Here is a 58,730-nt window from a genome sequence, read left to right on the forward strand (position 1 = left end):
TGAGGAAGGATGGCCGGGTTTGTTGCCTTTGTTGCACAATGACCTTTTTTTTTTTTGTTACAAGGGAAGATAAAAAAGAAAGAAACAACTAAGCGACTACATCCTGACAGAGCAGGGGCACCACTGACGATGGAGGCGTGCTCCAAACCTTCCAATCCCAATTTTCACCAGCAGCAAGCTTTGTCAAAGCATCTGCAACCATATTTTGCTCGCGAGGAACATGAGCAATGGTTACTGTCCAATCTCTCGCCAATAACGCGCGCACTGCCAAAATCTCATCACGATACCAATGATCATGAGCCTCCGAGCTGCTAGTTAGCACCTGCTGGACCTCCAAACAATCAACATAGCAAGCCACAGAACGGAAGCCAAGCTTCCATGCGTGCTCGAGCCCGAGATGAACTGCCATGATTTCTGCCTTCCAAGCACTTCCAACACCTAGAGACTTAGCAAAGCCGGAAACCCATCTCCCTATCCCATCTCGGATAAAACCACCGCTCCCCATTTTATTCTCACGCGGCTGCCAACTACCATCAGTGTAAAGAGACACCGACGTTCCGCCAAGACGGGGCACTTCATCTCCCTGCGTTGTAATCCTCCCCCATCTCCGGAACTCCTGGACATCAACTAAAATCCGCTGCAACACCTCTCCATGCTGCCATGGCTCCTGTGCAAAGACAAAAGAATTCCGCCATTTCCAAAGGTTCCATGATATAGCACATAACAGAGCGTGATCAGCGACCTGCAAGTTGGAGAAAAGCCAGTGCCTGCAGGTGGCTGCTGCTGGAACCCACGGCATGTCCCGAGCAAAGCGACTCCAAACCCAGATGGATCCCGGACAGCGGCGAAGCACATGATCAGAATCTTCCACTGCCGCCCCACAGCGAACGCAGGCCGCCGTCGCTGCACAATGACCTTTTAATGAAATTATGTTTTCGTTCAAAAAAAAAAAGTAAAGGTTTAACATACACATAAATATTAAACGGTTATTATTATTATTTTTCCATTTGTATTGACTATTCATGTTGAATCATTCTTCAAGGGTGGTAAAATCAAAACTAGTTTGAATAGACATTCAATTTATTTACAATATTTAAAGATAATAAGATCAAACTCCCAATAGATATATTAGCACTTGACAAAACTTATTTGGGATAAAAAGATAATATATTTAGTGTTTATGCTAAATAATTATAGATATTAAATAACATTTTCTTTAAGTTCAGATATTTTTATCTTAACTTTTTAGTTTTTTAATCTTAATTTAATAATAATGTGATAATATGATAAATTTTTAACTTTTTTTTACGGAAAAGTGAAGCATTCATTACGAATTAACCGGAGAAAGTCCAAAATAATACAAGTGGTAAATAATTATATAGATGACTGATCACAAATCTTTCCTTTTTAACTCTTTTTTTAACGATCTTTTTTAACTCTTTAGTTTAATGCTATAATGTGATAACACAATAAAACTTGATCGAGTATTTGTAAAAAGAATTAATTACATTATTATTTATTCATTCATTATATACTCATAAAAACACATAATTTCATATAATAAAATAAATATTTAATATATATAAAAACTCACTATAATTTTTTTTACACTAACATTAAATGAATATTTATTACGTTAGAAAGTATATTTTAAATTTAATTAAAATTAGTTGAAAAAAAAATTAATCAAAATTATAAAAAATGTTAAGATTTCATATAAAATATGTTTACTTTACAGGATTGTTGTTAGTATAAGATATAGTGTAATTTTATTTCTAAAACATATAAGATATATATAATGTTATAAAAATGCCACATTGTTATATGGGATCTTGGCATTTTCTATTTATATTTTAACTAAAATTTAAATTTATTCTGTGACTTGAAAAACATCTATTAGATGTTAATGCAAAATAATTTTATACTAACAATCTAACATGCATATATTTTTTTTTGAACAACATGCGTATATATTTAATCTGTATTTTATCATAAAATTATGTGTTTTAATGAGTATATAATAAAATGTAGATAAATTTTATACAAATACTCCATCAAGTTTTATCATGATATCTCATTAACATTAACCTAAAAATTTGAAAAATTATATGTGATTATATATCTTTATAATTATTTACAATATCAATATATACTAAAAAGTTCAAAAAATTATCATATTATCACATTACCACTAAATTAAAATTCAAAAAATAAAAAAATTTAAGATAAAAATATGTCAATTACGTTAGAAAATGTTATGAATATCTATACAATTATTTTCAATATCAGTATGTAATAATTATATTCTATTTTTTTATAATTGGGAGGGCTGGCGCCCCACTAATAATATTCTATTTTTATCCCAAATTATTTATGCACAAGTAATCCTAATCTATTTTTTTAGATTTTAATCGTATTACCATTTAATATTATAAATAAATTAAATGTCTATTCAAACTAATTATGATAACATGGGATGATGGATGGTTTCTCTGCATCGTTTGGACCAGGCGGTGCATTCTTGGCTGAATTGCGAGCGCTAGCAACGGGACTGAGGATCGCATGGGATGCTGGGCTACGACAGGTTATGTGATATGCTGATCGATTGCTTGGAGATGGTGGACATGGTGACTACAACCGTGGATGTGCAGGATGCATGGCACAAGGATGAGGTTTTAACTGTCAGGGAATTGCTAGCTCGTGCTTGGCATACAGCAAGGGAAAATAACTTGGTGGCAGATTCCCTTGCGAAAGCTCATATGCGTGATGAACATTAAAATATGGAGACTTCCTCCCTCTTTATTTAATTGGTACTTTTAGCTCGTACAATACACGTGAAATGCAAGATTTTTAATGTAACCCTTAATTATAAATTTATATTATAAATAAAAATATTTTTTTTAAAATCGTGCATTTCACGTGTATTGCATGAGCTAAAGTACCAACTATATATAAACTCTCCCGTCAAAAAAATTATATATAAACTCGTGTATTGCACAAATATAAAATCACATGACTTTAGTATCTCTTCCATGTGGGCATATCAAGTGAGAGGAGATGTTTATAATGAGAGATGAGAGGAATAATGAATAACCCTTAGATCAAAATACACGGTTAAGATTAATCTTCTGTTTTAAACATTCACGTGACTAGTTCCAGGGGAGAAACAGTGAATTCACGCACGACTTAGCCCCTCTGTTTCTCCTCCCTCTCACACTCTACCTCTTCTCTCTCATTCTTCTCCAGGCAAACATCTCGCCGTCGGGCAGCGTCCCCTTCCATTTGTTGGGAATTCAAGTCTGAGTAAGAAGTCTCACATTGGATGATTAGAAGAGTGAGGACCACTTTATAAGTGAGAGGACCCATACACCTAATGCATTAAGGTTTTGGGTGAAAGATGTGGTGTCCAATCCACTTTGGTGTGCTCATGTAAGCCCAATGTGATGATCCCCAGTTTATCCTCTTGCGGCCCAACAATGGTATCAGAGTCGATGGTTAGTGCGACCATGGTGACGGCTCCTTGCGTCGAAAGTCTTCCTAGCAATGGTAGCTAGGCAGCGTGTCCCGTTGATGGAGATCCAACGACGGTGCAAGTATTTGGAGGTTTCTGCTTGAGATGGACTCACACTTGAGTGAAAGATTGTTGGGAATTCAAGTGTGAGTAAGAAGTCTCACATTGGATGATTAGAAGAGTGATGAACACTTTATAAGTGAGATGACCCATACACCTAATGCCTTAAGGTTTTGGGTAAAAGATGTGGTGTCCAATCCACTTTGATGTGCTCATGTAAGTCCAATGTGATGATCCCCCGGTTAATCCTCTTGCGGCCCAACACTATTCTTGCGACGACGATGAAGCGACATCTCTGCTCCCTCCACCCTCAAAGTGTTCCGACATCTTCCAGCCCTATTTCGCTCCACCCTCCTCTCGCACAACGATCAACATCCTTTCTTCCCTACTTTCCCCCTTTCATTTTTTACATACTATTTCACATATAAAAAGAGGAATAGGGATATGGAGATAGAACGACAACAGAAAAAAATGATGATTGAAATGTCTCAAATGACATTTCAAAAGAAAGAAAGCCAATTTCTCGTACTTAAAGAAAGAAAGAAACAAAACAAAATACAATAAAACGCTGTAGAACCGCCGGCAATTCCTTTCTTAAAAACAAAGCCAATTTCTCATACTTAAAGAAAGAAAGAACATTTTTTTTTCTTAAAAACAAAACAAAATCCAATAAAAACTACATAATAATCTAAAACTGTAGAACCGCCGACAACTCCTTTCTCAACGGTTTTAACCGCCGCTAAATCTACTTACAACCGCCGTGAAAACACTGTTTTGTTGTAGTGAAGTGTTTTATATAACTAAAAATGATATACATAAAATGCACTAATTGCCCCCGCTAAATTTTTATATTTTAACATTACATGATTATATATGTGTATGTTAAATGCAACAGTACATAACCAACATTCATTAATGTTGTCTATGTCAAGTCTTGTTTTGCTGATTTTCAATCATTTGCCTGACCAGTAATTGGTCCTTGAGGTGCAGCTGAAGTGTCTTCATCGTTGACAATGGTTTCTTTTTTTTTTTGATAAGCCATTGTTGACAATGGTGATATCATGATGGATCGCCTTCTCTCTTTATTATTTGTTGAATTCAAACGGAGGAAGTATTTTTGTGCATGGCTTGCAACTTGTGTGATTGTTCTTGTCACCACGAAGTGCCTTGATATGCTTCTCCAGTCACCTTTTCCATACTTTTCCAACCTAAGAAGAAACTGCATGTGTTCATCCTCAGTCCAAGGAGTAACCCTTTCATCGTTCCTGATTATCAGATTGGTAGAGGGTTGCATGCTTAATGGGCTTCTATAACTACATCCTTTATGGGCCTCGAGTTACTAGGCCAAATATAATTAGTTAATATTATTTCTATGTTTATTTCTAGTTTGTTATTTAGATCATGTTCTAGAGTATTCTACTTTTTATGATGGTGCCACATGTAAGGTCACCTTTCATCCCTTAGAGTAGATAGTTAGTATAAGTTGTATGGTTTCCATTATGAAATATTAACAAGAAAATTGACAAAGTTTTATTTTATCTTCTTTTCTTTAGTTTTCTTTTGGTTTTCTTCCTTTGATTTTACTTGGTAGAGTTTCTCTCTACCAATTTGGTGCTTTCATTATCGATCTCTTTCCTCCATTACATCAATGGTGCTCAGCTATGATGTGTTATCATCCATCCTTGCAGCACAACAAGATCCCAGATCCATTTTCTACGCCCATTCTTCACCTTCCTACCCTGCCATTAATGGTGGATTTTCAAGACCAATATGTGCAGATCCTTGGTTCCTGGATGAAGTATCATACCAGCACACCCAGCCACCTACAATCCCACCACAACCTCCTCCCACTCATTTTGCCCAACAGATTCCATGTTCACCACCCACCTCTTCACCCACGTTGAAACTCATCAAGTTCTCTGGATCGGCTCCAAATTTTTGGCTGCTAAACACAGAGTTGTATTTCCTACAGCACCCATGGCCACTGGAAACTCGCTTTGATTTTATTGCCCTGCATCTAGAGGGATTTGCGTTGACATGGTTCCAACTGTGGCGCCACCAACTTGATTCATGGGACAAATTCCGAGAAGTGTTCAAATTTCAGTTTATCACATGCAAATTTGAGCAAAATGGAGCCAGCAGATCTGGGAAATCTTCTTCAGTGTCCAACACATTACAACCCATGACAGCTCAGGCAGTGGAATCCAATGCTACACCAATGGCGAAGCCTCAGTTTAGCACTACCAGATCTTTGTTTGAGGCTGATACAACGATGGGTCACAAAGACAACCTTGAGAAAGTTGCGAACCAGAGAGGTGATTTAGGCAATGAGCCTACACTGGTGAAGAGCTCTGTTTCCAGATCTGTGCATAGTCAACCAACCCAAGCTCTTACCTCCACTGTGGATCAGGATTCAATGGCAGTACCAGTGACTGATCCCAATACCTCATCTGGAGACAAATATGAGGAGACTTCATATGTGGACCATGACGACCCAAGGTGTGAGCACATTACGGCAGAGGAAAAGTATTCCCTGACTACACTTTCTATTGGTCACCATGTGTTTGACAAAATGCATGAGAAGAAGTTTAGGCATAACAATGTTGATGCTTATTTTGGGAAACGTTTTCTAATTGAATTACATGGAATTGTTATCACACCCTTTGATCCTGGAACTGTTCATTTACTTCCAACTTTGGGCAATGGTCACGTAGCTTCATTTGCTATTGAAGACCCAAAGTTGAGTTACCTACATCCTATTAAATTGCCCTCTATCACTCAGCCTGCTAAAGTTTTTCTCCAAATCAATCTTGGCTGGCTTGGTAGGCATTCACACTGCTTGGATTATTGGTTTATTACCGGTGCCCACACTCAGACTTCTACTAAGCATCTCATGTCAAATTGTTTCATCACAGACTTGGTCCCTTGTTCAATTTTTTCTAAAAATGGCATTGGTTCTAAGACTACACCCCAACTGTTTGATAAAATGCATGAGAGAAAACTATTTGACATAATGCATGAGTTGGAAGATAAAGAGAAACAAGTTGACTCTACTTATGCTCTTGACTCTCTTTTATTTAAGTTCTTGGCTAAACCTGGCTTGTTCATAATTTCTTTTGACCCGGGAATTTGTACTCACACTCTTAAGCTAGCATATGGGGCCTTAAATACATGTGTTGCTGGAGATTTCACATTAAATCACCTAGTGTTTGAGGAGTTGCTTGAGAAAGAGTTGGTGCAGAAAAATAATGAGGCTCAATTTGAAAAGCAAGTACATGATTATGATTACTATGACCCTGGACTTGTTGCTGTACATTCTATGTTGCCTTATGGTTACTCTTCAAATGGTGATAAGGGAGTATCATCTAGTTGTCAAGGATCTAGTATTCCTCACGCCATTCTTGGCTGGTTTTTCGATTCATGCGTTTGGCCTACACTATCTGTCAATGGCCTTTCTGATGAACTCCTTGCTGCTATGTTCACATCAGCTCAATTGGGTCATTCGTTTGATGCTGATTCAAGGCCTCAGACACTTGAATTTTTGGAACTCACGTCTGATCAGATTGCCGCTAGAAGACATGCGCTACATGAATTTTATCCTCAATTATTTGACCCTGGAATCATAAACCTGGAACATTTGTGCCAAGCTGTTTTTCAATTATTAGCTGCATATCCACAGAGGCTACCACTTGGGGAACAAAGAAAAGATGAGATGAAGAGGTCTTTTAGAGAGGAATGGTTCATTATGGAAGTCCAACATCTCAATTTCAATCACGGCCAGTTTCCAGTGCAAGCTGCAAAAGCACATCCCACTCCTACGCCGGTGTCTTCACAAGAAATACTCAAATTCTATCTGTTTCAACCCTTATTGTGGAGAGATCTGACCCATGCATTTGTAGCCTTGCTGGAGCAAGTCAAGTGGATAGTACTCAATATATCAAATGTTGAGGTTGATTTGGCTATGTTTACTGGATCAAATGCAAGCACCATTACACAGTCTACTGTTACTTATGTGGGTCTTGCAACGTTGAGCTTGTTTGGACAATTCAACCCATATTCAATGATCCATTGCCTTCCCCACCTTTATTTCTGGATCATGGATTATTATTCTGATGGGTCAACACATGTATGGGTTCTCCAACACAGCTTGCTAGTGTGGCATTGGGTCAACAAATGTATGGTCTTTATGTGGCAATGTCACTCTACTGGTGTTAGCTTTATATGGCATATCATTGTTGTGGACAAGACCATTAGAGCACCTTTGGCAATAGGACGTGGCATTGGGACTTGTTTCTCTGAAATGGAATTAGACAATACATATTTAGTTTGTTCCATGTCAGAGTTCACTTCACAGACTCTGTACTCCTTTCATGGGCTTTGGCATAGCACTACACTTCTTGAGTGGATTCTTATTATTGCTTGGATAGTCTATTTCTCATCCTTGAGGACAAGGATGTTTTCAAGGGGATGGTAATGGTAGAGGGTTGCATGCTTAATGGGCTTCTATAACTACATCCTTTATGGGCCTCGAGTTACTAGGCCAAATATAATTAGTTAATATTATTTCTATGTTTATTTCTAGTTTGTTATTTAGATCATGTTCTAGAGTATTCTACTTTTTATGATGGTGCCACATGTAAGGTCACCTTTCATCCCTTAGAGTAGATAGTTAGTATAAGTTGTATGGTTTCCATTATGAAATATTAACAAGAAAATTGACAAAGTTTTATTTTATCTTCTTTTCTTTAGTTTTCTTTTGGTTTTCTTCCTTTGATTTTACTTGGTAGAGTTTCTCTCTACCACAGATCTCGAAGCATGGCTTCTTGAGCCCTGTGAAAATGAATCATAATCTAGCTGGTGAAGCGTACAAGACCAGATTCGATATTCAAATTAAAACATCATCATCAGATAATGATGTTTAATATCTTCGATTGTTTTTGCTGGTACAGCAGCAGCCGCAGTCTTCTCCCATCCATATGGATCATCCTCAGCATAAGTTGCAATGGCATTTTCAAATGCTTTCTCCTGCTCTCTGATCCACTCAGCCATCTAATTAAGATCAATTTTGGAGGCTTAGGAGAGAAGAAAAAGGAAAAAAAGAAAGAAAGAAGAGGCCATTGCAATTGTGTGTTGGGGGAGAACAAGGAGTGTATCTGATGAGGCAATTGCAATTGTCTGTGGTTAAACCTATGCCTGCGACTTGACTAAGATTCAAAACCAAAGGGTGAGAAACATTACGAGAAACCCTATGCTCTAGATGTTATTGCAATCAAAATCTAATTAAGAGACCTACTTATGTATTTATAATTTTATATAGCGTTGTAACCCGTGCAATGCACGGGTGACTTTTGGGATATAAAATTTATACATTAAAACATATTATCATATTGATATATGCTAAAAGAAAGTTTTAATTTTAGCATTAATGAACTAACATTTCAGTTAAAAACCTTTAATCACATTTGATGATTTTTTATGTTGTTAAATATATTCCTTATTTAAAAATAATTATATAAATCATAAATTCCAAATAGTAAGTGTCAATATATAAAAGTAAAACTAATTTTAAAAGTATTCATTTTTTCTTCATTGGAAAACAATACAGAAAGCGAAAAACACTAGGAAACAAAAACGAGACCCTCAAAAAGAGGTTCTCAAGCTCAACGTCTGGAATATCAAGAACGTGAATTCTAGAAGACGAGAAACAAGCACCAAATATCGCAAGCCAATTCACTGCCATGTTGCAACCTCACCAAACCAGGTTTGTGACTGTCCACTCTCGGTTTAGAAGCCCTTTGATATCATAAAAAACAAGTGAGAACCACACACTATCCTTCCAACGAAGACAAAAGAGCCGCACAACCTACCTCCTCGCACACCACCTTTCTAAGCCATATATTCCACACCAAGAATATGCCATTCTTCAATGCAAGGGCCTCTACATACAACAAACCACCTCCCTCATTACACGAAGCAAAATCAAAAAGATCGACCCATATTATCACGCACCATGCCACCACCACTCATGCGATGATCCTCCTCTCAGTAACTGTCGTCCGTATTGAATTTTATGAAGTTAGAATGGAGTATTGCCAAACTTGACTAAGCCTTTCCCCCCTCCAACTCGTGGAATCTAACAAAATAATGACTTTAACATGGTCATGGCAGATCCTTCGCCAAGCTTTCGTTGTTGTCCAAGGCGCCTCGTCCAAAAGCATGTTATTTCTTTGGCTTCATCGTGTTATTTATCTAGATCCACTTCTAGACCCCCATAGACAAGAGATAAATCTAACTCCATAAGAGCTGCAAACAAGTTTGTAAGTCCAAGTAACCAAATCAGGATGCATGAAAGAAGTTAGGTCAAGCCAACGCCCCCATTCTCATTCGCATCTTCATAGAGCGCAATCCCTTAGATAGTGGAGAACATCTTCCCGAATCTCGGGGTAGGAACACCACGCACATGCAAAGGGAAGGAGCCATATGGCAGTGAAATCTAACAGTGTTAACTGGAATAACCTAGTGAAGGGATTTTCAAACCAAAAACCTAACTTTCTTTGAAACCCGTAACTTCCACTCCTAGTCCCAACTTCCAGAACCTAGGTTTAGTTCCTATTCTGCGAGTGGAGCCAAAAGTAAGTCTCTCTCACAGTGTAGATGAGTAATTATTTCACTTTAAAAAAATTAATTTATTTACTGATTCTTTTATATAAAATGGTAAAATTAATATTTTCTTAGAAAAAATATATTATTATACTTTTTTTGAGAAGTAGAGGAGATATTATTAAAAACTGGGAGAAACTAGTGAAATCAAGTACAAGCAAAAGCAGAAAAACTGCAAAAGAAAAAAAACAGACTTACATCAAAAAGAAAATAGCAGTGGCAAAATGAAATAAAGGCGGAAAACAGTGAAATAAGGGGAAACAGAAGGAGAAAAAAAGGAAATAAAATCGCACGAGAGAGGCACCAGCAAAAGAAAATAGCAGTAGCTGCAGTGTAACACCCCACTTTCCGTTATTAGGTTATTTATTATTTTATTTTAATTATTATTATGATATATGGTAATTAAGTGATTTTATTAGATAATTAAGTGATTAAATTAAATAAGGTTTTTGGATTTTAGGGTGAGTAGTTGAGAGTGGAGCCCACTAGTACTACTAGTTTAGGGCTAGGAGTGAAATAAATAGAAAGAAAGAAAGAAAATGAGGATTAGCAGAGGAGCAGACAGAAGAACGCGTGAAACAGAGAAGGAGAAGAGAAAAGTGGAGAAAACCTAGAGTTGATCTACAAGAGGTAAGGGTTTGAATTCATATTGTATGGATTGGTATAGTAGTTGGTAGTGATAGAAAGCATGATTTAGGAACCCTATGATGCAGAATTTTCAAAACTGAAAGTATATAGGTTTGAATTTAGGGTCAAGATTTGGGGGGAGGAAAAGAAGAGGGGTGGCACGCGGCCATGGTGTGGGCGGCGCGCAACCCATGGTGGTGGAGGCGCGTGCATAGGCGCGTAGCGCATGGAAGTGGCGCACTGCACATGTAGCATGGCGCGATTTTGGGGAGAAAATTCAGCTTTTGTACAATAGTTCTAGAACTTGTTATATATGAATTATAATTAATTTACATATGTTAAATAGTTCGTTATATGGTGCTTTTTCTCAATTGATGTTATATGTTGAGTTGCTAAGTTACTGTGACTGCAAGTTGTGTAATTGATAACATGTAAGTGTGTGTTTTGTGAAATTGGAGATGATTCATATTGTTGAACTAGGAGATGAATATGCTAGAATATTCAGGACTTGGAGATGGTCTAAATATGCATATGTTAGTTGAGTTTTGCACAAATACATTGCATAGTTGTCAAGAGACAATGTTTGCTAGTTCTCGTGGAGGCTAGTGACTTGTCCCAAAACTGGAGATGATTTTGAAAGCTTAGAGAACGAACTTTATTGGAGGTTATCGGTCTGGAGTGGACGCGGTGATACCGCTAATGATAACACTTGGGTACCAAATGCATTTGCATCGGGTCTCACTTGAGTCATATGTGTTATTGTAAAATTGTTACATTAGGCCTTAGGGAGATGTTGATGCTAATTAATGATAATTATGATATGTTTGGGGAGTTTGATGTAGTGGTAATTGGAGAATATTATATTTGCTATACTTGAGTTATAAACTATGGAGTTTTGTCATAACTGTGAAATTGATTGATTAATGGCTCTTAATTCCCTTGCTAGTTGCGGTGGTGCTCTCCGGGACACCGACGGGGGATGGAAGCTGGGTTTTGCCCGTAACCTTGGCACGATGCTGTCTTCAAGCGCTTTTCTTGTGGAACTTCTTGCTGTTCAGTCAGCTATGGACTTGATAATCAGCAGAGATATTCAGAGAGTTATAATCGAGAGTGATTCCCGAGAGGTGGTCGACTTGTTACTTAGCCAAGATGTCTCCTCTCATCAGTATGAACATATTGTTCAAGGCATTCTCCAGCTTCAATCAGACCACGGGTATGTTATTTTTTGCCATGCTTCTAGGAACTCTAATTGCCTAGCAGACTACCTAGCCAAGGTGGGTCTCTCCCTCCCTTATGGAACTCACACTTTTGACTCTCCATTTGGGGAATGTCACTCTTTGCTTCTGCAAGATTCCAGCCCTCTTCCTCCTGCTTCTGTTGGGTCTCTTAACCCTTAGTTTGTGTTTCTTTGGGGCGTAGCCTCTCATTTGTAAAAAAAAAATTGATTGATTAAATTTAATTGCATAAATTATTTTCTTAGTTAAGTGTGAAGAATTTATGTGTAATATATACAAGTTTTTACAATTACTTATTATTATGCTTATCCATATGATATGAGTTCCCACCATTTTGTTGGAATTATGTTCTTTGCGACATCGCTCAGGTACCGAGGATAGTGGAGCTTCTCGCAAGGGTTAGTCGGAGGAGCTAGTATTTTATTTATATTTTAGTTATGGGAGTTATGCTCTATTATGTAACACGGAGAAACGTTTAGTATTGTACCTGAATTTTAAGAGATATTTCGTGTACTCTCTTTATTTATTTTTATATAATGTTAAATTTTGGAGTTGAAATAAATCCGTTGTGCTATGCATATGATGTTGAGACATCAAAGTTGAAAATTTATATCTAAATTATGAGCATGAAATGTATTTTGATTTATGTTTCTGGAGAATAAATGTGATACCCTCTGTGTTATGCATTTTACTCTGATTTATTTTATAATATTTACGCAGGGTTTAGAGGGTGTTACATGCAGCACCTTCAAAACATCAGCGTATCAAAGAGTCCCATTTGAATGCCACCACATATTAGTAGCCCGATTGCAGCCTTTTTTGCAAGTGAATCAACTGAGGTGTTAGCTTCTCTGTATATCTGATATACTCCTAAGCAATTAACTTCTATCATCAAAAAATCAATTTGATTGAGCTCATTCAGAAGTTTCCAAGGGCAATTAGTCTTGGATATGACCCAGCCCACTGCAGTAGTAGAGTCGCTTTCTATTAAAATCTCTCTCAGGCTGTACTGTTGACAGAAAACTAATGCCTTCAAGATAGCCTTTACCTCAGCTGCTTCGTATGCCTATCTATAGCCCATATTCAGCGAGAAAAAGCCAAGTATTATATTCCTGTAGTCTCTTAACACATCTCCTATGCCACAAGGGCCCGAATTGCCTTAAGGCGCGCCATCAACATTGAATTTGAGGACTCCTCTGTTTGGCGGAACCGAGACATCTAGACATTGTTTGGCAGCATTTCTTGAATGTGAGGAGACAGAACTAATCAACAGTATATGGACACTATTTCCATATTGCTTTTTTTTTGTTACAAGGAGAGGCCTAGCCCCAAAAGAAAAACAAAACTAAGGAACAACAAACCCTACAAATGGGGGAGAGAAGGAGACACCAAGTCTCTATGCAACAAGGAATGGCATTCCCCAAACGGTGATTCAAAGGTGTGCGTTCCAAATGGTAGGGAAAACCCACCTTAGCTAGATAATCTGCTAAGTGATTGGACTCCATAGGGGCATGCGCAATGGAAATTCCATATTGCTTTAACCCACCAACAAATCCTCATAAGATGATACTTATTACAACTAATGTATTATAATATTAATAAGATCAACTTCTAGTATCTAAATATCAAATTTTATTTATTCATTTTAGATTTACAATTTAAATTATATTTTAAAATAAAACTTAATTATGAATTTACATTTCAACTTTAAATATTTTTAAAAAAATCGTGCATTTAATCCATGAATATAAAATCTCTTGAAAACTTGGCATTTATCCATATCTTACTCCCATCCTTAAGGAGGGTATAAAGAATGATGAGGATTCCTCAATTGTACCATCCAATCAGTTACACGGTTACACCACACAATGAAGACATATCAATCAAACTTTGGAAGATAATCTCAATCAATGCGTTGCCTTAATATATGAAATAAAATCAAATAAATGTCATAAAGAGTCTTAATGGCATTTTCTTATATTCATCGTTCATTGTTTATCTTTAATCAACCAAACTTTTGGAAGACAATCTCAATCAATGCATTGCCTTAATATATGAAATAAAATCAAATAAATGTCATTAAAAGTCTTAATAGCCTTTTCTTATATTCATCATTCAGATATATTTTCTTATATACATTTTTTTTTAAACTATTGTATTTTAATATATATGTAAAGAATCAATTCTACCATTGCTCACATAATCCATAGAATTACTACCAACTTTTTTTATACGATGCACTATCAAACAAAAATTAAACTAAACAAATATTAGGGAGGACCTCAAAAAACAGAAATATATAGCAGCAAATCAAAACCAAAGCCAATTTCTCATACGGAATGGAAAGAAGACATTTGTTCTTTCTTTCTAACAAAACAAAATACAATCAAAACTACTTAACAATACAGAACCTTCCACTACCTAACAGGCTAGTTATAACTTAAACTAATAATTTAAATGCCTACATAACCAACATTAATTCATTCATGATGTCCTATGTCAAGGATTTTTCTGACCAGTAATTGGTCCTTGAGGTGCTGCTGAAGTGCCTTCATTGTTGTCAATGGTGATATCATGTATGCTGGATCGCTTTTTATTAGAAGTCGAATTCAAACGAAGGAAGTATTTTTGTGCATGGCTTGCAACTTGTGTGGCTGTTCTTGTCACCACGAAGTGCCTTGATATGCTTCTCCAGTCACCTTTTCCAAACTTTTCCAACCCAAGAAGAAACTGCTTGTGTTCATCCTCAGTCCAAGGAGTACCCTTTCGTCGTTCCTGATTATCAGATCTTGAAGCATGACTTTTTGAGCCCTGTGAAAATGAATCATAATCTGGTGGAGGTACAAGACCAGATTCAATATTCAAAACATCATCAAGCAAGATCAGATAATGATGTTTAACTTCTTTGATTGCTTTCCCTGGTACAGCAGCCGCAATCTTCTCCCATCGATATGGATCATCTTCAGCATAACTTGCAATGGCATTTTCAAATGCTTTCTCCTGCTCTCTGCTCCACTCAGCCATCTTAGATCAATTTTGGAGGTTTAAGGTAGATGAAAAAAAAAAGAGTCAATTGCAATTGTGTGTTGGGGGAGAACAAGGAGTGTATAGGATGAGGGTTATATAGAGAAATTGAATAGAATTTTAAATTGCAATTTTTTATCTAATTAAGGAAGATTTGATTTTGATTGGTTATATAAGGACAGAAATTATGTAAATTTATTGCAATTAAATGTGATTAGTTGGATAGAATGCACAGAATGAGCAGGAGATCAGAATTAGGATATTTTCTTTCTTTCTTTTTTGAAATAAATTAGGATATTATTTAAAAGGAAATTTGTTTTTGGTAATTGGAACTAAAAAAACCGAAACAAATTCAAATGATTCTAATGTTTGATTTTTGTTTATTAGAAGATAAGAAGGTTAATTAGTAATTGTTTTGAAAAATAAGAATATTAATTATATAATTAATATAAAATATTTGACTGATTATTAATTAGATCAATTTAAAATATTATATTTTAAAGTAATTTAAATTATTTATTTTAAAAACTAATAAAAAGGGATTGACAGCTTTTTTTATAGAATACAATAGTTAACTTACTATATAAGTAGAATAGAGAAAAAATAGTACACATTAGGAAAAATGTTTGATTGATTAATTTTATTTATTTATTCATGTCCATTTTGTTAATTTTTTTATTTTTTTTATCGGCTAAAATATTTATTTTGAATTTATTTACCTTAAGAGATAAGATCAATTGACACTATGGTGTCAAAAAATTTATACTTAATTCATTCATTTTATTTTTTTACATACGGAAAGAAAATTAATTATTTATTAGAATTTGAAAATTTTATTAATTAAAATTATTCGATTTATTTCAATTTTATCCGGAAATGCGCGTTGTATTAAATGAAACAAACTAGTACACTCCATGTACGCCCCAAAATGCAAAAAAATAAATTTAATTAGCACTAAATATGAGTATTTGACGAATTTTAGTTTTATGGAGAGAAACTGAATGAATATAGTGGCGGATGTAACATTGACCAAAGTTAAAAAACATTGATTTGTAATGAGGACAGAGGTGACACTCATTTCAAATGAAGATAATGTTTGAGATTAACATTTGGGAATTAATCACCGATCAAATCTTCTTTGGACTAGACATCACACTACTCCCTCCATCGTAGAAAGCAAACTTTCATGACATTACATTTTTTTTAACATTGGAAAAATAAATTGTATCATTCAGGAATACACATCACACTACTCCCTCTATCGTGAAAAGCAAACTTTCATGACATTAGATTTTTTTTAACATTGAAAAGATAAATTGTATCATTCAGGAATTGATCTCTGATCCCCCACTCAACTCATATGTCCACTAGTTATTACGACTTGATTTCATTGAAAAATCTAAGTTTTTATTGTAAAAAAGAATGTATGCTTGTAGGTGTGTTATTGTATCACAGGGTAAGCCTATTCATCTTATTACTAGTGGGATAAAGATCCTCTTTCTTCTAATGTAACTCATTCTGACATTCTTAGTTCAATCCCCAAAATAACTCAAACCTGGAAAATGTTTCCTAATCTATGTTTTTAGTTAGCCATTCCAACGTGGTGCGTTTTTCATTATCATAGTAGATTCTACAGTCGTTGTACTTATATACCTGCAGTTATCTATCTCTGCATACACTACACAGTGCACATTTGGAAAACGTTCCTTCAATGTTCTACAGAGGTAATCAGTAATCACTAATCACAAACATATAGATAATAGATAATTTATCAACTTGAGAAGCTGGGTGCTGCTCTCATGTCACATAGGCCATAGGCTACACCACAAAAAGGTTTCCTACGCTGATGAGGAAACTGAAATTCAAAAAGTATAGGAGGTCTGGCAAACTTCAAAAATCTGATCTCCCTGTCCTCAAGTTACAAATCCCCTTCTGCAGACATGTTGCATGCATCAAGATATATGTGAAATGCTTTCTTAAGCATCATGTGCCATTTACCTACTTCACTGTGATGTAAGAATTATGTTAGGCTCGCTACTTCTTATGATCACTCCTGACTGATCTCTTCCCGCAATGCATGGTTGCAAGGGGTTGTTGTCCTCAGGGTCAGAAGTTCGCATCCCAAATGAAAGTGACACGGTAGGTAATATGTCTGCCTCCAATTCTTTTACACCTGAGGATTGGAAAAAGGGTGAAGAGGATGAGATTTTTTCATAGTAATGAAATAGTTGCATCGAATTGTAATTTGTAAGAAACATGTGCCGCACCTTGAGAACCACCTATTGGATTGGTATCTGAATGGATTGCATTTGATTGCTGGTGCTGCCATATGACTTCCCCATGTATTGCCTTTACAATTCAAGCGAAAAGAACACTTAACAATGACTAGAATTTAAATTTTTAACTAAGTATGGCATCCCACATGGCTGAGCTTACCTCGGAAGATCCTCTGTGCGGTGCCAGGATTTGCGGTTCCTGCCAGAAAGAAGTTTCCAAGTTGTTAACAAATGAATGATGGGACGCTGATGGCTTATTTGGCAAAACTTGTTTGCTAGGTAGATTGAGATTGGATGATGCATAGTGCAAGGGGTTCTCTTGTTGCAGAGGCAGAGTAGTAGTCATGTTTAAAAGGGTAGACTTGTTTCCTTCACTTGAATCCATACTCATCCGAGACAATTGCAGAGGCTGCAAGCCTTCAGAGAAGCACATAGGATGCAAACTCAATCCATTTCTCATTGACAGCATCTGAAATATTATATCACAAGATTTAGTTGTAGTGCTGCATTCAGTGAAGGTTTCCTTTTACTTTGAGTAACAAAAATGAATCTTCACACATGTTTTTTATCCCACTAATACTCCATGTCAGTTGCTACTTATAGTTCATTCAAGATATCTTCATCAAAATTCAACATACAAGTCACTTGAGGCTTACATATATATGCAAAGAGCAATAAAAAGAAACTACTGGAGAATTATGTGGGTTTGTGCATTAGCAAAGATAAACAATGGCACTTCAAATGTTAGTAATGCTTTGGAAACTAAAACTTTTAGCTATAAGCAGAATCAACATTGATTACTTTGCTACAGGCTTCAGCATAAAAAAGAATATCAGTTATGTTTGGCCTAAAGACAAACAGTTCCAGAAAGGCTTTTCTCAAATTTTCCAATATTGTCAGTTTCCCATTCATATACTGTTGTACACAGGAAAAGAATAAGAGAAAAGAAGGATACAAATAATTAGAAGTCAGAACATCAAAACTCATGAACTAGCAACTTCATGAAAATTCCAATTCAAGTTAGAATGAACAGGAGAAAATGAATCTCACAGCCTCCCCCAGACAGGACAAAAATATAACCATAGAAAAGAGATACAGACTTGTACTTGGAGCTGAAGCTGTTTAAGGTAATCAATAGCTTCATCAAGCATGGAAGCCTTATCAGTCTGCACACACAAACACAACACACCACAATAAGACTAACCATGAATCACAAAACACACCCATTCTTACCAAGGTTGAAGAAACTCATGTACCTTGTTAGAGTTTGGAATCAGATTTTGCAAAGCCTTCATCTTCTCGTTGATCCTGCTCCTTCTCCTCTGCCAAACAAGCCCCAGAGACACAGAAAAATCACATAAGCATGAATAAAACCAAACCCAATTACCACAAACATCCATGAACAAAAAAATCACAAACCTTTTCAGACAAATTATGAACCTCTGCTGCTCTAGTCCTTTTAGATGAGCTCCTAGAAGAAGGAAGAGACTTTGTCCTAACCTCTTCACCCAATGCTTCAACACCCTCCTTCATTCAGAAAAAAATCATCAAACACTTGTACCTCAAAAATGAACATAGCTTTTCACTTCAAATCAAATCCAGAAAGAAAGAAAAAAAGCAGAAAAATCCTCCCTTTTTAGCACCAATTTTACAAAGATCCAAACCAGTAACATACCCAGAAAATAAAATAACATTTTTTTTAGGCCACCAGTTTCATCTTACATTATCTTCACAGTGAAGGAGATGCAGAGAAAAGGGTAAAGAAAGTATGAAGAGAAGGAAGTAATACCTCACTTTCACAGTCATATTCATCAGCCTCATTCTCACTGACACCTAGAGAGGAGGAAGAGACATTTGCAGCAGGCAGAGGCTGAGATGAAGCGGAGAGATAGGCTCCGGCGGTGGTATGAAGGGGTGAGTTGGAGGATGGAGGCATGTTGGGGTTGGATGATGAACGGAGAAGAATCTGACGGAGGAAAAGGGAGATTTCGTCCTGTGAGGAAGAAGAAGAGAGGTTGTAGCTATCTTCCTCTGCCATTGTTGAAGTTGGAGGTGGAGAGGGTGGTGTGAATAATAATAATGAGAATGGGGAAGAGAGTGGTTAATGGTTGAGAGTTACGAGAGAAGAAAAAGTTGGTTCCAGAGAGAGAGAGAAAGAAACGGTTGGAGTGGTTTCCGTGCGGTGATAGGAGTAATTGGCAATGCAAATACAAGTATACAACAACTAGTTTCTTCACAAACAAATGGAAAATGAAGGACTATGCTTCTATCATGCTATATTGCTACTAGTTTGCAATTGTGGGCTGGTTTTGGATCAGAACAGAATCAATATCATTATACCTATGCCAGCTAGTAAGCTATTGCTATGAGAGATCAATGATTCACGCACACTCACGCGCTACAACTTTTTCACTTCTTCACTCTAATCAGAGGTGTGGAGTAAAATAGTGATGTTAGCATTATTAACCTTAACCTGAGAAGTGAGAACCATAAATAAATAGGAGGACTTCTGCTCCTGCCATGTTCTTGTTGCTGTTACTGATACTACTGTTGTTGGTCTTGTTTCTGTTTTGTCAGTCAAGTGATGCACGCTCCATTCCGTGTCGCAGTTCCACATGAACCGCATTAACATTAAAGTTTGTAAATTTTTACCACCACCTCTTTACTTTTTTCAATGAATAAGTTAAGCTATATAAATGTATGATTATCATTTATGAAAATGAATGAAACACATTTTATAATCAGTTGTTTATAATTTTGTACGAGATTAATCGCTAGAGCTTCACCACTGCTCAATTACATAATTTAGTGGTGAAGCTATAGTTATAGCTGCATGGATAAAACAAGACAGACTTAGTGTAAAAATAAGTGCATTGACACTAAAAATATGAATTGCGAATTTGCGATACAATTACATCCTCTTTGTCTTCTTTCTCATTTTTTATTTATTTTGTTCTTTTCATCGGTGGATCGTCAAGGGTTTGAGTCAGGCGGTCTATTTTGGTTTATTGTGCCCAAAAGCGGTTAGTGAGATGTTGATGCCACATCAGGAAATGCTAACAATCAATAAATTGGCTAGCGTCTCTTGATCATGCACTCAGCTAAGGAAAGCAAACATGACCTCCGCCCTGATTAGTGTTGCATGTGTACTTAAGGTAAAGAGGTTCACCTACTACAAAAATAAAAATAAAAGATTTGTGTATGTTCATTTTTTTCACTAGAATAATAATACTATAAGTCTTCTTGCTCAACTATTTTTTGTCTTGGGGTTTATTCTACAATAACTAGTTTTTTTTTCAATCAATTCATTCTTCACTATCTCTCATTTATTTTTCTTATAAATTGTCATCTCCTTATGAATGTAGCGTGGAATTTATATGTGAACAAATTATTTTTCATAAATAAAAAATAGCTGCGAGTTGTATTAATAGCTTTTTTTTTTTATAAAATATAAATTTTTTAAATCAGCCTATTGTTAATTGTTAAATGAATAGAGAATTTATTAGGGTGACTATGAAATTGAAAATTAAAGAAAAGGTAAAGTCTAAAATGGGTATGGTGAGATCAGAATGATCATTTGATCAGACGTCTGATTTTCAACCTCTATCATTGTCTTGTCCGACCCAACGTCACCTTAACCCGACACACAACAATGTGAGAAATATTTAGTGATATCCTTTGGCGCCATACCTTGTTTATTGGTACCAATACGTGGTTTACTATGATTGGCTTAAATATCAAAGTCTGTGTCCTACAGAAACAAGATGGTCCACCACAGTATCTGCGTCAATATCATGCAACGTCACACAGAAGAGAAGAGAAGGGATCAACCTTCATACACGGCAAGTAATACATACAATCACTCATCAAACAACCACTTTCTCCCTTCATTTTTCTGTTTGGTATTGAAAACTCGTCAAAGGTAAAGAATATGATGGGGCTATGTGAGTTAGTACCAACATATATAAATGAATGTTATGTTAGTATTAAGTGGATATGAACATGTTATACTTCTACACTAGAAATTAAACCCGTGCGTTGCACGGGTTTATTTTTAAGTTATGTGTCTATTATTTGTAAAAATAATTTATGTAATATGAAATATTATTGAATAGTAGATAGTTAAGAATATGATAAATATATGTAATGTAATTACATTAATAAAGTTCAGTAAAAAATTTATCGTACACTAATTTTTTAGTATATTTTTCTTTGTATAAACATTTGGTACTGGTCACCCTTTGAATATACCTATAGATTCGAGATTTAGTCATAATTAAGGCTTCTCATCCGTCCTTCAGAGTGTATTGTGTGGGGATCGAAGCACATATTTTATATTTTATGTTTCTTTAATAAAAATTATTTTCAATTTATTTATTAATTATATGTTTAAATAGTAATGCACTCTCAATATTATGTAAAACGATGAAAATATATAATTAGAGCTGAATAATTTAGTCCGTGTTTGTGTAAAGTCATGTATAAAAGTAAAACAACTTTTATAAAGTTGTATTTATCTCTTACTTTCATGTTTTGGCCATGAAAGTAGTGTTTTCAGTTGAAACTTTATGGGAAGTGTGCTAATGAAAGTTTAATGTCGAAACATATTCTTAGTAACACATATAAAAGTGATATTATTTGTTGCATAATGAGTATTTAATTAGTTAATATGCAGTTTGTAAGAGCATATATTTTTTAACTTATTTATGAATTAAGATAATAATTTATCTTATTCGATAAATTTTTATAGTTTTAAAGAAAGTAAAAAATTATTAAACCTCATAAGACAATTTTGCAAACACAAATCGTTCAACCTAATGAATGTCTATTACAGTAGTTAAAATTAAATCTTTGGATCCCTGAGATTTCGTCCTTAAGGAATGCACTTTATGATAGACCTTTAGTTTTCACTACATTTGATAGAACTTGATTCCCTCAGTAGAGGATACATGTGGTTAACACAAATAAGTTATAAGGACTTAGTTAAAAAAATTCTTAAACTCGTGTACCATAATAATGTGCAAAAGTGAAAGTTGGTTAAGAATGATTGTTATTTTTTATCCATGAAGAAATATTGTAGCTATATCAAATATAATTTCATTAGGAAGTTTATTAAATACTTCATTGTATACTACATTTTTAGTCTATTGTAGATGAGTGTAACAACGATAAACCACATAGGAGGTTATGAACTCATATTAAATATTATTAGAAAACATATTTGAAATCAAAATTATAAAATTAGACTATTTTGACAAATAAATTTAATTTAATTATTCTATTATTTTTTATAACTAACATGACATGCATAACATATATATTTAATATACATCTCCTAATTTAAACTTAGTTTTAAATATATTTAATTTATTTATCATCATATATATAGTTAAATAGAAATATTACTCTATGATAATTTTAACTATCAATAATTATTTAATAAAAAATATTTATTAATTTTAAATCTACTTTATCTAAATTAATTAATTATAAATATTATTTATAATTGGCTTAATAGCTCTTTTGGTCCCTCACTTATCACAATTTTTCGCTTTAGGTCCCTCTAGAAAAAAATTAGCAAAATTAGTCCCTCACAATTACACACTTTTGCCGCTTTAGTCTCAAATAGGGATATTTTTGCAAAAAATTAAGCAATGTGGAGGATCAAAAGTGCTAATTTTTTTATTGGAGACCAAAAGTGCAAAATCGTGATAAGTGAGAGACCAAAAGAGCTATTAAGCCTTTATAATTAATTAATTTTAATTCTTAATATTTGTCAACTCAAGTTATTTTTTTAAAATTATAACTATTATTATTTAATATATGTATTTTTGTGAATATTTAATGAATATTTTTGAATAGCTTTTGACAATACAATTTTTTTTCAGCTTTTAATCTTATTATTTAATATATTTATTACAAAGATAATTTGTTATTACTTAATGCATTATAATACATGTAATCTTTAGTAATGTATTTAATGTAATGGTTCAAGTGTGCTTTACTTATATATATAGATAATAATAGATAATAAGCATGTAAAAATGAGTTTGTTTTTTTGTTAACAAGATCTTCACCAATTCATGAAATAATTGTAGTTATCTTTTCTAATAAATGAATATCTTGGGGGGATTAAATTTATATTTTCACTTTTATAAGAGTCTAACTCGCTTACCACAAAATCAACACCAGCTTGTTGATTTTTTTTAGTGCTAACCAGCTAACAAAGTCTAGGGAATTTGTTTTGAAATTTTAATTTCATGCATAGTTGAAACTTTATTATTTTTATCAAGTTTTAAATATTACTTTCATATGTGGAATATAATAATGGTATGTTTGTGTAAAACAAATTGTACTGTATATTACATTAAATCCTTTCTTGTAACGCTTCTTTTTTTTTCCTCCCACTGCCCATTTATTTTAGTTTATTTTCGCAACATTATTATTAGCGAAATTAATTTTCAGACGCGAAATTGGGTGTTATGGGTGTAAAAGATAATGATGCTAAAAGAAATTCCCCAAAGTTGATAGTACATTTTTTCAGACTACACGGTATTTTTTTTTGGTATAAGATTAACCAAAGTTTATGCTTGAGTTTTGGGCTAAGCTTATATCAACCTATATAAGGCCTACTCACATAGACCGAATTATTAAGCCCTATTTGCAATGGGTTGGGCTGAAGCGGGCTAGTCCATTTTGATTTTTTCGATGGATGCTAGTCCATTTTGATTCAACAGAGACAATTTTACACTTCTTAATATTTTTCACATTTTTTCTCATAATATGACTCACTATATATATATATATAGGGTGAAAAAATGGTAGCAACATTTTCTTTTAACACCCTCAACACACATTTCTTGTTTCCATTAGTTGAAATTCACGTGAGATGTCTTAAACATATGAGCTTACTTTTAATTTAGTGAGACTCACATAAAATTTCAATCAATCAAAATGAATCAAAATGAAAGTATTTGAAAGAAAGCGTTTTGTAGCACTTCTCATACAAGCGATATTTTTACACACTCTATTATAAAGTTTGAGACCTAGGTGTCATTTTTCCCCCCAATATCTTTTAAAACCTTATTAAATAATTGGAATTTGGAAAAGGTAATGAGATAGATCATCAGAAGGAGTTGAGTAGGATGGTGCCATTTTGTAGTAATGAAATGCAGGTAGAAAAGAATGTGAAGTACGTGGTAAATGAGACAGTGTGAAATGATGACCAAAACATGAGGACACTTTTTCCCTTGCTCTGCAGCTGAATCATTATTATCAATTATTAAAGGATGCTAACTTGGCGGATCCAGTAGCCACTTTTTCTCTTGCATAAAACTAATACATAATTAAAACATATTTAACCCTTATAATTTATTGGAAAATTATAAAATGCCATTGGCTGAGACAATTGTTAGATATTCATTGAGAAAAGTCATGAAATTAAAAAGAAAAAAAGAACTGAAACTTTTCACAGAGGCATGAAAATCCATTCAATGGAACACCATTGGAACATCAATATAAATAATGATGAAAAGAAAAAGTCAATATAATTCGAGGAAAAAAATTGAAAAATGAAGGAGTTAGAAGAAAAAGAAAAAGTCATCAAACAAGTTTTACACGATACTAAATTAAAAGAAATATAGTGCAACTGCTATATTTTATTGCCTCACCTAACTCCAGATGATATATCTCATTTATAATTTCCAAATGTCAATTAGTTAGTGTGTTTGGGACTGCGGTGGACAACCTCATAATTAATTTTGAAGCACAAAATATGGTGAAAAATTGATTTTCACATGATTTGGATGCATGCCCTCTATTATAATCAACTATGTGCTCAAAATTAATTATAAAAAAACACACCAAATGGCTTATGAGGTGAATAAAATCAATTTCTCGAAAAGTAAAATCATATTTTAATATTTATTTACTCAAATGCTCTTTAAAAAAGATAAATCATTTTTTTTGGTACATCAAAAAAGATAAATCATAAACACTCATTAAAGTTACACACGCAAAAGTAATTACAATTAAAGTTATTCAAACCAAATATTCTTAAAATGAATAAAAGATATTGGAAGAAGAAAAGAAGTTTGGAGTGAAAACAGACAACAAAAGAATCCAGAATCAGAATCTGAGGTAACGAAGTTAACAGATTCTAGAATTTGCACGCAAAAAAAGCTGTAAATGCTGTCATTTTGTAGTAATAGAAATTAATAAAATAAGTGGCAAATGAGACAGCCAAACCAACCTGAAACGATGACGAAAACATGAGGACACTTTTTCTCGATTGCCTTGTCGTTGTATCTGTATCTGTATTATTAATAAAGGGAGCTAACTTGGCGGAACCAAAAGCCACTTTCATTTTCAATTCATCACGTTTGTGAGGTTGAGTTTAAGGCTCTAAGGTTTCTTCATCATCATCTTATTGTTATGGAAGAGATTGATCGGTTACCCATTGACTTGCTGGCTCATATTTTTGGCCTCTTCACTTCCTTCACTGATTTGGCTCAGTCCAGCAGTGTTTGCAAGAAATGGAAACAAGGGGTCAAGGAATCTCTGGCTAGGAAACAGAATCTTAGCTTTGCTGGTTGGAAGATGGATGATGACTCCACTGCTCGCCTTGTTTCACATGCCTACAACCTCAAAAAACTTGATATGTATGTATATTTATATATATGTTTCTCTAAATCTTTTGAGATGAATTAATTAGAAGTTGAGTTTAGAAATTGAGATGAATTGGTTACTAATTTGTGTTTCTTACTTGCTTTCAGACCAAGGAGCAGGTGGGGTTGCCAGATAACTGATGCTGGACTAATCAGAATTTCATTTGCAAAGTGTGTAATCAATCTCACATCTATATCACTATGGGGATTGACTGGTATCACAGATGAAGGTGTTGTCCAACTGGTATGTCATTCTTATGTTTTTGAAACTTACATGCATGCCAGGGGTTTTGGAGATAGTGCTTTCCTCTTCCTGTTTTTTGTTTTAAAAGTTTTGATTTGCTGCACAACTATCAACATGATTTTGAAACTTATAATGGACCTAACTAGCACTCTAGCAGCTATTCCATCTTAAATTTACATTATGTAAAGCAGGACAGTATTTGTGTTCATTGTTCAAAACTAGATTCTGCAGATAGTATTCTGGTATTTGTGAATGGTTTGTTGGAAAAAAAAGTTAATTGGATCTATACTGGGATTTAGAACTCAATGTAAATATTAATATTAAATGCATACAATGAGAACAAATGCACAATCATAGCTTTGGAAATCTATTTGCAATTGGAGGTAGTGTAGATTTCAGGATTTTCCTCTTCTTCACTCGCTATAGCCGAGCTCTTGATGGAAATTCCAAATGCACAACCAGAGTTATAATCTTAGTTTCCACCCATCATGGAGCCTAAGTTACTTGGCCCTACAACTCAATACAACATACTTACCAATTTAGCTTAAACAGTTAAACCCAATAAATATTAATGTATATTCATGGTGATACCTAAACTTATAATGGATCAAATGATTATATGTATACCAACAATAAAATTTCAAACCTAGAAAATTCTAACATTGAAATTGAATAGTTTTGATTTTAATTCCTTTTACTTCTCTGATGGCAATTATTGTAACAGATATCCAGAACTAGATCTTTACAGCATCTGAATGTTGGTGGTACATTTATCACTGATGAATCTCTTTTTGCCATTGCAAGAAGTTGTCCAAAGTTGGAGGTAAGTTATGTAAAATTGAATGTGAGGTTTTATGTGAAAATTTTCTTCTTCTGACATTCCATTGCATAGATCCATATCATATATAATTGCTTATGTTCTTTCTTGTTCAGACCATTGTTCTGTGGAGCTGCCGTCATGTAACTGAGAATGGTCTTATTGCACTAGTTGATAACTGCCTCAAGCTCAAGTCAATGAATTTGTGGGGAACAAGAGTTCCTGTGGACTGCCTTAGTAATTTACTCCTTGCAAGTCAAACTCTTCAAATCAAAGTTTAACACTGGACAAGATGTTGATTCAAACAGTGATTTTTTCACTGTCTTTTATGTACATATTGTTTACTTCTTGTATTCTTCAATTGATTTTGCACCAAAAATCTGAATATGACAAACTCTATTCCTGTATATGAAGCATAACGTGTATATAACTATTGAACTCTATCAAGTTACCATTATTGTAAGGAATTATTTTATTGGTTTACATTATTTGAATGTCTCTAAGCCTCTAACTACTGGCTCTATTTATGAAAGTAGTCTGAGTGAATCAGGTGCTTGAATTGAAAAGGTAGACTTCTAAGTATTTGACTCCTTTAAAGGGAGTAAAGTAAACTATCCCAACCATTGTATAAGATATCAATGATTGACAATTTGAGATTTAAGAACATACTTAGTTATATGTGTGCAAATACATGATCATAATCACAACTATTGATTTCTAAATTAATGGTTATGATGGTTTACTTCATCCTCTACAGTGGCACCCTCACTTCATCGGAGCCAAACCCAACTTCAATATCCTAATTGCTCTTGTAGCATTTGGTAATTAGCTTCAAGAAATGACATAGATTCCTGGAAAATTTATGTTTTAATGTTTTACACTACTAAAGCTTAGTGTTTGTTTTATTTTATCATCACTAGATTTAGAGTGAAATATTCACTTCAAAAGGTAAATTGATTATTCTGTTCAAATAAGGAATAACCAGCCAGAAAGAGGATGAGAGAAAGAAATTGAATGCTTTAAGTGCATATGAAAGAGGATAAAAAAGTAACGTATAGTGTTGCAGACCTAGGAAATCAGGGGATTCATGGTGATTTGTAGTATCAATTTGGGAGAATAGAAGGCTTCAATGCCTGAGATTAGCCAAGGAACCACTCATGATAGGAATTCGCGAAGGGAACTCAAAGTAACACTAAAGCCATGTCAATAATACTACAATTTGGGTTGTATGTGATAATTTTGATTAGCCTGCAACAAGCCAATATGGAAATCCCTGCTGAGTGCATTGAGTTAACACTAACAAATTATGATCACTGAATAACAAATCCTGCACCATTATTGGATTCATTTGAACTGTCAAATTGAAAAAAATTCTCAACGATTCATAGCACGTATAGCTATTAGATGCGTAATTTTCATTAGAAAACATTAAATTTATGATGTGAGAATAAACCTACCAGATGTCCTAATTTTAAAAGCCATGCAAAACTCACGCATGCTCAATATCATCTATATGGTTATATGGTACAAATGAGACAACTACTAGATTGTTTCAAGTTCCAACGCCAATACAAAAGTGGAAAGGTATTAAGAATTGTTAGGATACAATCATAATGAACACTAACAATAACCAACAGCTTTCCTACCATCCTGATATTGCAAAATCCCTGTTCTGTCGTTCACTAATGATGCAGTGGTACAAAACCTGAAACAAATGAGAAACCTTGTAAATATTAGTGAGAAGGAAACAACATAGCATGATCTAGAGGTACCAGTGAAGACATCAAATCAACTATAACATCGGAATGTCTTTATTTTCCATGGAACCAAAAACAATCTGACAAGAGTTTTACAACCCTAGGAATTTTAACCAGGTAAAGTCAGCCTTCTAGCCTCTAGGTCATGAATTGTGTGTGAATATGGGGATGCAAAAGCTATCGTATAGTTCAGTTTGAATCACAAAATTTAATTCAATACTCCAAGTCTCCAACATGATCATGAAGATTGATGGCAGAACTTAAGCTAGCTGTTTTTTACTTGTAGCATCTAAAATAAAGCAATTTAGTATAGCTTGATCAATAACTAGTGCATATGCAATTAATTTATCAAAACATTTTGCCAATTATATTATGCACCAAAATGCAACGATAGAAAAGCAAAGGAAGTACACCCACCCAGAATTGCAATATCAAGAAGTTAAGTTACACGCTTACAAAAATAAAAGTTTAGTTACACTACCAAACAAACAACATACCTGAACTGCTCTTGATTCATTCTTGGTCTCTGCTTGTTACTATCTATCTCAAATGACTTCACAGGTCCTTGATTATAGCCTTGGGAATTCTGAAATCTCGTTTTATCTATTTTTCAAACCTATAAACAGTTCCAAGACACTTTACAGATTGAGGCAACAATGCCGTGTACATGCTATGATGCTAGAAGCCCCTCTTGAAGCTCGCATATGATATGCAGATACGAGAATACTAGAGTTTTCCATTGACAGACTTAGCTTGCATATATGAGTAATACTCTTCACAATTGTGACAAAACTGCAATAATCAGGAAGCAAAACACGAGGAAAAAAAGCAACCAATTTGGAGAATGGACTGGTGAAGCTGATCTAGAGAACTGAACAGATCCAGTAAAGCTTCCAGCGGTGTTGGTCAATGGACTTGTATTTGGTACAGAAGTGTTATTGCAAGATCCAAAAGGTGATCCCTCCTGCAAATTTGCAGTAATCATGTAATTGTCTTTGGTAAAATAAATTCCGTCAAAATGCACAGGTAGAAGAGATTAGGTATTCAAAAGTGTGTTTCTCTAAATATTTTTCCTAAAAAAGCGTAGGGCCTTGTGATATTAAAATTAGACACAGAAATAATAAAAATTATCATAAAAGACTTCAAAGAGCTAAGAAGAAATGTTGAGGATACAATCTTAGGTTAAAGAAATTAACATGAATTTGCATTTTCACTGTTTTCAATGAAGTAAAGATATATACCAAATAACTGAACCATTATTTCCACCATCTCAAGTTAATGTGATTTATCTCTTGCATTGTTATTGACTTCAAGAAATACACACCAACACTTATATCAGTAAATAAAATATTATAATTTGATGACCAACGATTTGTCTGCTTCAAATTTAGAAAGAATCTAAATCAAATTGATGTAATGTCATGCAGATACACAGTCAGGCACTAGGGCTTGAAAGAATATCAACAAGGTCTGTTACTTCTTGTCCATGTGTACAATCATTTTGGATAAACGACTATTTAACTTTGAATACTGGATAAATTCTGGAAGCATCTTTGTTGGGATGAAATTATACTCAGTTAGGTTTCCATTCACTACATGTTGGGAACCCAGAGGAAAAAATGAAAGATTGACAGAAAGAATTAAAAGAATGGATATGTATTTATGGAGAATTGAACAAGAAAATGGAGAACAAATTCTCCCCTAGGGTTTCCCCTTCCCAAAGGATTTCTCCTCTTACTCCCAAACTTCCAAATGACAGATTTGATCCCCCTCTAATCTGGTTTCCAGCTATTTACGTAGATAATCTCCTACTACTTACTAGTTACTAAATACTTTATACCCCTAACTACTATAAAAGCCCCTAACTAATTTCACCTTCTCTTAAATACCTAACACCATGTCAATACAACACATACGGAAATAAGAATTACCAACATAAAAAAGAAGTTCACAAACAAATGGCTTTAAGGCAATATATATTTGATCAAAAATTGCAAGCAAACCTGGCAAGCGGTGACTGTACTACACCCACACAATGTATGGCCATTCATTTTATCCATGATATCAAAAACACCACCACCGTCACTCCTCTGCATTAAATTCCATTTAGATGTATTTATGAGGATGAGGTATTTTCTGTACTACTGAATTACTGAATTTGAATTAACAACCCAGAATAATAAGGAATGAATACCATGTAAAAATTAACTGCTATAAAATTCGGCAGCACATTCCCTGCAGCCTTGTAACATGTATTCACCATATCTGCAAGTGGAGCCGAATGCTCTTTGCACGAGTCAGCTTCAACTGGATCTGTTGGGAAGTAATTCTGCAAGAAAAGTGATGCACTTCTAGAATTTAGTGGCTTTGATTCTTTTCTATTCGGGCAAGAACCACGTTGAACTCCAGGATCTCCAACTGAAAGTGAGTGAATTATGAGATTGCCATTTCATACCATATATAATAGAGATATCTATTATTAATGTGACACTGCACTTACACTCATTTTCAACCATGTACCTCCACTGATAAGCTATCCCTTCTTCAGCTTCCTTTGAAGCATCAGAAGTGAAAACAAGAAGTCGGCGATTTGCTTGAACCATCTCTATCACAGTAGGCCAATCTTCACCGTCTCTTGGCATATTAGACACAGGAAACCAATATTTATCCAGTCCAGCATTTGTGAACAGATTAATCAACCCTTTTGGCGTACGCACGTAGTCTTCAATTACAATGGTGACAATCTCTGTTGGATTTTCAGCCAAGAATGCTTCTACTTCTTTCAAAGTATTAATCGCAGGTTGCTGATAACAACAAAAATTTCACATCAACACATGAGACGCCCCAGAAGAGAAAAATTCAGGTTCAGAGAGTAAATTAAGTAGATTACAAAGGCAGTGAAGTTGAAGCATTGCCCTTGAAGTGAATGACAAAGCCAAATATCATTCTCGAAGTCGTACATATCCAACATCAATCCCCTCACTCCATTCTAAACAACAATCACCAAGCAAACATGTAAGAATCACTAAACAAATAACCAAATTTATACTTTTTATTTTCTTTGAAATAAACAATCATTCACTTCCCTTCATCCTGAAGCTGACCTAGAATCAAGAAAATGCAAAATGAAGAAGAAAAGTATGTGATGTGATCATGATGCTTGCTTTCCGAATGGAATCTCACAATACAAGAAGGCAAAGGCATACCCTTAACTGGTTAGTAACAGTATCTTCTTGATTGTAGAAGGTGAGTCTCTGAGCACCAGTAAACGAGGGTGCATCGACGATGCTGAATGAATTATGGGTCATGATCCATGAGTACTTGTTGAAGGGCAAATCATTCACCTGCATTTCCAAAAGGGGAAAGTGATGTGATTGTGAACAAAAAAGGAATCATAGTCAAAAGTAAAAAACAGAAACATAATAAAACAGCTTTGTCAATTCTCATGTGATGTTAGGTTATGTAGGAGCTTACTATGGATGTAACAATGGTGGCTTGGCCTCTGGTGCAGACAGGCTGTTTCCTACCCAGAGCAGGGCAATTACCGCAATAGAGACCAGGTCTGCAATCTGCAGCAGCTGAACATGCTTCGAGAACCTGCGAATTGATGGCAGCTGAGAATTTCAAAGAAGGAAAGCAAGTTTGCATTGATGATGTATCAAAGGCAATGAAGTGAAAGAAATTGAAGTGAACCTGGCAATTTCCATTGAAGCAGGCGGCGGAGGAGGTGGAGAAGAGGGAGGAGATGAGTGATACGAAGAGGTAGCTGATGATTGGTGCTCTGCATTTGGTATGGGAATCTAGGAAACGAGAGCACATGGCACCAGAGAGAGGGAGAGGGAGAGAGGAAAGTTGAAAGGAAAGGAAAGAGATTTTACTGTGCAAGAGGAGAGAATACCATGAGGGTTTGATCAAAGTTATGGGTGTGTGTTGTTATCACCTTTTGTTTTTCCTCTTATTTTGAGGCAACTGCTACTTTTTTTTCATTGCTTAGTTTGAGTGGGTTGTGCTCTCATCACTATTAGAAACCACAACATGTCTTCAATACTCTAGATCGTTTTACGGAACGTCCATCAATACAGTTTTCACATTAGTAGCGAGAATCGAACACACAACATTTTGAAGTATAATATTTTTATCATCCAAGCCAACATGTATGTATTGGTGATGCAACTACTACTAATACTATAACGTTTGTCACAAATGCACTCAAAACTATGTAATTGCACTTTATTTTAATATATGAAATAAGGTAGATATATATATATATATATATATATATGGTAGGTAAATGTTTATTATGTGAGATTTAGGGCAGGCTGACAACATTGTTTTTAGACTCAACACTCAAAGCAAAGCGCAAACATTGACTTATAAACCACCCTCGTGCCTTCCTATAATGTCATCTTTTGAGAGGTTTTGTAGTTTAACCCCACCTCCCAAGTTACTTATGTTAAGTGCTCCATTATGTCTATTTCTCACTTTTCTCTCTTGGATCTCTTTATGCTTTCTACGTGGTGGGGTACATTGCTTCTGACCAGGAATTGCTACTGGAAGGCTGTTTTATGATGGCGCAGTTAACAAAACTTGCAAATTGATGGCCACATATTCTTATGTTGTATAGATAGTCAACGGCTTGGATTTAATCCTTAATCCAATTCTCTATAAAAAAATGTTTTTTCCTTATCATATGTTGCAATTTGATTTGCATTTGTTCATTCCACTTTAGGAAAGGATTGCATGGAATTTTGATTCAGTAAAGCCTATATTTTCCATCCTTTTTTTCAGTCAAGACTTGAACTTTCCGTCTAAAATAGCGAATACAGTCAGGTAATGCCGAAATGAATTGTTCAAATGCAGGTAGTTTACCTCGGCAGCAACAATGGCATGGCCTTGCTACAAACAAAACAAAAAGCTCAATGCTCTTTTCGGCTATCAATGAGATTGCTTCTCCTATTTCTCTATAAGAATAACTAAATGAATTGATTTTGGTTTTTAAGTAAAGTAAAATTAAGCAAGCTTCTTTGCACGACCACTTGAAGGAGCACCGTCCTCTTTTTTGGATCCAGATGCCTCTGGCTTCCGAGCCCATGCAGGAGCTCTATCGGGCTCATAACGATAATCATAAAACAGTTCTTCCCCAGCACCAATCCGTTCCTTGGCGAAAATGCCTACTCTATGATCTCCAGCAACCATAATAACCTGCAAGTTTACGCAGAGTGATTGTGAATGACAATGAAATCAGCAAAGAATGAATCCTTAAAATGCAATATGGGTCGGAACTCACTTTGGCATAGCAATTTGGATCAGGAGCATGGTTCGCAAACTTCAATTTATCACCCTTTCGGTAAGCATCAAGAACAAACTGCATGCAAAAAATCTTATCATTCGTCCCTACATTTGATGTATGCATAATGTAACATAAAGAACTCATATGTGACTAAAATTCATAGTAGTAAAAGCTTGCCTGGTCATTCAGATTAAAGAGAAAAGATGAGTTTTCACGGTCATATATCTTTCCTCGCTTATCGGCTTCCCTATGAGAAATTAATTCTCCAGTATACTCTCCGAGGTATTCATGCTTACCAACACCATTCTGGAGGGTGAACAGATTGCATTAGCTAAAGGAAAAAACATCAAATAACCCATATAGGACCATTAATGCGGTAAATACCTTTAAAAAGGCTCCCCAGCCAGATATATCAGACCTTCCAAGAAGAACCTGCAAGCATATTAGATGTAAGTTCTCCTCGTTGCAGACATAAGAAAAAGAAAGGAATACTATTTTAAAGGATATAATTAGAAACATACAAAGCAGTCCACTTCTCTTTTAGCATGAAAATTGCAATGTGGGGAAACCAAAGTCCATGTAAACCCACATCCCCATAAGGACAACACAATATACAGGGAATTTCATTTCAATGATATCATCCACTTCTCCCAATCATAATAGTGTATTCTGTTTAAAAAGATTTTTTTTTAAACTATAGCAAATAGGTAGCGATGAATTATTTTGATAAATGAATAATTTTTCTTTTGAAAAAAAAAAAACAGGTCTCAGTATCTATGCATTATTTCAAGAGTTGAGATAGAAAAGAGCAGTATAATTACCCTTTGCTGCTGCTTGAGAAGAAGCTTCATGTTCCTACATTCATAATTATCCCCTCTTTGACTAGGATTCCCAAGAGTACCATCGCCACAACTGCATCAATAGTTTGACTCAAATAGCAGAAAATGACATGGCAAACAGTGACTTGAGATCAACTAGTTGTAGTTGATGCAATAAGAATAATATATATTAGAAACACTTTAGTTTCATTGACAAAAGAAGAAAGGCAGATAAGACCTGTAATCTTTTTTTAAAAGCCCAAATGTTTAATATGATATTTAGATCCCACCATTGATAGGGGAAAGTGAGAAAAAATAACAGACATTTGGTTGAACAATAGCTGACCAAACAATCAGTCGAATGGATCAAATAGTGACTAAAGTTACAATGACGAGGCAGGTTCAAGAAATCTTAAATTAAATTTATATATAAAGGATTTTGGCATTTCTAAAGTTCAAGAAACCTTTCAATCAAAAATTAAGATTGTAATCAAAGCATGTGTGCTTGTATGATCCATTAAGATTGTTAAAACTTTGTAACATGCTAATACATTACATATACAAAAATGGCACAAGAGGTCAAGATTCTTATCAAGATCTCATTTATTTTAAGGAGGATATATGTAAATGAGTCCAATGACTCCAATCACATAATCTGTTTTCAATAACATAAATAGAACCTAACAATCAAGAACTTATATCATATCACCTTTCATCTCAATCAGCTCTAAACATTCTTAACCAGTTCCAATAATTTGAATAAGAAAATCATGAGCCAAACAAATGATTTTTGCTATTCTTGAACATCACAATTGTACATCCACTGTGTCTAGCACTATTAACTCTCCAATTACCTTTATCACCCTTTTCATCCCTTAAATCTGTTTACTCAAGTCAACAAGTACATGCTTGTAAAATAAGTATTTCCAACAAATAGAAGAAATAATACCATTCATCACACATTTGAAAATTAATTATTGCCATCTAAAAGCGAAAAGTATGAAACATAATGACAGAGCAATGCTACACAAACACAACCCCGTATACAAGTAAAACTCACCCGACCCAACAATTCCTACAAACATCAGGATCGCATTCCCTATCTGCAGCAAAGCATGGGCATTGACGACTTCGGCACTGACTCTTTGCACAATGACAGCCACGAAACCTATTCTTGCAACTCTTGGGGCATCTTCAGATGAAATCAATCATCACATGAGTTAGATATTGATGCAAATGTTGGCATGTAGGCATGCCACAATATAATATCCATGTAAGGCATAAGTATAATAATCCTCAGAATTTATGAAACCATAAAGGCATGTGGAAAAGCAGCATAACACTGCAATTCTGCATGCCTCTCTTTTATCTATGTTCTGCTTGGTTAAGTAAAAAGCTTACCCACAGTACTTCTCGCAGCAGGTTCCATTTAGAAGACAAGGACACTGCTTTCCACAAGCTGATTGGCAACCACATGGATTGTACTGCCGGCAGGGCTGGTCCTTTCTTTCTGTAATCCTTTTCCTGATTGAATGATAAGCAGCAGATTTCCAGGTATACTTCAAACGACGGACTCTCCCTCTTCTACGTAAAAATCTTGACCTTCGTCTTACTTCATTATTGCCCTTAAATTCATTTGACCAAGGTTAAGCACTCAGTGCAAGTAACAAGAAGCAAAGATAAAAGTACAGAGAATTTTGAATTAAAATCAACCTTGGAGTAGCCTTCCACAAGAGAATTTGTAGCATCCCCACTAGGACCAGACATCTTTCCTTCTTCACAATTTATGTATTGGAAAACATCCCAACACGTCTTTAGACCACTTAGGAGATTCCTGGCTAGTAAGCAGCTGCAATAAAAAGCATAAAACATCACTTATTAGGTGGTTGACTGTCAGTAAGAAAAATCATTTTCTAGTGATATTTTGGAGATCCTTCTGGAAGCCCTTTTTAATAAAAAGATGTGAGAAATTCGAAAGGTGGCATCAGACAAGGGACAAGTCGGCAAACTGAGACATTCAAATGACACCTCATAAAAATTAAGTTGAATCAAACTGCATAGATGGTAAGCCTCAAACACCAATGCAGACTTGTGCTTATTTTAAGTAGCCAATAAATATTATTGTTATAGAGATAGATTGGATTTAAGAATTAAAAAAATTGTCATCAGTACAACCAAGCCAATCTCACGTTTTGAACCAGACTAATAATAAACAAGGCTGAACTCAGTATTTCCATTTTGTAATTATCCATTTCCCATGAAATTGACTAACTAAAGAAGTTAAGCTGATCTTCAGATAACCACTTGGACCTGTGATCATAGTCATACTTGTTTATATCTTGCATCAGCACAGTATAACATTTAATAAGGAAAAAATATATCTCTAATCCAAGCATATGCTGACCTGTTTCTACCAAAAATCTCCATTCCTTTCTCTAAAAGCCCTTTCTCGAGAGCTTTCCAAGATCCATTATCTGTTAAATCTTGTTTAAATGTGTTCTCATCCACAGTCTCTTCTTTCCTCAAGCTGTCTTCACCCCTCATAGCATGTGGGACAGTAACCATATCATTTAATGAACCTCCAACTGCTTCACTCTGCATTAAGCACAGATTATAATGAACCCATTCCATCTACATCGTCCAGTATAAAGAAATTGGACGATTTATGTAATAAAATACTTGTTTCTCCATTATCTTGGCAATTATTGAAGTTAATTGCAAGTCTTTTGAACAAACAACACTACTTACGATGGAATCAGAATCAGAAGCCACTGGCTTTTTCTGCCTCTTCTGCATGCCAACTAGAACACGTTCCGCCACTCGCTTACTGTTCCTCTTACCAATTCCACTTTTCCCAACGGATTTAGTTTTAGATGATGCTGAGGGAGAAGCTGAAACAGCATCCCGTCCAGGACCATTCTCTGAGTCACTACTCTCAGATATGTTTTTTGCATTAGATGAAGCACTCTCACTTTGGCTGCATTTTGTACGCCTTCTAGCAGAAGACTTCTTTCTAGATAAACCACCACCAGAGCTTTTGTCTTCAACATCAGCCTGAGTAGAAGAGGTAACTTTGGCGAATCTTTCTGACTTGAGTACCTGAAATGAGTCTGGTGTGAGCAACCTGAGTAAATTGTACAGAAATTTCATTTCATAGATAAAAGAACAAACCAATGCATACCGATCGGAAGCAATTTGGACCACATGGTGCATTTTCAGTATCAGGAGGGTTCCATGAAGGTTGTTTCTCAGCCTGATAATATACCAAGTCAAGAGCTATGCAGACAACTTCACAAGAAATAGCTTGTAAATAGACTTACTGGGAAGACAAGGTCCTGCGAACATCCATGTAATCTGCAATCAAAAACCTGCAATGTGAAATTAGGGAAACTAATTAGATATGAGAGAAAATTATCCTGCATGTTATTCAGTGCCTTCACAAGAAAAAAGCTTACTAGACATCGTCGGCAAAAAAGGTTGTCAAAAGAGTCAAGAGCTGCTTCAAGATCCTTTTCCACAAAAGAACTGTCAATTTGGGAATTCTCTTCAGCATTTCCATTCTTGGAACCCCCTCCAGCATTGCCTTCATTAGTAAGAGTTTCATATCTTGCCTGTATAAGATGTTTGACAGTGTTTCATATCTCTATAAAGCCAGCACAGAAAAAATGGGAAACAGCTGGACTTTCGCTTACACTACGACCAGTTTTCATCAGAATAATTGAGAGAGATGGCAGAAGTGGCAAATACATAAAGGTCAAATCAATGAATGACAAAAATGTACCTTAATTTCACTACTGTTTCTAGAAAAACACTGAGCCAGTGACTCCAGAACTATATCAGATATACCAAGTTCTCTGATAGTCATGCTGCAAAACCAAACCAGACAATATGAAATCCACAAAACTGTAACTCATGCGAAACAAAAAAAAAAAAACAAAATGTAATGTCATGCTGTATTAGTTAAACATTCTAACATGAAATTCATAAATTAGCATTCAAATGTGACCAAAAAAATTTTTTTAAGTCAAATCACAGCAGAAGGGCACCAAAAAATTGCAGTGTTCAAATGTGCTCTTGTACTCAACTGAAAGGTAATGGTACATTAGAAGCTAGTTTAAATGTGCTCCGATGTAAAACTAAAATAAACTGAAAAAAGGAAGCTTGCGCAGCACTTCATAAACAGATAGCATGGTCCAATGGAAAACAAAGACTTGAGCCAAGTTGAGGTTTTTAGTGCATAAATATTTTTTTAGTAACATTAAACACGCATGCACAGAATATAAACTCATGCCTTCCAACTCTAAAAACTCAGTTTCATGAACTTAAGACACAATACAGTCAGAGACATATATTGCAATTACATCAATCAAGAAAAAAGAAACAGCAAAAGCATCCAATATTAAGCTATACCAACCGAAGTATAAAATCTTCTGACTCTACAAATTCTCTTTTGTCCTCTTCATCATCTATTATTTCCTCTTCACTGTCACTACAAATGAGTGCTTCTCCACCATTTTGATCATAATAAATTCGCCTCCGGCCTACAACTGATTGATCCTCTGTCATTCTTTGATTTCTGCACCAGAATAGACACAATAAGCAAGATCTTCCAAAGGTCAAAATATTGTACATCAAAATCCAGGAAAACTATAGACCTAAAAATTAATGAATTGAAAAGGTGAAACTACAATACAATAGAAAGAGAAATCAGTACCATGTGGAATGTTAAATCAAGAAATAAGTAAAGAGGAAGAGACTTGAGTGCTTAGGAAAGAAAACACTAACAAATCAACAAAATGAAGATTCTTTAAATGTTTTATTTGCCTTGAATTTTTTCAACAGTATGCATGATACATTCACCTAAGACCCCAGGTTAGGTTGACAAACAAATGGCTTAGTCATGACTCAAGCTATAACACAATGAATATGGCAAATCAACAACAAACAAAGCCTTGTTTCTACAAAGCGAAGTCAGCTACTTGAATCAAATAGTGCCCTCGTGTCTTCATAATGAACCAAATCCTCAAAAGGTTTATTTAGATCTAAGTCATCTTCAATGGTTTCACCTAGAGTTTTCCTTGGTCTCCCACAACCTCAAATTACAAGGCTATCCTAAATCAATTTCATTCTTCTTAAAGGGATGGGTTTCTTTTCACATGACTAAACCACATTCAACCAGACTTTACCGCCTTTTCCTTAACCTTCTCTCTAATGCATTCATCCATGACCTTATCTTGCCTTGTACATTCATTCATGAAGCACAACGTCTTCATCCTTGCAACGCTGACTTTATGCTCTTCTTCGCTCTTTACTGCCTAATGTTTAACTAACATATAATGTTACATATTTTATTGCGAGGAAATAAAAACATAGATTATGCAAACAGACCTGTCCAGAAAAATCCACGTAGTGTAAGGAGGTAATCTTTTTACTTCAGGTAACTTGATAGGACGAACAGCATTCTTTGTAGTAACATTATATCCTAGAAGAACTGCTGTAGAGCCGTGGCCATCTTCATGATAACCATTGCTCTCCCTGTCACCATTACTCGCATTAACGCCATTGTGCATATCAGTTGCACCCTTTTGCCTCTTAGACAGCAGGTCCAGACTTCCATTCATATCGGCAATGCCGCCGGTCCTTCTCTCCATCGACATTTTGTAGAGATGGTCCGTGACACCAACCAGCTTCAGTCTATTTTCTTCCATTTTTTTCTGATATTCAAATGCATTGCACATTTAATTCGTCAAATCTCAAATGTCATATGATAAGCAAGCAAAATGGCCCAATCAAAAGTCAAAACCAACAACAAATTACAATCACAGGTTAAGCTATTATACCTTAACCGAAACAACCCGTTCAGCCGCAACTTGTTTCTTGAGAGAATCAATAACCAGCAACACATCGTTCACAGCAGGACGTGCGTCGTCCACTTTCTTTGTCTGCATCGGAAAAAAAATAACAACGATACTTACAACCGCAAAATAAAATAACAATCCAAACAAATCTGCCAGTCACACTCAGCATGCAGTGAATCAAGCATGCAACCAACGATGACGAGCTCCCCTATATGCATGAAACCCTAATCGCATCTCAAACAAGCTGAAGGATATACAATGTAGCTACATCTCCAGATTCAACCTAATTCAGCACGCATTTGCCACAAAATTGCAAAGGAAAAAAAGTCTAACATGGTTGTTTTCTATTGAAGGAAGAGATAATCCACATGAATGAAATAAAAATATTGCCGAAAAAATCTGTGAATTAAACCAATATCAAAATCGGATCGAAACTAAAATGGAAGTAAATTAATTAAAGCGCATGTAGAAACTGGAGTTGAAAGCGAGTAAAATGCAATTAAGAGATAGAGATAGAGAAGGAATACGGAGGGATCGACGGGAGGAGCTGATTTAGAAGACGACGGCGGAGGAGACGGCGCCGGCGGAGGCGGAGGCTTCGACGCCATTGACATCAGCAATGCTTGTCAGGTACTGGGAATGAGGTGGGGAATCGGATCGAGATCCGATTCATGCAGATGGATTTGGCACTGTGAAACGCGGTTCTGAGTTTGAGGAGTGAAATTGAAACCCTAAGTCACGTTTGAGAAAAACACAAATCGCGTGAATGCTTTCAGTTTTATATCCGCCGCGTTTGACTGGACTTTTCTTATTTTCTTTCCAGTATTGTACATTTGTTCCGGAATGGGGGGAACAATGATTTTGAATTTATATGAACTGTGTTGAGTGCTGACAAACATGCAAGCAAAGCCTTATCCTATTCACCGTCATTCTCTGCATTTCTTTTGTTCGTTTGGTTGCTTTCTAGTAATATTGATAGTTAATTTAATGGTTGCTCGTGGGTTATTGCAAGGATCTTGCTGGGTTATGTCTTTCTCGTGGATGTGTTTTTCGTGCCTTCATGAAGGCTTATAGTTACGAAGGATGGACACTTCTCGCATATGGAGTGTCCCGGTGTCGGTGTCGGATACCGATCCAACACTGACACGACACCGACACTCGTACAATACTACATGACAAGTGTCACACATTTTTTTGTGGTATCGTTTTTTTTTCTCAGACACTTGAGTCAACACCTCTTATTGGTTGGACTTTCTAGCACACTTGTAATTTTAAAAAACATAATTTTTAAGAGTGAAGCATAAAAGAAATCGTTAATTATCACTTAAAGAACCAAAGTCAATGGTATTTTCAATGGTGATGATGAATAAGGAGTGAAAACCATATAGATTAGCTCTTTTTGAAGACAATTAAGTCTTTTTACAAATAAAATATCAAAACAATTTTCTAAGCTTTGTGACAAGACCTTCATGTATATAGCGGTCTCCCTGTGTCTTGCTTTTTAAATTTTAGCCGTGTCATGGTACCAGTGTCGTGTTGTGTCTGGTGTCCGTGTTAGAGTTTGTGATTCATACCTTATAGGGTCATAATTAGTTTTACTTTTATGTACATTGGTGGGTTTGGTTTTTAATGTTTTGTTTGATAACATCTTTGGGAATGTGATACTATTTTTCCTTCACTGTGGTTTTTTCTAATGGTTTTTTTCATAGTAAAGTTTTAATGAAGCTCATTTTCAAGATATGTTGATCAACCTGGTCGTTATGTGGGTCGTTTCTTCTTTCGTGAGAGGTTTGTTCTTTGAAAGATTTCTTCGTTTTATTATTAAAGTTCAGTTTCAAAAAATAAAATCTCTTAGTTAATTTAAATAATCGTGTTAAAGTTGTACACTTTCTAAGATAATTAATAGCTCATTTTCTTAATTTATACTCCCCGTTCTTATTTAACTGTCCACTTTGAAGAAATTTTTTTGTTTCTATTTATCTGTCCACTTAGCATTTCAATAGAGCATTAAATGATGTTTTTACAACAAATGCCCTTGTCAATACAATAAATAAGGAGAGAAAACACATACTTTAAGGGTAAAATAGAAAAATAATCCTCACTTTTTCAAAAAATCAACAAAATTAATCACACCCTTAATATGTGTGCCTCCACTCAAAATAGACAGTTAAATAGGAACAGAGGAAGTATGCATATTGATTTAATTAAATAAATGTATTCTTGTAAATAAAAAATTAAGGTATACTTTCAATTTGATTCTTATAATAACAAACAAAGGGAGTAATAATAAGTAATAATAATATATTGTATGGTATAAAAACTGATAAAGTTTAATAAGTTAAGACGTGATAAAAAAATTAATAATATATCGCGGTTAGTTATGCATTGTATAATTTGTCATGTTATTTAGAGAAAAAAACTTTATCAAACAATTAACTTTTAAAATTATTTGATAACTTTATCAAACAACGACGGTAGTTGGGGTGGTGACAATGGAGGTGGCCATGGTGGAAAATGGTGGCGACATTGATGGTTGTGACAATGCGGCTGCGGTAGGGTGGTGGCGATGGCAATGGTGGACGGTGGTGAGGGTGGTGGTGGGGTTGTAGGGCGGTGGTAGTGGTTGGTGGTTCAGGTGGCGACAATTGTGTGACGAAGGATGGTGGTGGTGGAGGATGGAAATGGTGGTGCGATGACGATGTCGCAACGATAGTGACAATGAATTAAATATTTTCAAGTAATTTATAAGTTGTGATCTTTTCAAACATTATCCCACCATATACGTTAAATTAAATAATATATCATTTTAATGTATAAGAGTAAACTCATGAATAAACATATACAATAGAATGTAAGCACCAAATAATAGATGAGTCATAATGCTAAGTGATAGGATGACTCATTATATTTCATTTGATTTTAATATGTTTCATCAATCGAAACACAGTCCAACTGTTTGCTATGAGCTCGTTTGGTACACCGTATTAGGCATGATAGTATAAGCTTATACAATACATTATGAGCTTATCCATTGTTTGGTGATCACATTGTATTGTATAAGCTTATACATCAACCTCCTCTTATACATTAAAATGATGGATTATTTAATCCACCCTATAAATGATGGATAAGACATGATAAGAGTGCAATGTATAAACTACTTCAATATATTTAATCAACCGCCACCATAATCACCCTCCACCACCACCGCCTCCACCACCACCACCGTCACTGCAGCCACCACCGTCGCCACCACCACAACCACCCTCCACCACCACACCATCGTCGCCACCACTACCACCACAACCACCACCACCACCACCGCCTCCACCACTACCACCCCACCACCACCACCGTCACTGCCTGCACCACCACTGCCCCACAACTGTCGTTGCCACCACAACCGTCGTTGCCACCACAACCACCCTCCTCCCCCACCACCACCGTCGTCGCAGCCACCACCACCACCACAACCACCCTCCACCACCACCACTACTGCCGCCGCCACCACCACCTTCGCCGCCACCACCGTTGTCGCCACTACCGCCGCCTCCGCCACGACGCTCTATTCATCGTTATCGCCACCACCACCACCACCACCGCCACCACCACCCTCCACCATCACCGCCGCCACTACGACAACCACTACCACCACCACTGTCGCCGCTGCCACCACCATGCTCCACCACAGCCACCATCGTTAATACCTTCATACCACCACCGTCGCCGCCCCCACACTCCACCACCACCGCCACCAACACCACCATCCACCACCACTGTTACTGTCACTACCGCCGGCGCCACCAACATCCACCACCACTACCACCATCATCACCTTCCAATACCACGACTACCACACCACCAGTGTTGCCACCAAATTATACAGTGTATGACCAAACGCTGTATAGTATTAAAATTTTATCAGGCCTTATCCTATCAGGCCTAATACAATCAGGCATTATACTATCAGGTCTTATACAATACAGCGTACCAAACGGGCCCTATATAAAAATGGGAACCCAATGATTTTCACCAAAATGGATTTCCTTATAAAATGCATTGCTGACTCAAATTAACTCGTTATAAAAGAAATCTAATAATTTTGATTACAATAAAAGTTTAGGGTGAAATGATGATGGTCCAGTTGAAGATAGAAAAAGTTGTCGGGTTAATAAGTACTTATAAAAAATTTATATTTACTTCATGGCATTTGAACTTATCAAGGTATCCAATGTTGGAAGATGATAAAAATATTTACGTGTTATTTTTCCATTTTTAGGACCATCATATTTACCATGGTCTCAAAGAGCAAATGAGCTTTTAGAATTTGTAACAATCATGATCAAAATGTGCATATGAGGAAAAAAAAACTAAGTAGAATGATGTACTTAATAGATTTGCACTATCAATATAAAAAAAAGTTGTCATTTAATTATATTATGTCACATAGGATCAAAGGAACCATACTCTTAGTTTTGGGTTTAAACTTTTGTTCGTGCCTCTGATTGCTTGATTGGAGTGAGCGCGTTGCAGCAATATAAGAATGTCAGTATTTATCGAGTGTGCAGTTCGTCTACGTCCCATGTGAGAAGAATAATATTTTGAATTGTTTAGCTCGTCAAGTAGGGAAGGACAATACACAACGGTGTTTAAAAAGACCCCTCATTTTGTTTCGGCGTCGTTGTACATGAATGGTGTTAGCTAGTTTTTCCTATTTTGTTGTTGTAAAAAAAAAAGGTTACATTTCATTTTCATTTTAGTTAAAATCAAAATAAATTTATGATATTATGGAAATAGAAATAGAATTATTGCACTCAAAACTGGATTGTGTAAATTGTGTTGCACTCGATTCACGTTTTATGTGGCAATGATTATTTTTTTGTATTTTTTTAAAAAAGAGAAAAGGAAAATAGATAAGGCGAGGGAAACGGAAGGCAAACGAAAAAGGCGAAAAGAGAATGAAGATCGGCGGCGGGGTATTGTATCGCGGTGGTGCACGCGGCAGCAACGTCGTGCCGCTGCTTCTCAGCCACCGCGGAGCTTCTACTCTTCGCGTCTCTGCTTCTTCTTCCATTTCCGGTAACGCAACTCTCCTTATCTCAATAAAACGGTGCTGCTCTTTCGTTGATTCACTTCTCACTTTGCAGTTGCAGACCACGTCTCTTTCGTAAAAGACGTAGCCAAAACTCAGCCTCCTCAGCATCTCTCACAACTCTTGACGATTCTGCAAACCAGAGGTATCGCCATTTCACATTATCCTCTTAACTCGCATTTATCTATTTGCAAATTCAAGTATCATGTAACTGTTTTTGCAACCAAATCTTCATCTCAATCTTACAATTAAACTTGTAATGCAACTTTCTATAGAATTTCAAGTTTAGAATAGTCATGAATCTGTATTTTGTGTATGTGCTTGAGCATGTGACTTGGATTATTTTGGTTTATCAAATTATTCTATGCAAATATGCGCCTTGAATTCATTTTTTCTGCTTCCTGATCTTAATTAGGTCATGCATTTGTGTTTAACAGGTGATTCTATTATCTCTCCCGGCGCCAGGCAAGGATTGATTCCCCTTGCTATACCACTGTCGAAAAACAGCTCAGGTATGGGTTTGTGATTAAGTAGCTTTTAGAAATCTTCAACTTCAGTATAGTTTTGTATGTAAGTGTTTTTTTTTTCTTTACAGGTAGTGTGACGGCATTGCTGCGGTGGCCAACGGCTCCATCCGAGTGAGGCTCGATGTTCATCCTTTTCCTTTTGGTTGTTTTTGTTTTAATCATGTTATAACTGTAACACAACTGCAGAATGGAAATGCCAGTGGTGGAAGTCAGAAGTTATGGAGTGTGGCTTTTAGCCAAGACTGTAAGTGGAGCATGCTTGGTCTTTTCATTTCATTGCTGGCTTTGTTGTTAATATTGATCAGTGGACACTTTATCGTGTGTCTATTAAGATGGTGTGATGCCAACTGTTTATTTTCTATGTATAGGTGGACCAATTTATTCATAGAATATTGGTTGAAGAAGATGTAAAGAACAGTCAAGAGAGAAATGAAGAACTCTTTTATGCTTCAGCTGATGCTGGGGAGAAGCTTTATAGAAAAGGCGATTTTGCACAGTCTGGAATTTCTAACCTAGATGGCTATCTTTTGAAAAAGGTATTCATAAATTTCTAAACAGTGTTTTTTATTTTCACAATAAATTACCGCAAGAATCTAATTTGTTTTCAGGTTGGTATCTTTCCAGATATCCTAGAGCGCAAGGTGAAACGACATTTTGAGGAAGGGGATAATGTAAGGTCCTCTTGCATTTTTTTAGATAGGTCCTCAAACATTAGTCATAAGTCACTTGATACATGTTGGTTATGTCTGTTTGTGGAAGGTTTCAGCTTTGGTAACGGGGGAATTTTATACTAAGAAGGAACATTTTCCAGGATTTGCACGACCTTTTGTGTTCAATGCTGAGGTTTTGTTGAGGTTGTTGGTAAACGATTTCTGTTACTTCTTGAAGTTGTTCAAAATGGAAAGACTGAACTTATAATTATCATCTTCTAAGAAGCTTTTCTTAAATAAAAAAATTACAGGGTTGGGCGTAATACAGAAGCTAAAGATGCTGCCAGGGGAGCTTTGAAATCACCATGGTGGACTCTGGGCTGCAAATATCATGTATGAAGTCTTTAATCAGTTTGGTTTTCTGGTTTAAGTGCAAGCTTGTGCTAGGTCTCTTTTCCTCCGTTTACCCCTTTTCTAAGTTTGTTCTGTCATATTCGTTTCAACTAGGATGTGGCTAATATAGCACAATGGGACGATGAGCAAATTGAGTACATTAAAGAGAAAGTGACTGAAGAGGGAAGGCAAGAAGATCTTAAAAAGGGGAAGGCACCTGCACAGGTTCTGTTTAGTGTCAAGTATCAACTATTTATTAATTTAATTGTTATATGATCATTGCTACAACATCAAACATTCATGGCAAGGGCATATATTGATATTCATATTTTTTCTTTCTTGTTTTCATTTTAAACTCAATTGCAGGTTGTACTAGATGAAGCTGCTTTCTTGCTGGATTTGGCTTCTATAGACGGAAATTGGGATGACTATTTGGACCGGATTGGCAAGTGTTACGAGGAAGCAGGACTATCTGATGTCGCAAAATTTATTCTTTATAGAGATTAATATACTTGGCAGATTTTCTTCCACCTGCAAGCTTCAGTGCCTTCCCGTTTCGGCATTTTATACAATTTATTCTACAGGCACGAGTATTTTTCCTTGAGTTATGATTTCATTGTAATAAATTAACCTGAACTCCTCACATGTTTCATGCTCTGCATGTAATAATAATGATATTCTTACACTCTTAACTCACACGAGGCTTATTTTAATGTGCGCACACACTTGGCGAGTAACTCTCAAATAAATAAAAAATTAATATTCAAATTTATTATCAACTTATTAAGATAAAACTCTTTTAAACATAGATTTTTTTCCACTTCAAATCCATTACTGATTAAAATTAACACAAAATTTGCAAATATTTATTTAAATAAACACTTAAATGTTTGGGATTGTGTATTTAAAATTGATAGGGTAAATATTTAATACCATGATTCCAAAGATACTATTTTCTTACTGAAGACAAAAAAGAAAGTAAACATGTCCACCAGTCGTCCACTCTAATATAATATGATGTGTAGAATGGAGATGCTAGCCCTGAAGTGGCTCCCCAAAACTAAACCTAAAGATAAGAAAAATGGTAAATATCATAAGTATGTATTTTTTTATGAAATGTGTTAGAATAATATGGAGTTATTTTATCTTTCTGTGTGAGAAAAACTGATTGTTGTGGGTCAGGGAGTACTAGAGATTATATATGTATCTCCTTGTTCCAGTTTCCGTAATGATAGTTGACAGTAAGTTCTGGTAATATTTAGTTTGTTAGTTAATCTTTCAGCTACTGGTTAGTTGGATGACATATTTATATTCAGCTCAGCTCATCTTGTAAATGGAAATGTCTTCCATTTTCACTTTCTGATCAATGAAAATTGCTGCTCTACACGAGCTTCCCCCTCTCACAGTTCCAAGGAAAGGTAGAGGCTGAATCATTTCATTAGTGGCTTTTTAATAAAATCAATTTTGGTGTGAACGATCAGTCAATCACCACTTAAAGCTAAAACAAAACAAAATCAAATTTGATACTTTGCCATAGCCGGGATCTAACGGCACCAGACATCTCAAAGTGGAATTCTGGTGTAGCATAATGTTGTTTGCGCACATTATTTGTCACATTTTTCAATTCAACTGATCATCACCATGCCCCCTCCCCCTTTTGCTGTTTCCTAGGTATGCATAATTACATATCATAACAACAATGTTGCATGCACTCTATTACATGCATTTTCAGTTGTTAGTTTTCAGGCACGTATTCAATAGCCAAGAGAAAAACACACAAATATCACTCAACTATCTCCATCAGAAATATAGCCAAGATATGATTGTTCCCTCCCTCAGGAAGTACAGAACAACACCAGAATTGCATTTCATGTGTTAAATGGAACATGTGCATTCTTTTTGGCTTTCTTCTTTCTCTCTAAGAGTAGCCTTCGCCACAAATTACGACCTCTAGATTTCTTGGCAGGTACGATGGCCAAAGACTTAACAGAAGCACTGTCATCCTGGCCTTGAAGTCTGTTCAAAACTAATACCTTTTCCAGGGGCTGTATAAAACCAGGAATGCAGGTGGGACTGGAGCTTCTGTTACTTACTTTGCAAACCTTGGCTTTGTGATTATCTTCAGCCAACATCCGATCCAATAGAGAAAGTCGATTTTTCATCTTCATTGCTTTCTTTGGGAAAGTAGTTGAGTTTGTAATTGCATGGCATTGGGCAGCTACAGCGTTGTCAAAGAGGGAGGCATCCTTTGGTGCAGCCAATGCTGAGTTTGTAATTGCATGGCATTGGGCGGCTACAGCGTTGTCAAAGAGGGAGGCATCCTTTGGTGCAGCCAATGCCTTCAACTGCTTCCCAAGGTTAAGGATGGTCTCTTGACACTCTGCCAACTTTTCTGAAGCAGCTGTTATCTCCCAGTCCTGTAGGATTGGTAAACAACCCTCAAACTCAATACAGGTACATATTGCAACAGAGAACTGTTTGCACAGTAGGCAATTAACTCCTTATATTAGTTACTGCACTGGTGTTATTGGATTTATACTGAGTAGCAGTCTTGGTGTTGGACATATTCATTTTCAATTATATTTAGCCAGAAGGAAACAAATCATGAGAAGTCATTTTCCTCTCCACTTCTTGTATTGAGGATATTTTTATATCGGATGTATCTATGGCATTCAAAGCTTAAAAAAACTTAAAATGCATTTGAAGAGCGGTGAAGTAATTTGTTCATCATGCTCCAGTCTGGGATCTCCCAGTTTTAGTTTAAAAATCAAGTTAGCATCATGTAAAATCAAATACCATTCCCCGCCAAATTTGTATCTAGATGAATAATACTTCAACATGATTCCATTTTATCCAGAATATATAGGAAAATAGTGTTCTGATCTGACAACAAACAAATGAATCAACGGAATATATAAACTTACAGTTTGCAGCTGCTTATCTGTCTGGTTAATGTCATTATTTGTACACTCCTTTGTCATGCTGAGAAGATAAAGTTTGATATGAGTATGACAATATTCAAAGAAGAGATTAAAAGCTAAATGCTTGGAAATCATATGCACAGTAACAAATATTGAAATATTAGATTACTGATACCTTCCAAGCTGGAGCTGAAGCTCAACATATCTAGTCTCTAATTCTTCACAATAGTGGTTCTTGTTCTCCAGTTCCATTTCTAATGCCAAAATCTTGTGATGAGCCTCTTTTAATTCAGTTTCTGTAAGCTGAGAGTCAATCTCCTCATTCATTGATGCGTGATTTTGCATTTGATCCTCGAATATTCCTTTGGATTCTTTCATGGTTTGTAACTCCAATCTCAAGCTGGCAATAGTTTTCTCCGATTCCTGAAGTTGATTCATTGCTGATTGAAGCCTCCGTTCCAAGGATTCCTTTTCAGATTCAGAAGGGATCACTTTACCTTTAATATTTTTAAATTCTTCCTTCTCATCATGTTGCATTTCCTTAGTCAGATCATGGCAATCTGAATTAGTTAGTGCAGGAAAACATGGTAACTGTTCTCTGGGAAGATGCAACTTATCTGTGTCTGCAAACATCTCAGTTTCAGCTTCATTTTCACTTTGTGTCTCATCCCAATCAAATTGTTTTTTAATGGCATCCCTCATACTTGAAACATCCTGAAGTGAGAAGCAGTGATTTATAACCCAATCCAAAGCCGTAGTTAGTTCTGTGGCAAATTTTTCATGATCAGCTTTGCCATTCAGTAAATCGTAACACGTGAAGAAATTTCTGTAAGACATTACCAAGATCAGATGTTTTCCACTGGAAAACTCGTGCCATGTAGCCTGTTGGAATTCCTTCATTCTTATGTGCAAGGATATTTCCATCTCTTTTGCACAAGGGATCTGAATTATCAATATCCTCATCAGGTACGTTGATCCCTTCAATAAGCTCAATTATCTTGCCTATTGATTTACTCTGATCTCTCTCAGATTGTTGTTTAGTTCTCTTTACTGATGAAATCTTAGAACCATTTACTTCACCTGATGGATCTACTGCAGAATTATGCAAAGGTTGCTGTGAGGTGTGATCTACTTCATCAAATTGACCTGAGCCTTTGTTTGAATCAAACCCACATTGATCTTGATTATTTAGATGCTTCATAGCCAATTTAATATCTTCAATTATATCATCAGGGTTCTTATGAGTGGCACAGTTTTGTTCCAAGATCACTTTAACTACATCCTTCAACCAACCAGGAACTTTGTGCTTTAAGTCACTGGAACATGTTTCCTGATTTGATGTTGAGAACGCTGATAAATGATCAGACACTGGAATGATTTCCTTACCTATTACTTCAGAGGTAATCTCGTTTGATCCAGTCTCTGAGAAGCCATTTACTTTATTATTTCCTTCTGAAGAAGCATGAGAAATTTCAGGGGCTTTTTCGACAGAGACCACTGCTAGTTTCTCCATTTCAACGAAGTCATCCATAAGTTTTATGTCTGAAGGTCCAACACTTCTGCATGCAAATGATTCCTTCTGTTTTTCACTTCTGAAGTGCTCCAACTCTGAAATCAATGCAGAAGCCCAGGATTCAGCACAGCTAACCTTGTCATCACTGTCAATGTCAGACATCGATGCCAAAGAGATCTCTTCCAATGCAAGATTGCTTCTAGGCTGCTCCAAGGTCGTTTTACCTTTAGATTCAATCTCTGACTCAAGTTGCAACAGTTTAGAAGCTGTGCGAGAAAGCATTGCCCTGGAGAATTGGACTTCATTTGTTTTCCTATTTAGGGATTCTCTCAAAGTCTTGTTTTCTTCTTCCACAGAACATAGTTGCTCAGTCAAAGTAGTGATTCTTCTAATGGTAGTCTCAGGAGTGTTTTTTACTGAAGATTCAATCATTAAACCGGTTGAATGCAACTTGTTCCTCCTCATTTCAAGTGAACCCTGTCCCAACATTTCGACTTCCTTTTTCATTTTTGCCAGTGCAGAGGGACTTGGCAACCGTTTTTTAACAAGAAGACGCATCCTCTGACATTCTGATTCTAACCTGGCAATTGTTTTCACACTCTCTAAGTGCTGCTTATGAGAAGCATTAGCTACTCGACGAGTAAATTCTCTCTCCTCATTTCGAATATCAAGTTCCTTCTGAAGCACTTGAGCCTCATACTTCAGAGAAGCATTATCTTTCTCAGTTGACTCAAATCTAATCATCAGTGCAATATGATGTGCCTCTGCTTGAGCCAATTGTCTTTTCAGATCTTCAATCAAATTTTCTTTAGCAAAAACAGATTTGTTAAGATGAGAATTTTCTATCCCACATTTAGCAAGCATTTTACTGGTCTCTGATAGCTGCTTTTCGAAAACCACACGTGCTTGTTCAAACTCTTTTGAAGTCTTCATCACAGCGTCATGAATCCTCTGCTCTTGTTCTTCTCTGACAAAATGTAACTGTTGCATGCATTCCTTGAGAGAAGCATCCAGATGGGCCACTCTTTCTTCATAAACTAATAGCTGCTGCACAGAATCATCAAGATGTTGCTTCATTGACAACATTTCAGCTTCTGCTTTCTCCCATCCTTCAAAGGAGGCTTTTATTAAGAGACTGGTAAAATTACTCTCAAGAATAATTCATAATTGATTATTATAAACAATGTAGAAATATTACCTTCCACTGCTTCTTGCACAATTTTTGTTTGTTTCTTCACCTGCTCATCTTTTGCATTACAGTCAGAGAGTGCAAAAGCAAGCTTATCATTCAACCTTTTCAAGTCTTTCTCCAGTTTTTCTTTATCAGCAAGTAGTGCTTGCACCTAAGACAAAAAGTTAAAACAAGACAAAACACCAATTATTTTTATCAAGTAGAAAACAAAACACTTCCACAAAGTTCAGGGGAAGAGTTCCAGGTCTCTAATAAATAGGACTCTCCAGAATTATTGTGTATCTTTAATAACTGTAAACCAATTCATCCATTTTACTGACAAGGATAGAGATAGTGTGGATTGATGAAGTATGGAGTTAGTACTCTTAAAGATGTATAAGGTTGAGGGTGGAAGGAAGAGTATTAGAAACCAGCTAAATCTACACATGAACCTATAAATTCTATAACACTCAAGGAAAGAACAAAATATATGTGATCAAAACAGAACAATTGATGTTAGTCTTAATTAAATTACCTCTTCATTTTCTTTTGAAGTGAGATTTGCTTTGTCATTTGCTAAAATTGTCTTTTCCGTGGACTTTTTTCCCCAACGCCATGTCTTGTGATCCATAGTTGTAAGAAGGCTTCAAATGATGAGAATCCTCGTGAGGAAAAGGTTTATGCTACTGTAGTCTTACTGGAAGGATGAGCTCACTGAACCGAAATAACAATAATGATAAAAAATTATTATGTACATGGAATTTGAGCAGAAGTTAATCATCATACAGAAGCATATTACGTAGCAGAATTTTTTTTTATTTACATAAATATCTCCATTGAAGGCATATGACATTCATTAAATTTAAACATAATATCAACATTCTTTTTAATGAACCTCTGCATCTTTGAAGATTTATTCCATGCAACAGAAAAGTTAAGAGGAAATCCCTTTTTTAATGAATATTACCATTAAAATGATGGTAGAGGAACATAATTGTAAGAGGTGAGTGCTTTGTTTTCTGACCTCTTAGAAATGAAGTGGGAGGTTGTGTTTCTTGTGCATGGATCACCAAAGACAAAAGGCAGCAGCTGAGACCAAATGATGATGAAATTCAATTCTGCCATGTCCAGTGAAATTTAGTTCAGGAAAACAGAAAATGTGAACCAGTTTAGAGTTGAGTGAAGCTAAGAGAAGGTTAAAGACATAGACATAAACAATTAACATCATACCATGGAATGTTTGAGTGGCAGGAAAATGACTCAGCTTGAAACGAGCATAGGCACCACTACTCAAACCAACAACTACCTCAGCTTTTTCTTGAAGTGCAAAGTGGTGGGTATGGATACCAAAAAGGAAAAAAAAAAGGATTATGAAGTGTAGGATTAGGAGTCAAGAGCCAACTAGAAAAATACTAACGAAGTGTTCACTTAGTTTTTTCACATTTATTTCATTTACATTGGGATGGGATGGTAAAAAGAGATTGGTGTGTTATGTACTTGAAAAAGATAACAGAGATATGAAATCAGTGTAAAAATATGTGAAGAAATTAGCACTGTTTCTGATGAATATAGATGACCTTTTATTATAATTTTCCCTCAACAGGGAAAAAAATGGGGTGAGGGAAGGAAAAGTGTCGGTTTGGTATGTTGGATCATGGATGAATGAGTCATTTGATGGAGTAACGCAGGACAGGAGTACAGACACTTGTCATCAACCACAAGTTTGTGTACTCTTACGTAAGTTCATTACATGACTATTACCCGCTTACCATTATCACAATTAAACTGTGAACTAAAATATCTATTATCTTCTGATATCTATTTATGACTGTTCCCTTATTAGACTCATGTAACCTCAATTTCATCAATCCTAGCAATTAAGTTATTGTTTGAGTGTGTTTTTATTCAAGCACTAGATCATTATTCATTTCCTATTAAAGTGAAGTAGGTAATCTAGTTTAAACTTCATATTCAATAAGGAAAAAACTCATCTGAGTCTGATATTTCATCTGTTATGGACATGACATGTTGCTGCTCATTGTTAAAGTTAAAACATGGATTTTTGACTTTTTTGAAGGATGCAGATAGGTGCATGTCCTTTTCACTTCTAGGAGATGTTCACCAGGAAGGAACAAGACAATGTGTACATAATGGTTTTTCACTTTTTCTGGAGTCATTAGTGAATTTCCAGCAAAATGACAAGAACCAAAACCTTATATACATGATCACCCTTTCTCTTGATACAGGGGAGAAGGGTATGTATGTTAAAAATAAGGTAGCTGGAATTGTCAAATTACATTTGGTCACAAGCTAGAGAGACTGAGGGGCCATATAAATGTTATCAATCCATTAATAAAGGTTTTGAAGCCCCCAGGAGCAATGAAAAATTCACATTCCAATGAATTTTTTTTTAAAAAAGTAAAACATTAAATTAGCATTTATTCAACATTTTGTTCCACTTTCCAGCAAGAGATCAATACAAGTTCATTTAGAAGTATAAAAGCAAAAAGTGATTGTGACAACAAGAACAAAACCTGTGATTATTGTTTAAAATGGGACGAGTTAACTAAGATCTATTGCTTCATACAATATAAGCTGTTTAGCCTTGGATTTTACTCTTGGTATCCTATAATGGCTATTTTGATAATCATTGATTGATAAAGTTGAATTGTGGTCCCTAATCTGCCCCTTATCTTTGGTAGTTATGAGCCAACTACAACGAAAAGTAAAATGTGCCATAGTTGTTTGCACCCACTCTAATTAGCTTATGCAGTTATGCCTCAACCCCTTGTTTTTTTGGGACAGCTTTTGTCGGTCACAACTTTAGAATAGTCAATATATATTGTAAAAGCAAAACAAAATAACTCAAAGTCTTTATACTCTAATGTTATATTTTGAGTTCTGTATTGAAAAGTCTAACACAACTCTTCTTTTTTTATCTAACTTTGGGATCCGCTTGCATGCGAAGTTACGTATTGTTAAATGTTGTAGTTTGAGTTATTTTTTTCATAATCTAGTTTTCTATCGAGCTTCATGATGTAAGGGGGTTTGATCTCATTTAGGGTATATTTGGATACTCACTATCGCTAATACTAATATGAGTTTAGCATCGGCTTCGAGGTAAAAAGTATATGAATTATTATTTATATTGGGATATTATAAAATTTCTTTTCCATTTATGTGCCCGAACATGTGTTTTGGTAGATGAGAAACTAAACTAAAAATAGTGCATTTTTGTGGTTACGTTGGATACACCTCAACCATATATGCCTATGATTATTTTTTGTAACACTTGAATGGCGTTGTTGGGCCATTAAATTTAATAGGAGTTAGGTTGCTGCTGGCCTTGCGATCTGTTGCTCCATTTACTGAAAGTGTCAGGAAATGGCCCACGCTTTTGCAAAATACAGCCCTTGTCAGACCCTACTATATTTCACCAAATTAAAAAAGACCCTGTCATAAAATCCGAAGCCCCACAATTTTTTTGTCTTTATTGTTTCTTCTCATTAATATTTTATCCACACTCATTTTCACTTCCTCACCAGAATGAGAAAGAAATAAAAAAATCATTAAGAAATATAAATATAATTTCGTATGTGATATAATGAGATAGGAAATCAAACTCAAGAGTCAAGATGTTGTTTAAGAATTAAGAGAAATTAAAATTTGTATCACTTGAACCAACTATCCTTCAGCGACTTTTGATTTAGTAAAAGATGTTGTGCCTTCATTCGTTGTGTTTAACATCCATACTACAGATGAAAGAAAAACAAAAGGAAGAACCTCAATACATGCGTAGCATGCCCTTCACTCTTTGGTCTTTTCACATGTTTTGTCACTCCGTTGTTGGGCTTCTGCCGTTTATTAATCCACCTGGAATACGTTGAGCAATGCACTTGAATGTAAAGGATGACACATTATTTGGGCCTACAGTTTGTTGAAGTGACATCAGATTATAAGCCCAAGTATAGATTATTTTTCGGTCATATATGAGATTTTTTATTAAACGTTTGAGTTTAATTTCTATGCACTGACGGTGTAAAGATTTTTTACACCGTCAACCAATCAGATTTCAAGTATGCAAGAAAAACTATTTTTTTTATTTAATTTTATTAATTGACGTGACACATCTTACAATCTGATTGGTTGACAGTGTAAAAAAACTTTACATTGTCGGTGCATCATCATTTTTCTCTAAACTTTTATACGTCGGTAATCTTCTTTATTATTAAACTTCTTTTTTTTTTCTTGCAATGAAACATTTGTCAAAAAAAATGGTAAGAATTAGGGGACATGTAGGTTTGGTTGGGGAGGTCCTAAATGGTGCAATTTATCTTTCCGATGTACCAAATTTTTTTTTTGTGAAATTGAAATAAAAGCAACAAAACAATAACATTTATCCTTAGCTAAAAGTGGGATAAGATCCTTAGGGGGTAGGGACCAAAGTGTATGGAGGTCTATTGAAGCCATATGATCAACACAATATTTATACTTATTATATTAGTAAAATTGTGTGGTACAAACAGTAATGAAGTAAATAATTATCAGCTATGTTTAAAAATTTTTAATTCATGTATTTCATGCATATTATTTGTAAGATATTAAATGATGAAATCATTGGAACAGGAAGAATTTTGTCGTCAATAAAGATCATATCTGGCTCAAATATGATTATCTTAAAGTGCGGTATGTCTTTTCTTATTTCATATTACAACTTAAAGTACGGTATGCATAAGGATGACAAAAATAAGTGTGGGATGATAAAAATAGATTTTCCTTAAAATGGATTTGAGTTGCCAAACACTATATAGCCTTCATGCTTAGCTTAGCAAAAAGAATATGGGAGTGACCACATACATCAATTCACAAGTTGGTAAAGAGTTTGCGTTTGAACCCCAAACTCGTTCCAATTAAAGAAAAAACAGTGCACCCCCAAAATTCATTGCATTCAGCATCGAACCTAAGTAAGAAAAGAACCTTGTGAAACATTTTTCACCCTACAAAGTTTTGCTTCTTTTGGAAAAAGCAGGTTCCTCTCTCACTCTACTTTTATTTAGTCACTCACCAAGATTAATGTCCATGACTAGACACCAACCTCTTTGTTTTGGCGATAACAACGGTTAGAAAACATTGCAAAAGTCTTGCTATTTCCATTAGTAGAAACTCGTATATAAGCTTCTTTGATTATCATTAGCCAAAATGGAAACATAAACTGTTTGCTTTTGAAATGAAGCAACATTATTGACATTGAAATCAAGCAAACAGGGCTGTCCCTCTTTCACGGTCAGTGTCCCTTCTCATTATATTCACTGCTAGCTGGGTAACTCATGGATTCAAAAGTGTCAAAACATCATAATTGATTATGAATCTTCGTTGAGAGTAGGGAAGTTTTTCGTTTTCCTTCACACGTAGAAACTGAATTTTCTAATTGCCATTTTAGGAAAAGCATTTTCGTGTCCACTCAAGTGGAATGCGATGTGAAATCCTAATCATAGTAACGTAGTCATGTGACCAATCCAACCTAATAGGCTAATGTGACTCAATCCCAAAACCCAAGCAAACGCGTATACTAAAACAATTCATATGTATTTAAATTGGATGAAGTCCTCTTTTGGGGGGT

At 35.4% G+C, this 58,730-nt stretch overlaps 6 protein-coding genes and 1 pseudogene across 9 annotated transcripts; 2 read left to right on the forward strand and 5 right to left on the reverse strand.

The window, feature by feature from the left end:
* Nucleotides 1-14,466: 14,466 nt before the first annotated feature.
* On the reverse strand, nt 14,467-15,220 carry LOC130740843 (transcription factor SRM1-like). Its single transcript, XM_057593553.1, has one exon. It carries the CDS (start codon nt 15,115-15,117, stop codon nt 14,593-14,595), a length of 525 nt encoding a protein of 174 aa, XP_057449536.1. The 5' UTR covers nt 15,118-15,220; the 3' UTR covers nt 14,467-14,592.
* Nucleotides 15,221-16,809: 1,589 nt separating this feature from the next.
* Nucleotides 16,810-19,901, reverse strand: LOC130740842 (transcription factor SPATULA-like). 2 transcript variants are annotated; one of them, XM_057593552.1, is made up of 7 exons: nt 19,183-19,901; nt 18,813-18,920; nt 18,650-18,715; nt 18,500-18,559; nt 17,554-17,862; nt 17,385-17,466; nt 16,810-17,290 (listed from the first exon to the last, which is right to left on the reverse strand). In XM_057593552.1, the coding sequence occupies exons 1-7, from the start codon at nt 19,429-19,431 to the stop codon at nt 17,121-17,123; spliced, it is 1,044 nt and encodes a 347-aa protein (XP_057449535.1). In that variant the 5' UTR covers nt 19,432-19,901; the 3' UTR covers nt 16,810-17,120. The 2 variants fall into 2 exon arrangements, with proteins under 2 accessions (XP_057449535.1, XP_057449533.1); XM_057593550.1 differs by having other exon boundaries at nt 18,494-18,559; nt 19,183-19,899.
* A 5,752-nt stretch (nt 19,902-25,653) lies between these two features.
* On the forward strand, nt 25,654-27,603 carry LOC130740845 (F-box protein At5g67140). The gene is made up of 4 exons (XM_057593555.1): nt 25,654-26,053; nt 26,168-26,303; nt 27,028-27,126; nt 27,237-27,603. Exons 1-4 carry the CDS (start codon nt 25,827-25,829, stop codon nt 27,399-27,401), a joined length of 627 nt encoding a protein of 208 aa, XP_057449538.1. The 5' UTR covers nt 25,654-25,826; the 3' UTR covers nt 27,402-27,603.
* A 1,031-nt stretch (nt 27,604-28,634) lies between these two features.
* On the reverse strand, nt 28,635-32,846 carry LOC130740844 (PI-PLC X domain-containing protein At5g67130-like). The gene is made up of 9 exons (XM_057593554.1): nt 32,571-32,846; nt 32,352-32,474; nt 32,084-32,221; nt 31,768-31,866; nt 31,378-31,681; nt 31,072-31,295; nt 30,881-30,967; nt 29,375-29,841; nt 28,635-28,825 (listed from the first exon to the last, which is right to left on the reverse strand). Exons 1-8 carry the CDS (start codon nt 32,694-32,696, stop codon nt 29,653-29,655), a joined length of 1,290 nt encoding a protein of 429 aa, XP_057449537.1. The 5' UTR covers nt 32,697-32,846; the 3' UTR covers nt 28,635-28,825; nt 29,375-29,652.
* A 722-nt stretch (nt 32,847-33,568) lies between these two features.
* LOC130740846 (histone-lysine N-methyltransferase CLF) lies at nt 33,569-41,860 on the reverse strand. The gene is made up of 18 exons (XM_057593556.1): nt 41,371-41,860; nt 40,826-40,927; nt 40,374-40,699; nt 39,400-39,561; nt 38,767-38,851; nt 38,441-38,596; nt 38,306-38,353; nt 38,167-38,238; nt 37,734-38,084; nt 37,390-37,580; nt 36,699-36,834; nt 36,387-36,610; nt 36,046-36,177; nt 34,989-35,079; nt 34,552-34,599; nt 34,345-34,473; nt 34,165-34,242; nt 33,569-34,079 (listed from the first exon to the last, which is right to left on the reverse strand). The coding sequence occupies exons 1-18, from the start codon at nt 41,455-41,457 to the stop codon at nt 33,888-33,890; spliced, it is 2,610 nt and encodes an 869-aa protein (XP_057449539.1). The 5' UTR covers nt 41,458-41,860; the 3' UTR covers nt 33,569-33,887.
* A 3,867-nt stretch (nt 41,861-45,727) lies between these two features.
* Nucleotides 45,728-49,960, forward strand: LOC130740848 (protein IN CHLOROPLAST ATPASE BIOGENESIS, chloroplastic-like). Of its 3 annotated transcripts, XR_009020271.1 has the most exons (12): nt 45,729-45,922; nt 45,991-46,080; nt 46,373-46,447; nt 46,531-46,573; nt 46,649-46,706; nt 46,831-46,998; nt 47,071-47,133; nt 47,222-47,316; nt 47,424-47,505; nt 47,620-47,730; nt 47,872-48,089; nt 49,472-49,960. XR_009020271.1 is itself a non-coding variant. In XM_057593559.1 (11 exons), the coding sequence occupies exons 1-11, from the start codon at nt 45,802-45,804 to the stop codon at nt 48,010-48,012; spliced, it is 1,041 nt and encodes a 346-aa protein (XP_057449542.1). In that variant the 5' UTR covers nt 45,728-45,801; the 3' UTR covers nt 48,013-48,197. The 3 variants fall into 3 exon arrangements, 2 of the variants coding, with proteins under 2 accessions (XP_057449542.1, XP_057449540.1); XM_057593559.1 differs by lacking the exon at nt 49,472-49,960 and having other exon boundaries at nt 45,728-45,922; nt 45,997-46,080; nt 47,872-48,197; XM_057593557.1 differs by lacking the exon at nt 49,472-49,960 and having other exon boundaries at nt 45,730-45,922; nt 47,872-48,197.
* LOC130740847 (filament-like plant protein 4) lies at nt 49,012-54,665 on the reverse strand (annotated as a pseudogene).
* Nucleotides 54,666-58,730: the final 4,065 nt, after the last annotated feature.

The sequence above is a fragment of the Lotus japonicus genome, chromosome 2 (assembly GCF_012489685.1).
Source record: "Lotus japonicus ecotype B-129 chromosome 2, LjGifu_v1.2".
NCBI classification, from domain to species: Eukaryota; Viridiplantae; Streptophyta; class Magnoliopsida; order Fabales; family Fabaceae; genus Lotus; species Lotus japonicus.

Excerpts from the sequence above, each read along its gene's own strand:
- LOC130740843 (XM_057593553.1), bottom strand. The coding sequence starts at position 15,117 with ATGGCTGAGTGGAGCAGAGAGCAGGAGAAAGCATTTGAAAATGCCATT.
- LOC130740842 (XM_057593550.1), bottom strand. The coding sequence starts at position 19,431 with ATGGCAGAGGAAGATAGCTACAACCTCTCTTCTTCTTCCTCACAGGAC. Across the intron at positions 18,560-18,649 it reads TGATTCCAAACTCTAACAAG|ACTGATAAGGCTTCCATGCT; the intron begins GTACATGAGTTT and ends TTGTGTGTGCAG. Across the intron at positions 17,863-18,493 it reads AGCTTCAGCTCCAAGTACAA|ATGCTGTCAATGAGAAATGG; the intron begins GTCTGTATCTCT and ends ATAATATTTCAG.
- LOC130740845 (XM_057593555.1), top strand. The coding sequence starts at position 25,827 with ATGGAAGAGATTGATCGGTTACCCATTGACTTGCTGGCTCATATTTTT. Across the intron at positions 26,054-26,167 it reads AACCTCAAAAAACTTGATAT|ACCAAGGAGCAGGTGGGGTT; the intron begins GTATGTATATTT and ends ACTTGCTTTCAG. Across the intron at positions 27,127-27,236 it reads GAAGTTGTCCAAAGTTGGAG|ACCATTGTTCTGTGGAGCTG; the intron begins GTAAGTTATGTA and ends TTTCTTGTTCAG.
- LOC130740844 (XM_057593554.1), bottom strand. The coding sequence starts at position 32,696 with ATGTGCTCTCGTTTCCTAGATTCCCATACCAAATGCAGAGCACCAATC. Across the intron at positions 31,867-32,083 it reads CTGTTACTAACCAGTTAAGG|AATGGAGTGAGGGGATTGAT; the intron begins GTATGCCTTTGC and ends ATTGTTGTTTAG. Across the intron at positions 29,842-30,880 it reads GTACAGTCACCGCTTGCCAG|GAGGGATCACCTTTTGGATC; the intron begins GTTTGCTTGCAA and ends GCAAATTTGCAG.
- LOC130740846 (XM_057593556.1), bottom strand. The coding sequence starts at position 41,457 with ATGTCAATGGCGTCGAAGCCTCCGCCTCCGCCGGCGCCGTCTCCTCCG. Across the intron at positions 40,928-41,370 it reads CTCCTCCCGTCGATCCCTCC|ACAAAGAAAGTGGACGACGC; the intron begins GTATTCCTTCTC and ends TTTCCGATGCAG. Across the intron at positions 39,562-40,373 it reads ACGTGGATTTTTCTGGACAG|AAATCAAAGAATGACAGAGG; the intron begins GTCTGTTTGCAT and ends ATTCTGGTGCAG.
- LOC130740848 (XM_057593557.1), top strand. The coding sequence starts at position 45,802 with ATGAAGATCGGCGGCGGGGTATTGTATCGCGGTGGTGCACGCGGCAGC. Across the intron at positions 46,081-46,372 it reads GACGATTCTGCAAACCAGAG|GTGATTCTATTATCTCTCCC; the intron begins GTATCGCCATTT and ends TGTGTTTAACAG. Across the intron at positions 46,574-46,648 it reads TGGCCAACGGCTCCATCCGA|AATGGAAATGCCAGTGGTGG; the intron begins GTGAGGCTCGAT and ends ACACAACTGCAG.